The sequence below is a fragment of the Lactuca saligna genome, chromosome 4 (assembly GCF_052625555.1).
Source record: "Lactuca saligna cultivar CGN05327 chromosome 4, ASM5262555v1, whole genome shotgun sequence".
Taxonomy (NCBI): Eukaryota; Viridiplantae; Streptophyta; class Magnoliopsida; order Asterales; family Asteraceae; genus Lactuca; species Lactuca saligna.
In genome coordinates, this window is record NC_136420.1 from 291,002,176 (window position 1) to 291,074,264 (window position 72,089).

The following is a 72,089-nucleotide window of genomic DNA, read 5'->3' on the forward strand; positions in this document are numbered from 1 at the left end:
CAAGTTATCAAAATTACAAGTTTTAAGTGTAATTTTTGACTCATGAAAGTATTCATATTCATGCTTGATCTTATGATGTTTAGATGATCATAGGAATTATTTGTAACCTTTGTGGTAGATTAATTCATGATCTTTATGTGTTTTAATGGAGTCCATAACTTGTCCTCAAGTTATGGAAAACCAAAAGTCACTTTGCTTTAAATCCATTAAAAGAACTCATGGGTTATAAAATGAAGAGTCTTCATTTTTAAATACCCTAATAAACTCATAAGTTACAAGAAATAAAAAGTTTTGAAAGCTTACAAAACTTGCCCTCAAGTTTTGGAACAAGTAAAGTCTTGATTAAAACTTTAGTTCCAACCCTTAGAATTTTAAAAACAATTAAAACTCAACCATTATACTTATAGTATTATGATTTAATAATTATATATATATATATATATATATATATATATATATATATATATATATATATATATATATATATATATATATATATATATATATATATATATATATAAGAACAAAGTCGTCTTACCGCTAGTAGGCCTCATTCACAAAGCCGGTCTATAAGGTGGGTATAAGGTTGTTGCCTATAAAATGGCAACTTAATGGGTGTCTACTCTCACCCACCGCTTGCTTGACTGGTGGAGGGTCGTCAGCCGAACGAGTAAGACAAGGACTTATAAATTATCATTAAAAGTATAATGATTATTATAAAGTAACTAAATGTTTTATAAATTCCCAATCTTAGTTACTTTAGGAAAAATGTGAATAAGGTGCTAATCCATGAAATTACACTTTGCACCTTGTTTAAGTCGTTGGTGGAGCGTGTGTGTTTTACCGGTACACTAACTTGGACTTAACAAGGAAGGCAAAGGGTGAGTTAAGATTTTTCAAGAGGTTGGAAGGAGCGCGTGTGGTTTACCGGCACAACGATTAAGTGAAAAACATTAAGGGTACTAAGTAATTTGCATGGTTACTTCACACCTTGTTTTGTGATGCTCGGTATCCCAGTCACAAAACATGAACGTCACACTCGAGATTGAAACATGCCATTGAAAAGTTCAATGAATCTCAAAGAATCTAGGAATTTCTAAAAGCTAAATAAACCCTAATAATTTATATTTAGTTTTCATGGTGGAAATTGGTGAATCGTCATTCACCTACCTTTCAAATATGTTATAACTTGGATTACGGCATCCCTCTTCTAGGTTATAATATATTGTGATTGGATCCTAGCCTTAATACTACATTTGGGTGTTTTATTAACGACTATCCCTGTAACACCGAAAATTTTCAAAACAAATTTTTCAATTTTTATAAAACATAATTCCATTGATATTCATTAAACAACCATTTTAATTATCCAAACAAGACAATACAAAATCCCAAGATCATGATATCAAGCTCCGAATGTGTGTGTGTACGGATCAAGCCGGCACCTTCCCGCGGTCGTCACTAGTACCTGAAACAATAACATCAACACTGTAAGCACAAGGCTTAGTGATTTCCCCAAAATACTACATATAACACATATTAGCCACTCTAGGCTATAACTCTGTGGGTCCGTGCACCCAAACTCTGTGAACCCTCAGGTTCTAGCTCTGATAAACATGCACCACATAAATCACATAGAAATCATGCAGTACAACACATAACATACATAGCATACAAATACTCTATCACATAACTCTGGTTACCTACTCAAGGTAAAGTATAGTGAGAAGACTCACCTCGCGTGTCTCGGTAAATCGTAAACCTGAAATCGCTAATCACTCGACCTGTCGAGCTGTCGTCCCCCCTATAGCACAATACACCTCTAATTAACACTTTCCCAACTAGGGTTGACCACACTATAACAAGTCAATCTAGGTCAACGCTGGTCAATGGTCAACGGTCAACTTTGACCAGAATCGGCGAGTACCCAGGCGACTCGGCGAGTCTGGGCGTGTACACCAATTTCTATGGAATCCTCCCTTGACACGTCGAGCATTCCCTCAACTCGACGAGTTCCACCTGGCACGAGTTGTGGGGCCACCACGACTCAACTCGCCGAGTCTCAAGAACAACTCGGCGAGTCCAGTTAGACTTAGTCCACCTGTCCATTCTGACTCCCCCTTGACTCACTGAGTCTACCTTTCCCAACTCGGCGAGGCCACTCACAGTGTGGTCGGGCAACATTCATGCTACTCGCCGAGTCTGTTCTTTGGACTCGGCGAGTCCATGCCATGCACTGACTCAATCTTGCTCTAAAGGTCAGATCTAGTTCATTAATCCATAGATCCAGTCCCTCCAAGCTCATTTAGCACGTAAAGTTACAATCTTGATGCACATACAACCTCTATATGACCATATATGATGTTTATGACTCAAATACTACAACACAAGGTCAAAGACTCTATTGTTACTCATAAAGCTTGATGAGTGAGGCTCTCTGGACCTCTATGGATCCAGATCCATGGCCTCAACTCAAAGAGGGAACCAATGGGCATCAAATCATCCCATAAATGACCACCACAAGCCCTAAATTGCATCATGCTTCACTAAACAGAAAATGGTCCGAGATAATACCTCTAGAGTGATGATCTAAGCTCCAAATTCACGAAATAGCAACCTCCTTTGCTTCCTCTTGCCTAGGGTCTCCTTCTTCTTGCTAAATAACACACACAAGATCAAGAATGGCTCCTTTCTCTTCACAAATAGCTCAAGAACACAAGGGTCACTCACTGAGGGTTGGGTAAGCACAAATGACGGCCATAAGGCCCTTTAAATAGGCCTCAAACCCAGAGATTTAGGGTTTCATTACACAGCGCAGACTCGCCGAGTCCATATCCTGGACTCGCCGAGTCCAGGCGCGCACCAATGTTCAATTCCGCGTCTCTACTCGGCGAGTCTGAGCTCCAACTCGCCGAGTCCCTCTCACAATATGACAAAATTAGATTTACAAGATACCTGGTAAAATCCGGATGTTACAACTCTCCCCCACTAGAACTAGACTTCGCCCTCGAAGTCTCGCTCTAAAATAGCTCCAGATGCTGCTCCCGCATCATACCCTCCGGCTCCCAGGTCATTTCTGATCCCTTCCGATGTTGCCACTGTACCAATATCAGAGGTACCTCCTTGTTCCTCAAAATATTGATCTTCTGATCCCTAATAGCCACTGGTCTCTCAACATAATTCAGGCTTGCATCTACCTGAATATCCTCTAATGGCACCACTGCCGACTCGTCGGCTATACATTTCCTCAACTGCGATACATGAAAAGTGTTGTGAATCTGCCCCAACTCTGCTGGTAACTCTAGCCGATAGGCTCCCCGGCCTACCCTTTCGATCACACGAAACGGACCTATAAACAGGGGCCCCAATTTGCCCCTCTTCCTGAACTGGATCACTCCTTTCCAAGGAGAAACCTTCAGGAGAACAAAGTCGCTGACCTGAAATTCCAACTCGGACCGGCGTCTATCCGCGTAACTCTTTTGTCGGCTCTGAGCGGTCAATAACCTTTGTCTGACCAGCTGTATTTGCTCTGTCGTCTGATTCACGATCTCTGTACTGCCGATTACCCTTTGCCCAACCTCTCCCCAACATATGGGAGTCCGACACCTCCTACCATACAACAGCTCAAAGGGCGGCATACCGATGCTCGAATGATGGCTGTTATTGTAGGAAAACTCCGCCAAAGGCAAATACGTATCCCAACTACCCCCAAAGTCCAATACACATGCCCGAAGCATGTCCTCAAGTGTCTGAATCGTCCGCTCACTCTGGCCGTCGGTCTGGGGGTGGTATGCGGTACTAAAATGCAGCTTAGTACCCAACTCCTCATGAAATTTCTTCCAGAAGCGGGAAGTGAAACGCACATCGCGGTCTGAAACGATCGAGATCGGCACCCCATGCCGAGATACAACCTCCCTCACATAAATCTCCGCCAACTTCTCCACCGAAGAACTCTCACTGATGGCAAGAAAGTGAGCGCTCTTCGTCAACCTATCCACAATCACCTAAATTGCATCGACTCCTCTGGCAGTCCTCGGCAATTTGGTGATGAAATCCATAGTGATCTGTTCCCACTTCCATTCGGGAACCTCCAATGGCTGCAACTTGCCATGCGGTCTCTGGTGTTCGGCCTTTACCCTTCGACAGGTCAAACACCTCTCGACAAACCATGCGACATCCCTCTTCATACAAGGCCACCAATACTCCTTCCTTAGGTCCAAATACATCTTTGTAGCCCCGGGATGGGTCGAAAATTTCGATCTATGAGCCTCCTCCATCAATGTAGTACGTGTACCTCCTACAAACGGTACCCAGATCCGGCCCTGATAAGTCATAATGCCTCGACTATCCGATACGAACTCCGAAACCAACCCAACGACCCGCTCTCTCTTCTGCATCTCCGGACGCACAGCCTCGGCCTGTGCCCCACGAATGGCGTCCAGAACTAGAGCTATCACAGTCAGTCGCAAACATACATTTCGCAGTGGAGCACTCTCCGCCCTACGACTCAATGCGTCGGCTACCACATTAGCCTTGCCCGGGTGGTACAAAATCTTGCAATCATAATCCTTGACCACATCTAACCACCTTCTTTGCCGCATGTTTAGGTTAGGCTGATCCATCAGGTACTTCAAGCTCTTATGGTCCGTGTAAATCGTACAACGAACCCCATACAAGTAGTGCCGCCAAATCTTGAGGGCGAACACCACTGCCCCCAACTCCAGATCATGTGTGGGGTACCTCGTCTCGTGAGGCTTCAACTGCCTCGATGCATATGCTATCACATGTCCCTTCTGCATCAGTACCGCTCCCAGTCCTAAAATCGATGCATCACAGAATACCACAAAACCCTCCATCCCTTCCGGAAGAGCTAATACCGGAGCTTCACACAACCTCTGGCAAAGCGTCTCAAAGGAGGTCTGCTGCTCGGGACCCCATAGAAATGTAACACCCTTCCGGGTCAATCTGGTGAGTGGAACCGCAATCTTGGAGAAATCCTTAATAAACCTCCGATAATACCCTACCAACCCAAGGAAACTCTGGATCTCAGAAGGTGACCTTGGCACCTCCCACCTCATCACTGCGTCAACCTTGGCCGGATCGACCAATATCCCCTTCTGGTTAACGAGATGTCCCAGAAACTGGACCTCCCGCAACCAAAAATCGCACTTGGAAAACTTTGCATAAAGTTTCTCCGATCTCAAAACTCCAAGAACCTCCCTCAAATGCTCCTCGTGCTGCTCTCTAGATCTCGAATATACCAGAATATCATCAATGAACACAATCACCGACCGATCCAACATCGGCCGACATACCCTGTTCATGAGGTCCATGAACACAGCCGGGGCATTGGTGAGCCCAAAAGCCATCACCACAAACTCATAATGCCCATAACGCGTCCTGAATGCTGTCTTCTGGACGTCCTCGTCCCGTACTCTCACCTGATGATAGCCCGACCTCAAATCAATCTTGGAGAACCAAGATGCTCCCTGCAACTGATCGAATAAATCGTCGATCCTCGGCAACGGGTAACGGTTCTTGACCGTCAACTTATTCAGTTCCCGATAATCAATACACATGCGATGCGATCCATCTTTCTTCTTCACAAACCGGATGGGTGCTCCCCACGGCGAGCTACTCGGCCGAATAAACCCCTTCCCCAGCAACTCCTGAAGTTGCGAGGATAACTCTTGCATTTCTGGAGGCGCAAGGCAATACGGCACCTTAGCGATAGGCGCGGCTCCCGGAACCAAATCGATACCAAACTCCACTTGCCTCACGGGAGGCACACCTGGTAACTCTTCGGGAAAGACATCTGGAAACTCACGCACCACCGGAACTTCATCCACCGAACTCGGTCTCTCGGAGATCACTCGCGTATCCATCACATACGCCACAAAACCCTTACAGCCCTGCTGTAGACACTGCCTCGCCCTAGCAGCCGAACAAAAGGCTGATCCAGAACGTGTACCCTCGTGGTAAACTGAAAGAACTCCCCCACTAGGATCTCGTATAGTCACCAGCTGACGCTCGCAATCGATAACCGCGCCGAATTGGCTCAACCAGTCCATGCCCACTATAACACAGACATCACCCATCGCAATAGGAATCAGGTCGATCGGGAACTCAACCCCAAAAATCTCCAATACACATCCCCGGAGGACCTCCGTGGCACAAATCACTCTGTCGGCGGCTATGGAAACCCGCAGGGGCCGACTCAGTGCCCCACGACTAACACTGATATGCTGACTAAATGTCAAAGATACAAAAGATCGACTCGCACCCGAGTTAAATAACACTAAAGCAGGTACATAATTCACAAGGAAGGTACCTATGCATAGCATAATATAAGCATAATATCTCGACACCATAAATAAATAATAAAAAGAAAGCGTACCAGCCACAACGTCGGGTGCAGCGCGGACCTCTTCCGCAGTCAGCTGAAAGGCTCTCCCCCGAGCCCTCAGTGCCTCGGCCTTCACGGGCCGACTCTCTGTAGCAGTAGCTCTGATGGCGGCGGGAGCAGACCCCTGAGATGCTCCGCGCAGCAGCGGACACTCTGCCTTCCGGTGTCCGGTCTGGTTACAGTGGAAGCACACTGTAAACCCCTTGGGGCAGTCCTTGGCCATATGCCCCTCCTTGCCACATTTGTAGCAAGACCCCGCTCGACAGACTCCATCGTGACCCTTTCCGCACTTTCCATAAGTGCGGCCCTTCTGGCTCCCGGGTCGGGGATCAGCGGGCTTGGCCCGCTTGGCTGCCGGCTGGGACTGTGCCGGCCACCGATCCCTCCCCAGAGACTCCGCCTCCTCCCTGGCCTGAGTCTCAAGCTCAATCTCCCTCTTCCGAGCATTTACCTGAAGCTCGGCAAATGTCCGATACGAGGAGTTCGCAGCGAACTCCCGAATATCCCGTCTCAGAATGCTCAGGTAACGGCTCATACGTGCCTGCTCGGTGGACACGTGCTCAGGGCAGAACATCGCCCTCTCATGAAACATCCTCGTAATAGCTATGACTGACTCGGTACCCTGCTTGAGGGTCAGAAACTCCTGTGTCAGACGTTCCCTCTCCACCTGAGGAACATACTCATCTCGGAACATGGTAGTGAACCTCTCCCAGGTCACTGCCGAAAGCTCAGTCGGTGTGAAGTGTGCCGTCACAAACTTCCACCAGTCCTTCGCTCCCAAGCGAAGCTAGTTCAGCGTGAACCGAACCTTCAAATGCTCAGGGGACGAGCAAGTGAAGAAGCATCCCTCCATATCAGATATCCACCTCATAGTTGCAACCGGATCCTGCGTACCATCAAACTCTGGTGGCTTGGTGTTGCTGAACTCCCTAAACAATGTCGCATCACCTCCCTGGGGTCTTGCCGCAGCAATCGCTGCGGTAGCCGCTGCAACCGCAGCCTCAGAAAGAGCGGCATAGCGCTCGTCAAATGTCTCAATCAACGCGGTCTTAATGGACCCGAACATCTCTGGTAACTCAGCTCTGATGACCGTAGCCACCTCCTCATGAATGATCTGTCGAATCTCCTCATCGCTAGTTCCGGCATCCTCCGGCATGTGACGTGTCCTCACCATGATCAACCTCTGAAATACAACATGCGATAATTAGAATTTACTCGAACACTCTTACATTCGACAATCCACCCCTCCTTGATTCTTGGTATCCCAAGATTCTTATTTGGACTGTATACCGCACCGGTGCTTTCAGTAGTACGGGCCCAATACTACTGTCCGCACCGTCTCAGTACACACCCCAAATCTTCCTCTTCGGATCCCAATCCCCAAGTACTCTATTATACTTAAATCACTCTGTAACAGGTCTCACACAAAGTCCTAGCTGCTACCTAATTACTCTCAGCATCTCATAGCAGCTCACCCCTCCCTAGGCTAAGGCATCACAAAACAGGCCACTCTAGTCCTATTAGCAATACCTAGCCTACTCTAGCGTGCAAATACATCACATTAATAATAATTATCACATAATATAAAGGTATTTTGGGAATTCACCGTTCGGGCGCTGGCTGATCGTACACACGTTTCTTCCTGGAAAATCTTTTACTCTTAGAAAACTTTGGTTTTATTTTGAAATATCTCTTCAATTCCTCAGTTTGAGTTCAAATACCCCCGAAGGTGTACCCGAATCCCTCAAACCAAGGCTCTGATACCAATTTGTAACACCGAAAATTTTCAAAACAAATTTTTCAATTTTTATAAAACATAATTCCATTGATATTCATTAAACAACCATTTTAATTATCCAAACAAGACAATACAAAATCCCAAGATCATGATATCAAGCTCCGAATGTGTGTGTGTACGGATCAAGCCGGTGCCTTCCCGCGGTCGTCACTAGTACCTGAAACAATAACATCAACACTGTAAGCACAAGGCTTAGTGAGTTCCCCAAAATACTACATATAACACATATTAGCCACTCTAGGCTATAACTCTATGGGTCCGTGCACCCAAACTCTGTGAACCCTCAGGTTCTAGCTCTGATAAACATGCACCACATAAATCACATAGAAATCATGCAGTACAACACATAACATACATAGCATACAAATACTCTATCACATAACTCTGGTTACCTACTCAAGGTAAAGTATAGTGAGAAGACTCACCTCGCGTGTCTCGGTAAATCGTAAACCTGAAATCGCTAATCACTCGACCTGTCGAGCTGTCGTCCCCCCTATAGCACAATACACCTCTAATTAACACTTTCCCAACTAGGGTTGACCACACTATAACAAGTCAATCTAGGTCAACGCTGGTCAATGGTCAACGGTTAACTTTGACCGGACTCGGCGAGTACCCAGGCGACTCGGCGAGTCTGGGCGTGTACACCAATTTCTCTGGAATCCTCCCTTGACACGTCGAGCATTCCCTCAACTCGACGAGTTCCACCTGGCACGAGTTGTGGGGCCACCACGACTCAACTCGCCGAGTCTCAAGAACAACTCGGCGAGTCCAGTTAGACTCAGTCCACCTGTCCATTATGACTCCCCCTTGACTCACTGAGTCCACCTTTCCCAACTCGGCGAGGCCACTCACAGTGTGGTCGGGCAACATTCATGCTACTCGCCGAGTCTATTCTTCGGACTCGGCGAGTCCATGCCATGCACTGACTCAATCTTTCTCTAAAGGTCAGATCTAGTTCATTAATCCATAGATCCAGTCCCTCCAAGCTCATTTAGCACGTAAAGTTACAATCTTGATGCACATACAACCTCTATATGACCATATATGATGTTTATGACTCAAATACTACAACACAAGGTCAAAGACTCTATTGTCACAAATAAAGCTTGATGAGTGAGGCTCTCTGGACCTCTATGGATCCAGATCCATGGCCTCAACTCAAAGAGAGAACCAATGGGCATCAAATCATCCCATAAATGACCACCACAAGCCCTAAATTGCATCATGCTTCACTAAACAGAAAATGGTCCGAGATAATACCTCTAGAGTGATGATCTAAGCTCCAAATTCACGAAATAGCAACCTCCTTTGCTTCCTCTTGCGTAGGGTCTCCTTCTTCTTGCTAAATAACACACACAAGATCAAGAATGGCTCCTTTCTCTTCACAAATAGCTCAAGAACACAAGGGTCACTCACTGAGGGTTGGGTGAGCACAAATGAAGGCCATAAGGCCCTTTAAATAGGCCTCAAACCCGGAGATTTAGGGTTTCATTACACAGCGCAGACTCGCCGAGTCCATATCCTGGACTCGCCGAGTCCAGGCGCGCACCAATGTTCAATTACGCGTCTCTACTCGGCGAGTCTGAGCTCTAACTCGCCGAGTCCCTCTCACAATATGTTACAATCCCTATATCTAAACTAAACTTACTTTCTTCCTTTCAGATGTCTTCCAACAATGTTACTCCTGGCTCAAACCCTACTGGCTCCTTCTCTCTCATGAACCTTTGTGGGAGAGTCATCTTTGATGGATCTAACTTTACTGACTGGATCAGAAAAATCAGGATGGTCACTCGTTACGAGAACAAGGAATATGTTCTTAATTGATAAGGAGCTCAAGGTGCATGAGCCAACCGCTACTCCTGAGGAGTTTGCTGAATATGAGGCACATGAAAGAGATGCTACCAAAGTGGCATGCATCATGATGGCCATCATGACAGCCGAGCTCCAAAAGTCCTATGAGGACAACTATCCTTTTGAGATGCACCAAGATTTGATGGACCGCTACCATCAGAGTGCTCGTCAAGAGCGATTTGAAATCATCTCCTCTATGATCACAACCCGTATGAAAGATGGTGAACCCATCACAAACCACATGCAGAAAATGCAAAGGTATGTGGATAGATTGATGAAGTTGAATGTGAACTTCCTTGAGGAGTTAGCAATAGATATTATTTTGCACTCCTTACCTTCGTGTTATGATCAATTCCGCATGACATACCACATGATTAAGGATGAAGTTACACTTAGCAAACTTCAGGGCCTCCTAAAGACCGCAGAATCAGGTCTTAAAGGAAAGTCGGTTGTGACTACTCCTGCTACTACTCCAAACTCAGCACCTATCCTGGCAATCGGGAAAGGTAGAGGGAAGAAGAGAAAGAACCCTTCGAAGGGTACCAAGGGTAAGACCCTTGATGGCTCCTCTTCTAGCGGAACCAAGAAAGCTTTCGTAATACCTTCTTCTGATCCTAAAGAGGTTGAATGCTTCTACTCCCATGAAAAGGCGCACTGGAAGTGTAACTGCCCAAAGTACCAGCAAGACGTGAAGGATGGGAAGGTTAAACCCAACCATGAAGGTACTTACATTATCTCATCTAATAATTCACTCTATTCTAACTCTTGGGTCCTTGATACCGATTGCGGTATTCATATTTGTTCTGAATTGCAGGGACTAAGAAGATGTAAGAATGTGGAGCATGGAAAGATAAACTTGATCATGGCGAATAGGAAAGTTTCACCTGTCACCAAGATTGGAGTTTATACTTTATTGCTTAGTAGTGGATGTACTTTAGATTTGAATAAATGTTGTTATTCGCCAGAAATGGCAAGAAATGTTATTTACTTTCATGCTTTGTATAAACAAGGTTTTACCTTTTCTTTTGATAATGAAACTGGTGGAATAAATGCTTTCTTTAATAATGTGTTTTATTTTAAAGCATTACCTTGTGATGGTGTGTATGAAGCTGTGTCTGTTGTAGATAACTGAGGAACTAATGTATTGTGTATTGATTCTACTAATAATAATAATTTGGATAAAGCATCATTATGGCATTGTTGTCTTGGACATGTAAACAAGAAACGCATAGGCCAACTCCAAAAGGATGGAGTCTTGGAGTCATTTAACCTAAAGTCAGATGATAGTTGCGAATCATGCTTACTTGGGAAAATGACAAAGTCACCCTTCACTGGTTCTTGTGCGAGGGGTGAAGGTTTTTTGGACCTTATACACACGGATGTGTGTAGACCCTTCAAACATGCCACAAGGGATGGTAATCGTTATTATGTGACTTTTACAGATGATTATAGTAGATATGGATATGTCTACTTAATCAAGCATAAGTCAGAGACTTTTGAATGGTTTAAAGAGTTTAAACAAGAAGTCGAGAATCAATTAGGTAGGAACATTAAGATGCTTCGATCTGATCATGGAGGTGAGTATATTAGTACTGAGTTCCTCGAATATCTAAGGGAATGTGGGATTGTCTCACAATTGACACCTCTCAGGACACCACAGTTGAATGGTGTAGCTGAGAGGCGTAATAGAACCTTGTTGAACATGGTTCGTTCCATGATGAGTCGAGCTACGCTACCAATCTCATTTTGGGGGTATGCCTTAGAGACTGCCACCCATATCCTTAATCTGGTCCCTACAAAGAAGGTTGCCAAAACACCTGACGAGATGTGGACTGGAAAAGTTCATAATCTAGCCAACATCAAGGTTTGGGGTTACGAGGCTTTCATGAGACGTGAGACTCATGACAAGCTTGAACCTCGAAGCGAGAAGTGTATTTTCATCGGCTACCCACAAAAATCCATTGGTTACCTCTTCTACAGACCTAGTGAGAATGTGGTCTTTGCAGCAAGGAGGGTTGTCTTGAGAGAGAGAGAGAGAGAGAGAGAGAGAGAGAGAGAGAGAGTTCATAAGCCAATTATACAGTGGGAGGCTAATTGACCTTGAAGAACTTCAAGAGTCAAGTGGTGAAGGAACCTCAAACCCTAGCAGTCAACTAGAGGAGGAATCTCCTGTTGACCCAACTATACCTCCAGTTGTACCTCTGAGGCGTTCCACAAGGGTTAGGGATGTACCTGAGCATTACTATGGTTTCCATATTGCTGTGGAAGGTGAGACACTTATTAGTGATGAAACACTAGTAGGTCTGGATGAACCTAACAGCTATGTGGAAGCCATGGTAGGCCCTGAGTCTGCTAAATGGAAAGAGGCAATGGATAGCGAGATACAATCCATGTATGACAATCAAGTTTGGAACTTGGTTGACAATGTGCCAAGTCATAAGACTGTAGGGTGCAAATGGATCTTCAAGAAGAAGACCGACATGGATGGTAATGTACACACTTATAAGGAACGACTGGTTGCAAAGGGCTTCTCTCAAACTCCTGGAGTGGATTATAATGAGACCTTTTCTCCAGTAGCCAAGATTAAGTCTATTAGGGTATTGTTAGCCATAGTTGCATTTCATGACTATGAAATATGGAAAATGGATGTCAAAACCGCTTTCCTTAATGGAAAGTTGGCTGAGGATGTTTACATGAATTAGCCAGAGGGTTTTGTTAGCTTAGAGTACCCTAATAAAGTGTGTAAGCTTGAGAAATCCATCTATGGATTAAAGCAAGCACCTCACAGATGGAGTCTTTGCTTTGATGAGAAGGTCAAAGAGTTTGTCTTCTCTAGAAGTGAAGATGAATCTTGTGTATATGTCAAGGCTAGTGGGAGTATAGTTAGCTTTTTGGTATTGTATGTGGATGACCTACTACTCATAGGAAATGACATCCCAACTCTGCAGGAAGTTAAGTCCTGGCTTGGGAAGAGTTTTGCTACGAAGGACCTAGGAGAAGCTGCATATATTCTAGGGATAAGGATCTTGAGAAACCGGAGTAAAAGACTAATTGGACTTAGTTAAAGTACCTACTTGGACAAGGTGTTGAAGAGATTCAGCATGCAAGATTCTAAGAAAGGAGAATTACCCATCCAGAGTAACACTAGACTGAGTAAGACTCAGAGCCCGAGTACTGAGGATGAGATAGCAGAAATGAGTCGGATACCCTATGCTTTGGTAGTAGGCGCGATCATGTATGCTATGACATGTACTCATCCTGATGTAGCCTTTGCTTTAAGCATGGTTAGTAGGTATCAGGGGAATCCTGGTAAGGCTCACTGGACAGCGGTAAGGAACATTCTCAAGTACCTGCGGAGGACTAAGTACTAGGTCCTTACCCTTGGTGGGAGTGATGACTTGAGAGTTGTAGGGTATAGTGATGCTAGCTTCTAGAATGATATGGATAATTTCTGCTCTCACTCAGGCTGGGTCTTTACCTTAAATGGAGGAGCAATCTCTTGGAAAAGTTCCTAGCAGGCGACAGTGGCTGATTCAACTGGCGAATCAGAGTATTTATAGCGGCAAGCGAGGTGGCAAAAGAGGCTATATGGCTAATGAACTTCATTGGAGTCCTTGGAGTTGTACCAGCTATATCGGAGCCTATAGAGATTTTCTATGATAGTGAAAGTGCAGTTGCCTTAGCAAAGGAACCAAGGGATCATGGGAGATCCAGACACATCGATAGAAAATATGATTTCATCAGACATCGTATAGAAGAAGGACTTCTCGTGGCAAAGAGAGTATCATCGGATGAGAACCCGGTAGATCCCCTCACGAAGGGACTGGGTATGGTTAAGCATCTCCAGCATGCTAGGAGCATAGGGCTGAAGGATGATATTAGTTTTAGTAGTTACATAATTTTGAAATTTGTAAAATCTAATTGACATTTGATGATGAATAAAAGTTGTGTTTATTTATGAGTAAAGTGTTGCTATCACTTGTCAATCTTTTACTATTATTTCTTTTGCATGTTTTGACTTCCAGAATATTTATGTTGTTTTACATATTATTCAAATTATCCACACTCGGTCATATGTTGGAAGTAGATATGAAATAAGACTGTCATGAGTTGGTTGTAGAGGTCTAAGATGTTGGACATGGCCTCAACACTCATGAGTGCTCATAAGTTCTGAGTATTGTATTCAACCCACGCTCGCTGGCATCACTTCATGGAATTTATCTCAAGTGATCTCGAGACGGTAATATCATATAAGTCTTCAAACCTAGAGATATAACTTGTTAATTTTGAGTTAGTTACGCATTGAACGTGCGAAACCGCATCGATAACTCGATGTTATAAAACGTGCGTTTGTGTGTAATTTAACAAGTAGTAGAACAAGCATATGAGTCGAAGTTTATCTGTTCCTTCTTGGATTAGAGGCTGATATCTGGGCCCCTCGATGCTTTTGTTTTGACCTATGTATCGGGCCCAGTCAGAACTAAGTTGATGTGTTCAATTAAGTTCTTTGTCAAACAAATCAGAAATCGAGAAACAAACACTTGACCCGACCCGGCATGGTCCATTTGGATTGCATGACACCATGCAATTGGATAAACTAAATGAGAGAAATAACACATATGGTTTATTAATATATTATAAGTTCTAATATATTAATAATATTATTTAATTAGTTGATCAAGAATTAATTTAGAATTAATTAAGTGATCAAAAGATAACTAATTAAATCTATGGGTTGATTATATAAATCATCCATAACTTATATAGTGGGCTAAGAGTCTCCATGGATAATCAAGATGGATTATACCCGTTGGATGGTCCATGGAGGCTCCATGGGAGTTACAACCCCATGGGTCATGGAAATGAAGAGTCATGACACATTAAGGTGTAACCCTAGATGTGTCAACACTATATAAAGCTTATGTGTTCTCCCCAAAATCGGTTAGACAAAAAACAAGAGGGCTAGAACCGATTTTGAGTGTTATACATTCTCTCCAAGTTTACTCCATAGCATTTGGTGTTGTGTGAAGCATTTGAGGCATCACAGTTGGGGTGCTAGGCTCACAAGGTTTCAAGGAACACCTACAACAACAAGGTATGTAGTTCTATCTATTATTTAAGTTAAAATTGTTCCCCATGTATGCTAGATAGGATCATAGTCTTGGAAATCAACTTTGCATGATAATTAGACAAACATAGATCCAAGGTTATTAGGGTTGCATGTACACTTAGGAAGTGTTAGAATGCTCAAAACCCAACATTATTGATCCGAGAGCATGGATTAAATCCGATAGTATGGATTAAGTAGGAGGTAAATTTTAAGGTCTGAGAGTATGGATAGTGTCATTGAAAGGATCAACGGGTGGGGTAAGATTTGCTTATATATATATATATATATATATATATATATATATATATATATATATATATATATATATATATATATATATATATATATATATATATATATATATTATATATATATATATATATATATATATATATATATATATATAAATATATATATATATATATATATATATATATATATATATATATATATATATATATATATATATGGTGAAATTGTATATTTTGTGAGCTATATATGATATAACATTGTGGGATTTAAATCCCTATGTACTCACAAGGTTTCCCAACCTGACCCACTCAATTTATTTAAGTCCCAAGTGTTGATATGAAGTCACATTACACTGAGAGGTTAAGGAGATATAAATCACGAGTGATAATGAATGTAAGATCTATTTATGCTTATGTTTCTGTATTAACGATGACATCCCAAATGGTTTAAAATAAATAAAAATATTTTTCTTCGGAATGCCTTGATAACGTATTTATCATGTTTTACTGGAAACAAATTCCACAACATTTTTATTAAAAGAGTGAATCTGATTTTTATAAAGCATAAACAAAATCGGTCTTTTCTGGCCGTGAAAATGGGGATGTCACATAGCCTCCGTTGTCAAGTTTCTGGAGCATTGGAAGGAAGTTTGGTGTTTATTTTGTGCATTGTGAAGGAATTAGAAGATCTTAAACTTTCTAGCTTGGAAAAGGAAGTATTGGATCCAGAATCACTCCATTTTTTGCAGTCATTTTAAGGTATCAAGTTCATACCTTAACTTATAGATGATTAGATAATCTTATTTTGGGTTTTGTTATGTTTTGGCCTCTTTTGGGTGATGATGATGGAGTAAAGTCATTTTAGGGGTTGTTCTTTCATAACTGAGTTGGTTTTGGTTCCCTTGAGCTTAAAGGTGCAAACTTTATGAGGATTTTGGTGTCATGCATGCATTAAGTCAATTATAAAGTCCATTTCCAAGTTTAAGAGATTCATTTAGACATGCATGAATGTAAATTTGGAAATTTTACGTTGCTTCCCAGCTCAAGGAATTCAGATCTATGTTTTAGAGTCATGTCCTTATGGGTTAAGTGCTTAATGTATTAAGTGGTGGGTTTCTGGAAAACTCGACAAGTTTTTTGGATAAACTGGGCGAGTTGGCTCGATTTTCCCCAATATTTTCATATTGATAGAGGAACTCAACGATTTTATTGGTCTACTCGGCGAGTTGGCATGGTTTTCCCTGATCTATGCAGTTGATGGAGAAACTCGACGATTTAAAGGACAACTCGGTGAGTTGGGTCAACTTGGACCGTTTAATTTGACCTTTGATTTATGTCTTTGAACAAGTTTGTCCCAAGGGGTACTAGATGGTAATCTGAATTGTAATAAGGAAAATTATGGGCTTAGGATAAGACCCATATGGGTTGGGCCCAATTTGGAAAATTAGGCCATTAGTGGGCCTTTGTGGGTCTTTTGGTTTTGGGCCTCAGTTTTGGTTCATGTTGGGTATCACACCCCCAGCCAAGGCGGAACATGCCGGGAGTGGGACTAAGTTCATGGATCACAGATAAACTAAATATATAGAACAAGTACAACAATAAACAAAACAACATTTATATTCCATCATTAAGGTTTGAATACAAGGTTCTTACAAAGTGATAATACATAGTAGTTGCCTTAAACAGGTAAGAAGATAACAAAACTAGATAGCTAGGTTGTCTGAAATTTACGATAAATCTTTTGTCTAAAAGCCTATATAAGGATCCCCTAAGAATACATGTAAGTTTGAGGGTCAACATAAAGGTTGGTGAGTGTCATAGGTTTTCTGCTTAACCGCAGTATAATACTTTTAAAAAGTCTAAAAAGTATTCCCTTTGTAAGAAAACTGTGTTTGGAAGAATGTTTGATAAAGATAGAAATATAAACCATGGTTGCTAGGTAATAGAAGTCTAGTCCAATTTATAGTAATGAATTTGTACAACTATACATATAAACTATGATTTCTAGGTAATAAACATCTATTTAAGTTTATAGTAACAGAATAGTACGGATAACAGATGAACAAACATACAAATAAGGTTATCTGTCAAGGTTGTATTTAACAACCACATATACAGATAAATAGACATACAGATAAATTTATCTGCCAAGGTTGTACTTAACAACTACAGATACGGATAAACAGATAGTTAACAAGTATATTTGCTAACCATTCACATTGAAGAGTACGATACTTGTTTAAAAAGCTGATAAAACTTTGAGTACAAGCATATAAACGAGCCTAAGATATGATCTCTATAACTCATATAAATATATAAACTTATATATTTTTGTGTATTTATGAGGTATAATTAGAATACCAAGTTGATAACTGGCTATACAGTCTTAGCATAAGTTTTTTCAGAATGTATAAGCTATTTTTATTAGTTGTATTATCTTAACAACATAGCATATGAAGTTATTGAGGTTTAAAATGACTTTCTTTACTTAACATGTAATCATTTTAAACAATTATTTCTAAAATTGGTAAAGTATTTACATATAAGAATGATATTTTTTTGTGTATTTTGTATGATAAATATTACTTAGTATACGTACTACCATGCACAGATGAGGCCCAGACATAAAACACCGAGGGCGGGATCATTTTGGTAATTAAGCTGTTCTGAAATCCAACAACTCGTGCGGCCCTTCAAACCAGATTCGCTGTACCGTAATTAGTAGTGTAATAAATACTATTTTCGTGTGATTTATATTGCATAAAACGGTGGTGTTGTTTGTTTAAACAAAATATTTAGAAAATAGATATATACTAGATATACAATTACTACATGTACCCCCCCCCCCCCCTCAATCGAAATATGTAGAAGTGGAGTCGTAACACTCACCATAACATGTGGTTGATGATTTATTTCGAGTATTTGACACGAGAAACCGAGAGGTGTCGCTTTGATAACGAACCATCAAGATTTATTTAGTTTTCTATGAAATTTTAATATAAATTAATATATGGAGGGTTGTTTGATAATTTAACCAAAGCATAGGGTTCATTTACTAATTTAAAAAAATCAAATGGGACTAAAAAGGTTTATTTAATTAGTAAGTTTAAGTTTTGGATTTATTTTGCAAATAAATCCCAATAGAGGGGTAAATGTAACATCCGGATTCCCAGGTATATTATTGTAATATTTTATTTTTGGAATTTGTAAAGGAACTCGGCGAGTTGATGCTTAGACTTGCCGAGTAGGGTCGCGGATTATCATCCGGTTTCGCGACTGGACTCGGCGAGTCCATTAGTGGACTCAGAAAGTCCATGTTGTTTAGTGAAACCCTAATCCCCCGGGGTTGGAGCCTATTTAAGGGCACTCATAGTCCCCCATTGCGGCTGCTAGTCCCTTGAGAGAACCCTAAGTGAGCTAAATCGTTTGGGAGGAATGAGAAGTTATATTTGATCTTTTTATCTTTGGTTTAGCAAGAAGAAGGTGATCAAGAGCAAGAGGAGACTGAAGGAGGTGTGATTCTAGTGGTTTCAAAGTCCAAAGATTTCAACTTGAGGTATTTATTCGGACCTTCTTCAGTTTTGGAATTTATTCATAGAGTTAGGGTTTTCTAACCTATTTTGAGGATGGTTATGTGTAGCAATTGGTCCCTTCTCGAGTTTATGCTTCGGATCTGGACTCAAAGAGGTCCAGAGACCTTAACCCTTTAAGCCTTTTGAGTTATCTTGGGAGTTATAAGCTTAGAATGTCATTTTTGGGGCTAAATCACCAAATGAGACCATCTAGATGATGTATGAGTGTTAAGGTCAGGACTTTACGTGATTATTATGCTTGGAAAGGCTAGATCTATAGATTAGAGGAACAGATCTGACCTCAGGAGGTCAATGGAGTTTGTGCATGGCATGTACTCACCGAGTTGTTCTTGAGACTCGGCGAGTTGAGTCGGGGTGGCCCCGCGATTCTTACCTGGGGACTCGTCGAGTAAAGGGAGGGACTCGACGATTTAAACGGGACTAAAAGACTTAGTGCACACATGTGGACTCGCTGAGTTGCCCAAGTGCACTCGACGAGTCGAGTCAAATTTTGACTGTTGACGTTGGTTAACTTTTAGCGTTTGGTCAACAATGAGGGCCTTTGAGCCAAAGGAGGGGTAAAATGGTCTTTTACCCTTCTGAGGGTGCCTAGAGAGGGTTGAGTCTAGTTCTGAGAGTTATATTTATAAGAGTATTACTTCATGTGTTTAGGCAGAGGCTAGATCGTATTTCTACCGAGTCAGTGATTTACCGGGACATCTGAGGTGAGTCTTCTCACTATACTTTACCTTAAGTGGTAATTAGAGATATGTGACATAGTTATCATATGCTATTATGTGATGTGTTGTACTGCATTATTTTTATGTGGCTTATGTCATGTGTATATCAGAGTATATCATAGTTAGAACCGAAAGGTTCACAGAGTTAGGACCACAGGGTCCACAGAGTTAGGGCCCACGGGCCCACAGAGTTATAGCCTCGAGTGGCTAGTATGTGTTATGTATGGTATTTTGGGGAACTCACTAAGCTTTATGCTAACAGTGTCATGTGTTATGTGTTTCAGGTTCCAGTGATGATCGCGGGAAGGTGCCGACATGATTCGTACTCACGCATGGATTTTTATGTATTTTGATCTTGGGAAATATTTTGTGAAACAAAGTTATGATACAATGGGATTTTGTTGATAAATGTGTTTGGAAAAATGTGTTTAAAAATGTGAAAATTTGTTTTAAATTTTATGGTGTTACAATTTGGTATCAGAGCCTTGGTTTGAGGGATTCGGATGCATCTTCGGGCATATCTGAACTCAAACTAAGGATTTGAGGAAAAAAAATTAATAACGTAAATTTTTTTTAAAGGAGTAAAAAGAGTTTTGAAGCAAACAGAGCAGAGCCGTGTGTACGATCAGCCATCGCCCGAACGGTGATTTCCCAAAATACCCTTACAATAAGTTGTAAAAGAAATGTAATGCTATGCTATATGATGAATTATATTATGCATGTTAGAGTAAGACTAGGTATTTTTATTAGGACTAGAGTGGCCTGATATATGATGCCTTAGTCTTGGGATTTTGCTATTAGGAATGCTTGAGAGTGTTGAGATAGTAGCAAGGAGCTTATGCGAGATTTGCTAGTGAATGGCACATGATTAGAGAGAATAGCATACTTGGGATTTGGGGCTCTGGGAGGAGGACTTGGTGTGAATGCTAAGTCGGTGTGGTCGGTAGTATTGGGCCCATACTATCGAAGGCACTGGGTCAGTGTGCAATCCAAGTAAGAATCCTTAGGGTACCAGAGATCAAGTAGGGTTGGGATATAGAGTGTGTGTACATCCAAGCAAATTACTGATATCTTATGTTGTATTTCAAAGAGGCATCATGGTAGGGACACGCCACAGACCAGGGACCAGTGGAGGGGGTGTGAGCGATGAGGAGCTCCGCTAGATGATTCATGATGAGGTGGCTACTGCCATCCGCGACAAGATTCTAGAGATGTTTGGGTGTATTAAGACCACCCTGATAGAGACATTCGATGAGAGATACGCTACTCTTTCTGAGGTTGTTGTTGCTACGGCCACTGCAGCTATAGCTGCGGCTAGACCGCAGGGTGGTGATGCGTTGCTGTTCCGGGAGTTCAGTAACACAAAACCACCGGAGTGTGATGGGACCCAGGACCCGATTGTGGTGATGAGGTGGATATCATACATAGAGGGATCTTTCTTTACTTGCTCGTCTCCTGAGCATTTGAGGGTCCAGTTCGTGCTGAACCAGCTTCGCTTGGGAGAGAAGGATTGGTGGAAGTTTGTGATGGTGCATTATTCACCTGCTGAGCTTGCTGCAGTGACTTGGGAGAGGTTCACTGCTATCTTTTAAGATGAGTATGTTCCCCAGGTGGAAAGGGAGCCTTTGGCCCATGATTTTATGACCATCAAGCAGGGTACTGATTCTGTTACAGTGATTACGAGGAAGTTTCATGAGCGGCTGATGTTTTGCCAAGAGCACGTGTCCTCCGAGCAGGCATGTATGAGCCGCTACTTGAGTATTTTGAGGAGGGATATACGGGAGTTCGTGGCGAACTCGACGTATCGGACATTTGTTGAGCTTCAGGAAAATTCCCGGAAGAGGGAGATAGAGCTGGAGACCCAGGCTAGGGAGGAGGCTGAGTCTCAGGCGAGGGATCGACGACCAGCACAGTCTCAGCCGGCAACCAAGCGGGTCAAGCCCGCTAATTCACGATATGGGGGTCAGAAGGGCCGCACTTGTGGCAAGTGCGGCAAGAGCCACGAAGGGGTGTGCAGAGCGGGGTCTTGCTACAAATGTGGCAAGGAGGTGCATATGGCCAAGGATTTCCCCAAGGGGTTTGCAATATGCTTTCACTACAACCAGACTAGACACCGGAAGGCAAAGTGTCCATAATTACGAGGGACTACCCAGGGAGCACCTCAGGGATCTGCCCATGCTGCTATCAGAGCTACTGAGAGCCGACTAGTGAAGGCCAAGGTACCGAATGCGCGAGGGAGAGCCTTCTAGTTGACTGTGGAGGAGGTCCGCACAGCACCCGATGTCGTGGCTGGTATGTATTCTTTCATATATTTACTTTTATGTTGAGATATTGTGCTTATATTATGACATGCGTAGGTATTTTTCTTGTGAATTCTGTACCTGCCTTAGTGTTATTTGACTCGGGTGCGAGTCGGTCTTTTGTATCATTGGCTTTTAGTCAGCACATTAGCATTAGTCGAGAGGCGTTGAGTCGACCTCTGAGAGTTTCCATAGCTGACGAGAGAGCGGTGTATGCCACCGAGGTGATTCGAAGATGTGTACTCGAGATTTTCGGCGTTGAGTTTCCGATTGATCTAGTTCCTATTGCGATTGGAGATGTTTGTGTCATCGTGGGCATGGACTGGTTGAGCAAGTTTGGAGCAGTTACCGTCTACGAGAGACAGCTGGTGACCATACGAGACCCTAGTGGGGGAGTTCTTACCGTGTACGGTGAGGGTACGTGTGTTGGGTCGGCATTTTTTTCAGCCGCTAGAGCGAGACAGAGTCTATAACAGGGCTGTAAGGGATTTGTAGCATATGTGATGGATATGAGGGTTGGTTCAGAGAGACCGAGGTCATTTGATGAGGTTCCGATAGTGCGTGAGTTCCCGGACGTATTTCCAGAAGACTTACCAGGTGTGCCTCCTGAGAGGCAGGTTGAGTTCAACATTGATTTGGTTCCGGGGGCTGTGCCTATCGCCAAGGCACCTTATCTCCTTGCGCGCTCCAGTGATGCAAGAGTTATCCTCGCAACTTCAGGAGCTGCTCGGGAAGGGGTTTATTCGGCCGAGTAGTTCGCCATGGGGAGCGCCTATCCTTTTTGTTAAGAGAAAGGATGGCTCACACCAAATGTGCATTGATTACAGGGAATTGAACAAGCTGACGGTCAAGAACCGTTACCCGTTGCCGAGGATCGATGATTTGTTCGATCAGTTACAGGGAGCATCTTGGTTCTCCAAGATCGATTTGAGGTCGGGATATCATCAGGTGAGGGTGCGAGATGAGGACATCCAGAAGACAACGTTCAGGACTCGTTACGGGTATTACGAGTTGGTGGTGATGCCTTTCGGGCTCACTAATGCACCGACGGTGTTCAAGGACCTCATGAACAGACTGTGTAGGCCGATGTTGGATCGCTCGGTGATCGTGTTCATTGACGACATATTGGTGTATTCGAGATCCAAAGAACAGCATGAGGAACATCTGAGAGAGATCCTTGGAGTTTTGAGATTGGAGAGGCTTTACGCCAAATTCTCCAAGTGTGATTTTTGGTTACGAGAGGTCTAGTTCCTAGGGCATCTCGTTAACCAGAAAGGGATATTGGTCGATACGGCCAAGATTGAGGTGGTGATGAGTTGGGAGGTGTCGAGGTCACCCACGGAGATCAGGAGTTCCCAAGATTGGCAGGCTATTATCGGAGATTTATCAGGGATTTCTCGAAGATCATCGTGCCACTCACCAAGTTGAACCGGAAGGGCATTGCTTTCTCATGGGGCCCAGAGCAGCAGACCTCCTTTGAGACACTTCGTTAGAGGTTATGCGAAGCCCTGGTGTTAGCCCTTTCGGAGGGAATGGAGGACTTCGTGGTATATTATGATACGTCTATATCAGGGTTGGGAGTGGTGCTTATGCAAAGGGGGCACGTGATAGCATATGCATCGAGGCAGCTAAAGCCTCATGAGGCGAGGTATCCCACCCACGATTTAGAGTTGGGGGCAGTGGTGTTCGCCCTCAAGATCTGGCATCACTATCTGTATGGGGTCCAGTGTACCATAGACACGGATCACAAGAGCGTGAAGTACTTGATGGATCAGCCCAGCCTGAACATGCGGCAGAGGAGATGGTTGGATGTGGTAAAGGATTATGATTGTGAGATCCTGTACCACCCGGGTAAGGCTAACGTGGTAGTCGATGCCCTGAGCCATAGGATGGAGAGCGTCCCGATGTGAGACGTTTGTATGAGATTGACTGTTATGACTCCGTGTTGGACACCATTCGAGGGGCCCAGGCTGAGGCTATGAGACTAGAAAACCAAAAGAGCGAGCTAGTTATCGGGCAGGTATCGGAGTTCGTTACCGATAGTCGGGGACTTATGACATTTCAACGTCGGATTTGGGTACCATTTGTGGGCGGAACGCGTACCATTTTGATGGAAGAGGCACATCGATCGAAGTTCTCGATCCAGCCCAGGGCCACTAAGATGTATTTAGACCTAAAGAGGGAGTGTTGGTGGCCCTGTATGAAGAGGGACATTGGGTGGTTCTTTGAGAGGTGCCTAACCTGTCACCGGGTTAAGGCCGACTACAGAGACCGCATGGTAAGTTACAGCCGTTAGAGGTTCCTGAGTGGAAGTGGGAACAGATTACTATTGACTTTATCACCAAATTGCCAAGGACTGCGAGGGGCATCGATGCAATTTGGGTGATTGTAAACCGGTTGACGAAGAGAGCTCATTTCCTTGCTATCAATGAGAGCTCTTCCGCAGAGAAATTGGCAGAGATGTACGTGAGGGAGGTGGTGTTGCGGAATGGAGTGCCGATCTCGATTGTATCAGATCGAGATGTGCATTTCACTTCCAGATTCTGGAAGAAATTTCATGAAGAGTTGGGTACAAGGCTACATTTTAGTACCACATACCACCCACAGACTGATGGGCAGAGCGAGCGGACGATCCAGATGCTCGAGGACTTGCTCTGAGCATGTGTGTTGGATTTCGGCGGGAGTTGGGACACATATTTGCCTTTGGTAGAGTTTTCCTACAACAACAACCATCATTCAAGCATTGGTATGCCACCCTTTGAGCTGTTGTATGGGAGGAGTTATCAGACCCCCATTTGTTGGGGAGAGGTAGGGCAACATGTGATGGGTAGTACGGAGATTGTGCTTCAGACAACTGAGCAGATACAGCAGGTCAGACAGAGGTTGTTGACCGCTCAGAGTCATCAGAAAAGTTATGCGGACAGGCGTCGGTCCGAGCTCGAGTTTCAGGTCGGTGACTTCGTACTCTTGAAGGTCTCTCCTTGGAAAGGAGTGATCCGATTCAGAAAGAGTGGCAAGTTGGGGCCTCAATATATTGGGCCTTTTAGGGTGATCACGAGAGTAGTCAGGATAGCCTACCATTTGGAGCTACCCGCAGAGTTGAGTCAGATTCACGACACTTTTCACGTGTCGCAGTTGAGAAAATGTATAGCCGACGAGTCAGCAGTGGTACCGTTAGAGGATATTCATGTGGATGTGGGGTGTGAACTATGTTGAAATACCGGTGGCAATTATAGATCGAAAGGTCAAGGTTCTGAGGAACAAGGAAGTGCCTCAGGTGCAGGTGCAGTGGCATCATCGGAAAGGGTCAGAGCTGACTTGGGAGCCGGAGCGCGAGATGCGTGATCAGCATCCAGAGCTGTTTGCAGAATGAGACTTCAAGGGCGAAGTTTGATTCTAGTGGGGGAGAATTGTAACATCCGGATTCCCAGGTATATTATTGTAATATTTTATTTTTGGAATTTGTGAAGGAACTCGGTGAGTTGATGCTTAGACTCACCGAGTAGGGTCGCGGATTATCATCCGGGTTCACGACTGGACTCGTCGAGTCCATTAGTGGACTCGGCGAGTCCACGCTGTTTAGTGAAACCCTAATCCCCCAGGGTTGGAGCCTATTTAAGGGCACTTATAGTCCCCCCATTGCGGCTACCAGTGCCTTGAGAGAACCCTAAGTGAGCTAAATCGTTTGGGAGGAAGGAGAAGCTATATTTGATCTTTCTATCTTTGGTTTAGCAAGAAGAATGTGATCAAGAGCAAGAGGAGACTGAAGGAGGTGTGATTCTAGTGGTTTCAGAGTCCAGAGACTTCAACTTGAGGTATTTATTCGGACCTTCTTCAGTTTTTGGAATTGATTCTTAGAGTTAGGGTTTTCTAACCTCTTTTGAGGATGGTTATGTGGAGCAATTGGTCCCTTCTCTAAATTATGCTTTGGATCTGGACTCAAAGAGGTCTAGAGACCTTAACCCTTGGAGCTTTATGATTTATTTTGGGAGTTATGAGCTTAGAATGTCATTTTTGGGGCTAAATCACCAAATGAGACCATCTAGATGATATATGAGTGTCAAGGTCTGGACTTTACGTGATTACTATGCTTGGAAAGGCCAGATTTATGGATTAGAGGAACAGATCTGACCTCAGGAGGTCAATGGAGTTTGTGCATGGCATGTACTCGCCGAGTTGTTCTTGAGACTCGGCGAGTTGAGTCAGGGTGGCCCCACGATTCATACCTGGGGACTCATCGAGTAAAGGGAGGGACTCGACATGTTAAACAGGACTAAAAGAGTTAGTGGACACATGTAGACACGACGAGTCGGGTCAAAGTTTGACCGTTGACTTTGGTTGACTTTTAGGGTTTCGTCAACAATGAGGGCCTTTGAGCCAAAGGAGGGGTAAAATGGTCTTTGACTGAGAGTTATATTTATAAGAGTATTACTTTATGTGTTTAGGCGGAGGCTAAATCATATTTCTACCCAGTTAGTGATTTACCGGGACATCTGAGGTGAGTCTTCTCACTATACTTTACCTTAAGTGGTAATTAGAGATATGTGACAAAGTTATCGTATGCTATTATGTGATGTGTTGTACTGCATTATTTCTATGTGGCTTATATCATGTGTATGTCAGAGTATATCATAGTTAAAACTGAAAGGTTCACAGAGTTAGGACCACAGGGTCCATAGAGTTAGGGCCCACGGGCCAACAGAGTTATAGCCTCGAGTGGCTAGTATGTGTTATGTACGATATTTTGGGGAACTCACTAAGCTTTATGCTTACAGTGTTATGTGTTATGTGTTTCAGGTTCCAGTGATGATCGCGGGAAGGCGCCGGCATGATTCCTACACACGTATGGATTTTTATGTATTTTGATCTTGGGAAATATTTTGTGAAACAAAAGTATGATACAATGGGATTTTGTTGATAAATGTTTTTGGAAAAATGTGTTTAAAAATGTGAAATTTTGTTTTAAATTTTACGGTGTTACATTAAATATGTATAATTAAAATGAAAGTTTTGTCCATAGACTGATTAAACAAAACACATGAAGGGGGTGTCATTTAAATAATTAAAACGAACACTCGTGTGCTTTGTATTTGTTTTGAAAAGGATTTTTATCGGAGGGTATGTTTTGAACATTTTAAATGATAGTTTAGGTGTTTAGGACTAGATTTGAAAGTAGTTTTTGAGAGGGAGGGACCTAAGCTGAACAAATTCGAAGTTAAGGGACCGTATGTATTTATTTTGAAAGGAAGTTTGTACAGTAACTTATATGATCCTTGCATTCACAGGGGTATTAGCATCATGTGTTCGTTCATCTATGGGCAGTGGCGGATCCATGATCGAAGTAAAGGGGTATCCCCAATAAGTAAAGGGGTATTCCCGACAAAAAAAATCGTGTAATACACAATAAGAAAAAAATATTCAATAACAAATTACACTACTAATATTTTTTGAGGGGCATCTCAGGCTACCTCATGATACATACTAGATCCGCCATTGTCTACGGGCATTCAAAAAGAGAAAAACAATTGTTTTTGTTTATTCTGATCGATGAAACTCTATGGACCACAAACGAAATGTGTAAAGGAGGTGTTGGTGAAGGCTTATAGTAGAAGGGGTGGCTGGAGGTGGCAGCTGGTGGTGGTGGTCGATGATTTAAAGCAGCAGCAACAGTGAAGGTGACGGAGGGGCAGGAGACTACGCCGGTGGTCCTTTTGCCATCTTTTTCTTGCTGATCTCGACTGGTTCCAATGAAGGGAGAGGGGAGGGACCTTTAGGGATCGAAAACTACAGCAATCAAGGCTTAGGGATGGTATTTTCCGATGGTGGCAGTGAGTGGTAGGGTGGTTTAGAGAGATTTAGTGCTCTTTAGAGAATAGAGAAAAGAGTTGGAGATTGGTGTCTTGAAGGAGGAACCCAAACTTCCTATTTATAGTAAGAGAGGGTCACACACACTCTTTGTGGCCATACTTCCAACCTAGCAATGTACTAGTTTGGTGAAACTTGTACACAAAGGAAAGGAGAGGAGAAGGAGAAGTAATCCCACGTGATCAAGGTAAGAAAAATATGATTTTTGAAGTCTGTCATCCCATGTGGGTCCCACATGGGTTATACCTCCATTAGGTGCTAAAAAACACCCCAATTTTGGTGCATCGGAAACTGTGTATCGAGAATTTTTTTCGAGAATACCGTTAGAAAGAGTTTAATTCAAGAATTCCAAAACCTCAAACAAATTAATTTTTAGAGTTACAGATCTCAGGGAAATGGTGTTTCATGAGTTTGCGTCTAAACGGCTCGCAGTGTCCGTTTTCGCAACTTTTGTAAATATTGTTGTTAAAAATATTTCGAGTGTGAAATTAAATAATAGACTATAACCTGAGTCCAAAAACACTCTCGAAAATCCCGTCGGCAAAGCTTAAGTGTCTCAACGGATCGATTCGGTTTTACGCGATTAAATAAAAAAGTGTTATATTGTCTGTTTTCTTAAAATTGTCGTATCTTTTGCATACGAACTCCGTTTTGGATGTTCTTTATATTTTCGGAAACAGGGGAACATGTACTATAATATTTTAATGTTTGTTTTGCTCAAAACTGCTTAATGTAAAATTTGATTTTTTTTTTTCTAATGCATTAATTCACGTTGTTTAAGCGGTTTGATTCAGTTTACAATTTACACATTTGGAAGTAAGGTATCATCTGACATCATATAATAGTTACGATAAACTTATTTATTTTACTTAAGATACACTAAAACTCAGTAATTCGGACAACACCATATTCACAGATAGATTGACGGTTATAATAATAGCCCTAAATTTTGTGTTATCACATTGGGTCCCGGGTAAAATTGTCATTTTACCCAAGTAAGGGTTACGAATTATAGCGTGGAATCCAATTGCTAATTGGGTGTATTGTTGGATTTGATAGCTCGGGAAGTCAGCAGGGCAGCAGCTAGGGATTTCTTTTGCAGAGTTTCTGCATTCGAGGTAAGTTGTCCTCATTGTACTTTGGGATTAGGGATTACAGATTATAGCGTGTCACCCAATTGCTAATTGGGTGTATTGTTGGGTTTGATAGCTCGGGAAGCCAGCAAGGCAGTAGCTAGGGATTTCTTTTGTAGAGTTTCTGCATTCGAGGTAAGTTGTCCTCACTGTGCTTGTGGGTCGAAAGAACTAATGCCGACCCATTGGATTGATACCCTATTATACATGTTATTGTATTGTTATGATTTGTTAGATCGATATCCTAGTAGATAGGATGTTGCTATGTTGTTATGATCTGTTAGATTGGTATCCTGGTAGATAGGATGTTGATATGCGGTTATGACCTGCTGGATCGGTATCCTGGTAGATAGGATGTTGCTATGTTGTTATGATCTGTTAGATCAGTATACTGGTAGATAGGATGTTGCTATTCTTATTAATCTATAGATCTGCTTGTTTGGCTGTAGGCTGTCATATGATTATCTGTTATATGTGTACATGATTGGTCGGTGCCTGAGGCTTCACTCCTTTGTGTGTAAGTTACACCAACAGGCTAGGGCATTCCAACCCGATGGTTGAATGGGCCCCAGGGTAATCCATCCCGAGGATGATTGGACCCATATTATGTTAGCATACCAACCTGATGGTTGAGGGCCTTGGGTATTCCAACCAGATGGTTGACTAGACCCATAGTATGTTGGCATTCAAACCCGATGGTTGAGGGCCTATAGTATTCCAACTCGATGGTTGATTGGACCCATAGTATGCTGCTATTTGTATATGTTATGTGTTTGGGTGTTGGTACTTTGGGGGAACTCACTAAGCTTCGTGCTTACATTTTTGGTTTATGGTTTTAGGTACTTCAGTAGATTATGACACGGTAAAGGCGTGACTGTACACATCCTCACGTTTTGGACTTATAATTTTTGGAAAACTCTGATAATGTGAATGTTTTTAAAAACTATGTTGAAAAAGATTCTGATTTTAAATAATGTTTTGGGAACAATGGTTTTTGTAAGCACTTCTATAGAAAAATTGTTGTTTTTAAAAGTTTAAATTTTATAAAATTTTATGGATGTTATAGAAAAACTCACTAAACTTTTGCTTACAATTTATATTGTGATTTCAGATACTTCTGATACTAATGAGAAGTGTCCAACCTGATGGCCCAATATTCACTTCTCTCAAAAATTTTGTGTTCTGACATTTTACTCTATGATTTGACACTATTATTATTAAATAGTTTTGAAACAATGTGACTATTGTAATCTTTTTGCTTAACTAAAAATAAAAAATTTAATCCTGATTTTTGTACTATTACAAAACTTCGACTTTCCAAAAAATGCCATTCACTAAAGATATAACTTTTAGGATATAAATATAATAGAAGATGTTTGAATTAGCCTTGTAAAACATATATTTAATGAAGGTTTTGTAGATTAAAGTAAACGGTAAAATCGGATATTAACAATCCGACGGCCAATAAATAGCCTAACACGTGTCACACCATGCTCTGCTTCCCTCCCGTTCACTGCCTCACATAATCTTTATACCAGAAATCTATGAAGTCGACGTACGCCGTTCAAACGAGAGGCACTCAAATCACAGCAGCCGACTACCGGATATTTGTGGGCTCGTAATCGTAGGTGAGTTTTTCCTAATTCTGAAATCAATTTCTGATTTCTATGATGATGTTAAGTAGTTCACTATTAATTTCATATACGATTTTAGTGTATTCAACGTGTTTGATAAAATGCCAATTACAAACCTTCTTCCGTTTTAGCTAATTGATAGTTCACAATTCTAGGGTTCACTTGCTTCCGATTAACTTGAGGAAGTCCGACTTCTTTTCCCCCAAAATCAGAGTCGCAATCAAAGCAAATTAACCCAATTTCATCGCAAATCTTTGAATATGGACTGTAATCGTCTCAATAACCACCAATTATTTATTAATTTAGCCAATAATTTCCTTTCTTTTGTTTCTAACAGTGCATCATGGAGTGTTATACAATGAGTACATCAATACAAGGATTGTTATCTGGGTAAGACTTTATATTTCTCTTATATATTCTGGATATTCAACACAGATTATAAAATTATTTGCTTTCTTTCTTTAATTCTTTACCACTTTCTATCATCTTTCTTCAGTCGATGCAGAAACAAACAAATATCATGGATTTTGTGGCCAAATAGAAGCATTCATGGATTTCAATATATAAGAAATGTTATTCGTTATCCCCATTGTAGACTACTCTGTTTTCCTCCCACTCTTAATGAACAATCTTCATCACTTCAATCCAAAAAAAACTCAAATGGTGACGATGAACATGTTCTTGAACAACCAATCGACAATGATCAAGTATGTATATGTTCTTTTTTTATTTGCAATGTGATGTTTTTTTTTTTTTATTAAGGTTTAAACATAACTTTTCTTTATAGTTAAAGGCACTTCTTGCTAATGCTGAAAGGGCAAAGCTTTTAAGAAAGTTGAGTGAAGCTAATCAACACAATCGTTATCTCAAACGTCAGGTCTTTTATTTTGTAATCTTTTAACTAAAATACTTATAAATTTTTAATAACTAAAACAAATTTTATATACTCTTTTGAGTTTTAATTAAAATTACATCTATTTGTAGTTACTTGTGAGAGAAGAGGCTTTGGCTGAGTTTAAAAGTGAACTTGCTGTAACAGAACTTGAGATTCAGGTTATGTCCATTAACTTAATTAAAAATGAATTTAATATTTGTGTAACTATGCCTCTTTATTATTATAAAATTATATTATTCAGGGATTATTAAATATGGCAAAAGAAATTGTTAGTTATGGCATTCCAGCTGGTTCAAGAAAAATAAATGGGAAATACATTCAATCTCTTCTTCTTTTACAATTACAAGGTTCGATAATTTTATACACTTTTTTTTTTTTATAACAAAAACAAATTTACAAAACCATGTTTCTTATTGTTTTAATGCGTAAAAAAAAAGGTGTTCAAGAGAAATTAAAGAAACAAATTAAAGAAGTCGAACTTGCACAATCGAAAGAGGTGTCGTTACACTGGTATGGTATGGCAGAGGTGTGTGTGTTACGACAATAAAACAAAATCATCTTTTTTTTTTTATAATTATATCTTTTTAAATTTTTGTATTTAAATTCTTTTAACATATAATAATATAATGAGTTAACAACTTTTTTTTTTTTTTTTTTAAGAGTGTGCAAGTTATGGGGTCTTTTGATGGATGGAGTCATGGAGAAGATTTATCGGCAGAGTATACTGGTTCTTACACGAGCTTTTCTACATCTATAATGCTTAGACCTGGAAGGTAAAAATAATAACATTGTTTGACATGACATGACATGTGAGTAATGATGTGTGTCTGTATTTGATAAAGTTTTGTTTTATCTGGTGAGCCTTATACGAGTGTTTATTTTTTTATTAGTGCAAAACGAACGACTTACTAAAAATTTAATTTTTGGTGCTAATGTTTTTTGAAAATAATTCATTTTGGAATTAATAAATAATAGACAAAATTACATAAATGGTCCTTGTAGTAGAAAGGGAAAATATATCATTTCATATGGAACTTAACTGAAAAAATTAAGAGAGTTAGATAAAAAGATAAAAGGATCTCCTTTGTTCATTTTAAACATGAAAAGCACCCCTTGTGTCCAAAATTCCTCAAAATGTCATGCCTTGGTCTTTTTGGTAATTATAGGGACCAAATGTGTAATTTTGTCCGTTTCAGTTATTTTGATAAATGTATTAATTTGCATAATGAAGGTATGAAATTAAGTTCTTGGTGGATGGAGAGTGGGCCCTATCACCCGAATACCCAACCGTTGGAGAAGGATTAATGGAGAACAACTTGTTGATTGTTGAATAATATGAGGGGTATTTTTGTCTATATAGAATAAATTTTTATTTTTTTACTACGTCTAATCTAAAAGATGTAAACATGTTATTGTTATCTTTTTTGTTGACGTAGAGAAGTCGAATAGTTATCTTTTACAGAGATTTTTTTTTTCTTTCTAAATTTACATATTGGTTCATAAACTTCTTTAGTTTTATGTTATGAAGGGGTATTTTAGGTACTTACTAAATTCTCTTTCAAATTAAATGTTAACCATATTACCATGTTTTACGAAGTTTGCATTTATTGATCCGTAACTACTATGACAACACTTAAAAAAACAAACTGCTACGATGACTTAAAAATATATTACTACAAACCAATAATCAAGGTGACTTTTAGTGATAATCATTTGGAATTAAACAATATTATAACTTTTGAATAAAGAAAACAATTAAAATAATCAGTAAGGGTATTTTAGTCTTTTTAAATCGATCAGGAACCAAAAACGCAAAAAAATCAGATAACAAGAACGGTGTGAATCCAAAAAAAAAAAAATATAGAGACGAAACACATCATTTTGGTAAACCATACGACCATTTTAGTAATTATTTTTAATTATTCTATAATAAAATTATCTCATGGGTTTCAACTGTGGATAGACATTTTTTTTTTATTTTCTAGTTGGACTTCTTAATCTATATATATTTGTCTATCATGAGACATGAACATCAACCTCTTCATTAGGGACACCTTCAACACACCTTGATATACAGTTAAAAGAACAAAACTTAAGTACTAATTTTTTTTTACGTTTTTGCTGAAAAATTAGGATAAATACAATTCTTTACAGTGTGTTTTATGGAAAGATTGTAATTCAGTAGTCTTCATAGCAGGAATAGAGTTAGAAGATAAACACTTTTTATTCTATTGTTGAGTTTTTATTCAATTGGTTTGTTACGTAAAACTAAGTTTGTCTATTTCTGTGTAATTGTTTTTTCCCTTTTCAAGCTTCTTTTTAGTTACTAGTTTAAATATATGAAAATCCAGCCGTTAAAAAAGGTATCGTTTCCCAATAAAATAAGATGAAAATCCAGCCGTTAAAAAAGGCATTGTTTCCCAATAAAATAAGATGAGGTTAATGTCATTAAACTTTTTATTGGTTCTGATTATACCATTGGAATGCATTGTAAACGGTTAACTTTGTTGCAATGTGAGGTGGATGCAATATCCACACCAAATAAACCTAATCAACAAATTATGTGATATTGAATGCTAAAGATATGTAAGATTCAATTATAGTTTATATATATACTAGCTTATAACCCGTATAATACACAGTCGACAAACCTAAAATAACATTGAAATTTTATAAAACCTAAACATTAATCACGAATTTGCAAACAGTTTTTTTATACAAAGTTAAACGTTTTGTCTGTAACAATACAATCGTTAATTTAAATTAGTAAGCTTACATAATCAACAAAAATCAAGTTAAATAATAATTGACATAGATGTTGGTCTTTAATCTTTCTGTAACTATCAAGAAGAGCAGAGCATAAGCTGAGTAGAAAGAAAAGAAAGAAGAGTGCATTATCAGGAGGACACAATGGGTCTACATACAACATGTATGAAAAATTATCTCTTGAGCATCCAATCCTACAAAAAGAAACAACAAAAAGGTAATAAAGATCGAAGAACAACTAAAAACTTTTTCAACATGAACACATCATTGGGGGTCGTCCTATATTTTCCTTGAGTACAAAATTGAATTTATAGTGCTCAAACTTAGATTGGGTGCTCAAGATGCTTATATTTTAATATGGAAGGATGAAATATCACAAAACTATGAATACACACATAGAGAACCATGTAACAAACATTTTTAAGAGGTTGATAAACATGGTTTATCAAAATATTTCTTCTTGAAATAGAGAAAAGTAGTATAGCCAACATTCATTAAAGAGCTACAATAAACAATAGCTAAGATAATGGTGACTTGTTAGATATATAATGAAAAAGTCATGAAGGGAAAAATAATACTAACAAACCAAAAGATGAGGAGGAAGGATGGAAAGCATTTAGATTGGATTTGGGGATCTATTTGGGTAAACCCCAAACAATAGATCCAAGGTAATCTAAAATTGAATTGTAAAACAGACCAAAATTACAAAATTAATACGTCTTAACTGATTGAAACTAGGAAAACTATTAAAGAATTGACATCTGCATATTGACCCACCACAAACCTTTGCAAAAAAAAATCGAAAAATATAAATATATACAAAATAATTTAAAAATACCAAAAATTACCCACATCACTCACTCAAGCAAATGATCGCATAGTTGGTATGGAATCGAAATCCAAGATCAACTGGAAAAGGTAAGAAATTGATGCAATCGAAGGACCATCAAGTTCAATACCAATGGAAAACTGGAAGAAGAAAGCGAATAGAAAAAAAAAATTCAAACCTTTTGAGCCTTTTACCAATCTTTTAGATGTCTAACTTTGACCCTCAATCTCTGACCCTCAATAGATAGAAATTATAAGAACAAAAGAAAACACTTGAGATTAAAAATTAGAACTAAAATCAAGATTTTACCTAAATCGATGCTTACTTGAGACATCGTCATTCTTCAACTCTCTGTCTTCACTAAACAAAAGCATTACATGAGTGTTGAGTTTTGCAGATTGAGAATTCCAGCATTGGCTGATAAAGCGGATGGATTTGAAGATTCCGGCGGCGGATGAAGATAACGAAGGTGGTGCCAACAATGCCATTGATGGTGATAGTCGTCATCTAGGGCTTGTCTAATAAAATTAAGAGAGTAGAGATGAAGTAGGTGTGTGAAACGTTTAAAAAGAAAATGTCTGATATAGGGGAAGGAGAGAGATTTAAGAGAGAAGAGCTGAGATCTTGGTGGGGCAACTGTGATTGATTCAAACAATGGCAACTGAAATGTTGATATTTAGGAAGTGAATGTTAACAGTATCAACGAGTTAGTGGGCAGGAAACATTGTAACGACCCAAAAATTCAAAGAAATTTTTCGCTTTTAATTAATAAAACCTAAACGCATAAACCATGAAATTCCTACATAATTGTTTTCAAATCAACGATTGATTACACCTTATTCAAAACACCAGAGTGTCCCCAGTTCCTAATAGTGAAAGAGAGAGAGAGAGAGAGAGAGAGAGAGAGTGGACACTACGCCATCACGCCTTGCCCTTTCCCTTGGGCTCAGATGTACCTGCAACAAATCAATAGCCTGTAAGAGAAATGCTTGGTGAGTTCCCTAGAGCATACCATACACCACACATGCACATATCCTGTTATCTAATTAAAGCTACACACATATCACATAAACCATGCATAAAACCTGTAATAGTGTCATGGGATACCCAACATGGTCTTTACCTAGGACTGTCATGGGCTACCCCATATGGTCTTACATCCAATGACATGGGCTACCCCACATGATCTTTACCTAGGACGACCATGGGCTACCCCACAAAGGTCTTACATCTAATGATACGGGCTTCCTCAGGGGTCTTCATGAAAAACATATAATCACATATCAGATAAAGCACATAATGGTTAACATATATACCATTAACACATAATAGGCCGACCTTAGTGCCTTAGACCAATGGGTATGGTGAGAAGACTCACCTCAATCTATTGCATACAAACACTGCCCTCCTAACAGTTCGCAATCCACCGATCTGGACATTAATAGAGGTAATATAATCAATATTAGAACTTTAAAATTAATGAAGGGGAAACCAACCTCCTAACCCCTCCCCAAGGCCCAAATACCATTTTCTTACTAATGGGCCCCAAGTCCAAGTCCAATATCCTTCATAGGCCTCTTGGCCCAATAAGGCCCAACCATTGCATCCATGGCCCATACAGATGAATAAGTCCATAATTCACAAAACACAACCAAGCCCTATACCCAAATGAGGCCCACACACTTAAAGGCCCAAAACAGTTTAAGGCCCAACTACTGCTGCGTACGGCCATCGTACCATCTTGGTACACACAGCGTACTAAGGGTTTGGGGCTATGCACTGCATACCACTAATTACGCCCAGAGTACACCCAGTGTAAGCACTTTCTCCATTAAGTGCTTAATGGTTGGTTTCCTCACGAACAAAAGTCAGATCTATGTCTGTTAAAACGTCCTAAGGCATAAAGTTGCCAACTTTATGCCCTTTCATGCCTCAAAATCGTCCAACACTTCCATTAAGACCTTTTGAATGTTCTTAATACATTCATGAGGCCTAAATATCCATCAATATCCCATTTTTATGCTTCTAAACGACCAAGGGACCTCAGATCTATCATCCTCATCTTATGGAGATCTTAACTCACCAAAAGAGGTCCAAAACCAACCAAATGGGAAAAACTAGAAAACCCTAGCTAGATCTAAGGATTTAGATGGAAAAGTGCAAGCTTTTTTACCTCCAGAAGCTTTGTAAGGTGAGTTTGGTGCAGGATCTTGAAGCACCTATATGATCCAAGCTTGCTTGACTACTTCTTCTTCTTGCAATGAACAGTAAAAGGTCACAAATGCACTCTTTTAAGCTCAAGAATGATCTCATAAGGTTCTTTGGGGGTACAAGGATGCTCTAGGTCTATGGAGGTTCTTTGAGGTGAAGTCCAAGGGACATAATATTGTTTAAATAGGCCTCATGTCCGAAGATTAGGGTTTTGGCTCTCTGACACGTATGCCCGATGTCTCAACTAGGAATTCAAAGGTTTTTGTAAACATTAACAAGAGTAACATTTGTGACTAAAACTTGAAAGTATGCATGATGTTTATTATATAACAAGAAATTTCATCAAACACTCTATACAAACACTTCAAATGGTCAACCAAAGATTAGAAACCCTAAAAATCCTGGTTTAAGTCCATTACAGACTAGGATTTCCTTATTGAGCCTAATAGACCAATAAGCTTCCAATTTGACTATTTTGAGCTTAGGATCGTTAAATGCGCCCTAATTGGACCCACTTTCACAAGCTTAACATTTTGGGCCATAATGAATCCAAAATGAATTGGTTTACCTTAATGGGCCATAACAAATCCAATAAGCCCTAATGGGCCATAACAAATCCAATAAGCCCTAATGGGCCATAAAAATTATTCTTTTATGCAAATTGGGCCGTAAACTACCCTAAAGGCCCAATAGGCCGAAAACTTCTTTATGGACCTAATAATTTCGAACCATGATAAGAAGTGGGCCAAATCAAATTACCTCCTTCCTCCTAGCGCAAATATCGGCCCAATTATAAGAACACGGGGAAAAGAAGTATTATAAGGATAGTTGACTTTGGGAGGTGCCACCACCATATTACCCTTCATATCCCCATGCATGGACCAAAATAGATCCATAATGGTCATTTCACTTCTCTCTCTCCCCTCTCTTCTTATCTTCAGTCGAGAGGAACGCGCACACACACATTACACAAATTCTCTTCATTACTCTCAAAGATCATATTCCTTCTTCCTTCAAAGAAATCTCAAAACTTTAGCTTGGATTTAAGGATCTTCATCAAGTGTTGTCAATATTTGGTAAGTGCTATCAAACACAAACATCTTCTTCCATTACAACATCTAGAACTCGTTCTTACAAATTTTATTCCATGAACACCTTAGAAGCTTCTTAAGTTTGAAATCAACTCAAGGAGGCTTGCTAGGACCAAAAATCTTCTTCACACCTTCTTCAAAACCGAAGCAACTAATCAAGGTGAGTACAAACCCTTTTTTTTTTTTTTTTTCAGTTTTTACTTGTTTTTGGGGGGAGAATACAAGTATTATGTGATGATCTATGTGTGTTTGCATGCTATATGTGATTTCTTTAGTTTTTGGTTGTGATAATATGTAATATTTGTTATATTTCTAGATCTATATCAAAAATGGTGAAAGAATCATAAACAAAAACATAATAAACAACATTCATCATATATCTAAGGGCCCTTAAGTTTAAAAGTGAAAAACAAAACCAAAGAACCTTACAACTGTCGTTATTGCAAAAATAACAAAGATTGGGTGTAAATTTTAAATTGTCGGTTTTATGAGGGTTATAAGTTGTTTATTTGTATAAAAACTGTTTTTTATGAAAATAATAGTTTTCAAAGGGTCAAAAACATAAATTTTAGCTTAATGGGCTTAAAATGGGGCCTGACGAGTTTTGGGCCCAAGGATGCGAAAAAATGAGGTTTTTGAGGGGCTGAATTGGAAAACTCAACAAACTATGGGTCTAAAATGTAAATAAAGTTTTTCAGGGGTTAAAACTGAGTTTATTACCAAATTTAGACTAAAAATGCAAAGTCTTTGATTCTGGGGTCAAAATTGAAAAACTTATAGAAATTAGGCTAAAAATGTAAACTTTTTACAAATAAAGGCTAGAAATGACAAATGCAATAGTTTTGGACTAAAATTAATATTCGAATAAAGTTTGGGTGGAAAATGTCAAAAAAATGGTTTAAGGACCAAAAATGTAAATTTTCATAAAAAGTGACTAAAAGTGCCATTTTTATAGAAAAAGGGGCCACAATGGTCAATCTAGATGTTTTTGGACCAAATAAACAATTATAAATATTTTGGTTAAAAATATCAAGTTTATAACGCATGATTATATATATATATATATATATATATATATATATATATATATATATATATATATATATATATATATATATATATATATATATATATATATATATAAGTTTCGTTATAATTCAAACGTTAAGTTATTTTTTTTAAACATAGTGAAATGAACATTTAGTAGACAACAAAATACCAACAATACGAACTTAAACTCGATAAAGCCTAAATGATTCAATGGTTGGGCTCAAATATCTTCTATTCGTGTTATTGGGCCTTTGTGGCCCAATATCGTGGTTATTGGGTCCAACATAATTATACATGTTTATTGGGCCTCAGGTGACCCAATTTCATGGCTAACAGACTGTTAATGGTTTTTACATGCTATTGGGCCGTAGTGACCCATTTGAACATTTAGGAGTGTTTTAAACATTGTGAAATGAACATTTAAGAGTGTTTTATTAAGAATATATATATATATATATATATATATATATATATATATATATATATATATATATATATATATATATATTATTTGAGTCCCCGTGCAAACAATAATTTGTTCTCATCTGTGGGAATTTTCTTTTCTTTTTTCTTTTTTATTTGGTGGGTATGTTTTTTATTTTTTTTATCTTTTACCATTTTTTATTTTATTTTTTTGCACATCGAGTGGTTGGTCCGTGTGTGGATTAGTGTTTGGGTACGTGTTGTATTGCTCTATCACCGCAACCTCAACTAATCGTTTTTATCCAAATATCACTAATTGCACTAAGTTGATGTTCCCACTCCATCACTCCACTGATTTAATATATGTTTCTTGATTCCATATGTTTCATTCGTTCACCACGACTCAAATCTCTTTCTACATCCCCCAGCCTCTTTGTTCTCTCGATTTACTCCGTTTCCGGTTACATTTGTTCTTCGCTATGTTCTTGTGATAGGTTTGCTTTGACGGTTTCTTTCATCCGTCTTTATCTGTTCCCTCCACCAATTTGAGCGTTGTGACAACCCATCATTTCCTTTTAGTAAAACTCTAAACTACAAGTGTGCTTAACTAACTTATATACAAATACATGTCGAAAACCATGGTGAAGTAAGCTACTAAAGGCTAAATACTTAACATAAAATCACATGTGATTAAGTCAAACTTACACTAGTTCAAAGTTAAGGGGCTATACTTGAGTTAATTGAAAGTTTAAATCATCAAAACAACTCCAAAAAGGAGTTCACGACCAAGGATTAAACTCCCAATAGAGTTTACGGCCAAAGGTAAAACCCCTAAGTGGAGTTTACGGCCAAAATGAAATCAAAAGGGAGTTCACAGTCCCAAAAACAATTCAAGGAAATAGTTCACGATCCAAGAAGTTTCCAAACATGTGTTCACGGCCAAGCTCAACTGTGAACACCCTCTTATTGGGCTAAAAACCCAATTCAAGTCCATTAATGGTCTGTAAACACCTGTGGCCCAATGCCAATTCAACATAAAAACACCATATATATATATATATATATATATATATATATATATATATATATATATATATATATATGTGTGTGTGTGTGTGTGTGTGTGTGTGTGTGTGTGTTTACACCCTGAAACAATTAATTTCTCAAATTCTCAATCGTAAACCACTTCAAAAATTCTCTGAATCTTCATCCGTGAACAGCTCCTTTCCTCTCAATCTTCAAGTGTTTACGCCCATATTCCTTCAAATCATCATAATTCCTATCTTGAAAATTCATACTCATCTTCAAATCTTCAAGCAACATTCAAGTCTTCGTAATAATTCAAGATCCAACCGTGAACACCAACATTCTAACCATAAACCCCATTTTGCCATTCGAAAACTCCATTTCCACATTTCCAATTAATTTCCAATTGAATTGTAAGTCTTCCTCATAATTAAATTATTATTTAACCCATTATTTAAATTAATGTTCTTATTAATTTAAATACGACATCATATAAAATTGTTTTAGTGTAACGTTATTTGCTCGTACAACAACCCGAGGATCGTCTCTACCGCTTTGCTATCCAAACTCAAAAGCACATACGAGGTGAATTCATACCCCTACATTTTTAACGTTTTTAATATATATATATATATATATATATATATATATATATATATATATATATATATATATATATATATATTTTCGGGGGGGGGGGGGGGGGTAGGGAATACAAGTGAAACACAAGCACTATTGTGTTTATAAAAATAATTTTAAATATTTTAAAAACCTTTGCAATTGTTTCATAACGATTATTCACTACACTTTCTAAAAATATTTTATGTATTTTAACCCTTTTGTAATATGTTGAGCATAATGGTATTTTTCTTACATACAATTAAATTGCAAACGTTATCAATGCATTACAGAACACTACGAATAAACTATGATTGGTATACTTTGGGATTCACTACATTACTTTGCTATGAATAATACACAGATACAAAACATTTATTCAAACTATAATAGGTATAGTTTGGGACACACTACTCTATTTCACTACTACAAGGATACACTACTATAATAATTATTTAAGTATATCTATTTTACACTATAAGGTAATACATACAGTATCAATTACAAGATAACACTATAACACTACATGTAAACTAGTTAATACAGGGTTGTGAGGCACAACTTCAGGTACCAACCAGGGTACAGGTTCAAGTCCTATAAATTGTAACTAGAGTCTACCGGATGGAGAGCGTGAGGTTTATGTATAGATCTATACGAGACTAACAATCCCACACCCACAATGCTAGCTATAGTTAGGCAGGCATGCCTGGGGTGAGAAATGCCAGTTTACCGACGCCTGAAGAACGTCGTAGAGGCCACTAGGTCATATTAGCATGGTTATATGAAACATAGAACAATATAACTAAAACATTTGTTTACGAGATTAACACTACTTCAATGGTTTTATTTTCATTAATAAAACTATGGTACACTACTTTACATTCCAAGACATTCATACATGGTTTTCACGCAAACACTAATATGGTACACGACTTTACTCTACACCTGGTGATTTCAAGCATTCATACTATGGTTTTATTCAAACGCCAATATAATACACTACTTTCACTACAACTGGTGGTATCCAAACATTTTCAAGGAACATACATGACAACAAATCTTTCACTAGAGAAAATATTTGATTATCTTGAGAAACACACTAGCATTTTCAAAGTTCAAAGACAAGTTTTCCATCACTAAAACATACTTATGAACTCACCAACTTAAATGTTGATACACTTTCAAAATCACTTGTATTCTTAGGGAACAGATAAGACAGGTAGACCCGCTACATTTTGAGAAGACGGAGCTTCCAGAGTCACGTCGTTACACTTTTGTTATACATTTTGATGTCTTACAAACTATGTATGAAACGAATGTAAATACTTTACCTTATCAATTTAATGGATGTGTTTGCTTTGATTCCTATTATACAATTGTTGTGATACTATACATGATGTCCTCTGCCCCCGAATGTTTTCTCCATCAAGGTTTTGGGGTGTGACAGATTGGCATCAGAACATTGTTTATAGTGAACTAAGTATATCAAGCCTTACATGATATACAAATATAAACACTAAGGGGCCTGTAGTGCTCTGAAATAAAAGTATACTTTTAAAATCTAAGTATTTTATAGGAAGTATACTAACACTACATACATACTAGAAATAGCATCACAAGAAGAACAAAACAAAAGTATTTAGATGTTTGACAATACGGTTAACCCTGGACAATTATGTAATCATATCTTGGATAAATATAGCCAGATCATCTATATTTATTTGAGATACGACCAACATGTGTTTGGGAGTGATAATGCAGTTGCAAAGAAGTCTAAAACTTACCCAACTCTATAAAAATGAAACACTAGAACTGAACATACATATAAAATACTATAGGAGTATTTTGTAGCACTATAATACTAGATCCAAGCATAGGAAATAAATGAACCTTGCCATCAGAACTATACTTACTAAGTGTATATATATACGTTATATATAAGTAAAATTTTAATAGCCCCAATATAAGTGATTTAACTTTACTTCCTGTTCCTTGTTTGGTTGTGGACTTATAGTAGGATCACCTAATCGAAGGCCGATTTAGTTTTAGTTATATATTTTGTGTACACTGTGTGATTATAGGAGGATCAGGCACAAATCCCATGATACAAATTCTTTCCAAGTGTTGCTGTTATTTTCATGGCGATTGTTTACTTGTATTAATAGACAACCACTGTAAATCGCCTAATAGAACACTGTAACTGTCAAGACGAGATATGTCGTGTTCAATATCACCTGACTCATAATCCCTATAGAGGACTTATCATCATTTTTATCTTAACCATTTTAGAGAAAGATGCCTCTAAAGAAGTCTAATCGAAAGAACAACAATCCACCGCCACCACCACCTCATCCGTACAATCCTTCTATGTTTCAAGCAACAGTTACAATCGTCGTGGCTGCTGTAATATCACAAATTAACGCAAGTGGAACAAGCGGGGCGGGCAGTGGTGCCAACCCTTCCAAATAGGGAGATAGTCAAGGACACCCGAGGGAGTGTTCCTACAAGGATTTCATGAATATGAAACTCAAGTCCTTCGATGGCACTGGAGGTGTCATTGTTTTAACTCGTTGGTTCAAGAAAATCGAATCAATCTTCGAGATCCGTGAGTGCCCCGAGGCAAGCAAGGTGAAATTTTCCGCATGCACCTTCGCTGATAGAGCACTAAATTGGTGGAACAACCAAGTCAAATCCCCAACTCTTCCGGTAGCTAATGCTATGAGTTAAGATGATTTGAGGAGTTAATTCTAGTTGAATATTGCCCTAGGGGCGAAATGAAAAAACTGGAGTAGGAGCTGTGGAACCTGAAGATGAAGGGTTCCAACGTTGCTGCATACACTACTAGGTTTAGTAATCTGGCTCTACTTTATCCTGTGATGGTCACCCTAGAGAGTAAGAAAGTGGAGAGATATATTTGGGGACTGACTCGCTCAACTCAAGGGAATATTCTAGCTACGAAACCACTCATATTTAGCAGCACCAAGACTCTGGCACAGACACTGATAGTTAATGGGGGTCACTAATATACCGTGACATTTATTCCAAAACAACCCAAGGATAGTGGCAGTGTAAAGAAAAATTTCTGAAATAAACGGAAGGGCCAGTCATCGTAGGAGCCCTCCAATAAACAGAAAATAGTGCCAGTCCACGCTGCTACCATTCCTGCTGCAGTTCCCACTACTCAAGCACCCCCTAGTAGATACATTGGAACTCTCCCTAAGTGTGACAAATGAAACTATCATCATCATGGGCCTTGCCGGGAGTTACAGTGCACTAGCTGCAACAAGAAGCGGCATACAACCCGCTTTTGCAAGACACCTACACAAGCAAATGCCCAGACCTCCGGAGCTAGAATTAGCCAAGCCTACTATGGGTGCGGTGAAACCAGACACTACAAAAGAAATTGCCTTAAGGAAAAAGATGCTGGCAACACATGGAGAGTGCTATCCATGGGACAGGAGGAGGTAGTATCGGATCCCACCTTAGCTAGGGATTCGTTCCTCCTAGACTACTCTTATGCATGCATACTCTTTGATAATGGTGCAGAGAGGAGTTTTGTCAGTCACAGATTCACACAATTGCTCAATCACAAATCCTAACCACTAAACGAAACATTTACCGTCGAGATATCTAACGGAAAGAAAGAGAACACTACGATGCATTCCTAGGCTGTACTCTCACTGTAAACGACTATTCCTTTCCCATCGACCTTATATTGGTCTCTATAAAAAGCTTTGATATCATCATCGGCATGGATTGGTTGAGACCAAATCGTGCTGATATTATTTGTAACAAAAATCCATTCTCCTTAATCTACCAAATGGCGAAGCATTCGTTATCTACAACGACAAACTCAACCGAAGCTTCGCATCATTTCGTGCATCAAAGCTCAAAAATATCTGCGACAGGAGTGTCATGCATTCCTAGCTCGTGTAGTTAGCAAAAAACAAGAAGTTAAAGACCTCGAGAGCATCCTCGAAGTCTACAACTTTCCTGATATCTTTCCTGAAGATCTTCTAGGACTTCCTCCTGAACGCCAAGTCGAGTTCCAAGTCGACTTGATTCCTAGAGCTACCCCCATAGCCAAATACATGTACCATCTATCTCCAGCGGAGATGCATGAACTTCGTGTGGGTATCTAACTCCATCTCCCTCTCATGGGCCTTTTCCGCCATCTCATTCAGGGTTGTGCACCCTGTAAATCTTACAAAATCTGTAATATCATCCCTCAACATGGAATGATATCGGGTCCACCTCATCTCCTCATCGGTAGCATACTGTGGGATCAATAAAGCTCGCTCTCGAAACTTGGCGGTGATCTCCGTTACAGTCTCGGTGGTCTGCTGCAAATCATGAAACTCTCTTACTAGGTGTTGCACCTCAATAGGTGGTGCAAACTCCAAATCAAACCGCCGAACAAAATCGGCCCGTATCATATCGGCTACTCCAGCTGGCCCCACCTGGCTAGTAAGCTTTACCCACCAATCGTGGGCCGTGTCTCTCAACAAACATGAACCAAACCCAACCTTAGCCGCATTCGAGCAAGAACTCGTGTGCTGGGCGTTCTCGATGTCCGCTACCCAACATCGGATGACAATGGGCTCCCTGACCCCGGACACACCTTGAACTCCCCGAACGAGGGAGTTCGGTTCCCCACCTGACCCGCTTCTAACTCATCCCTGAACGATCTAAGTCTCTCCTCCATAATATCCATAATGCCCTCCTTCACCTCCCAAATATGACTGGGGTCACGTCAAGGATGCCCCTGGTAACCTTGGCTGCAATGAGCTCGCACAGCCTCTCATCAATGACCTCAGTAGTGTCTCCTGATCCCGCCCCGGATCCAGATCCCGATCCTGATCCTCCTACTCCAAAACGGGTCACCACCATGCAGAACTGAAATATCAACAATTATAATGATCAAGATTTCCATATAAGGGATCTTCCCACATCGGTCCTCCTTGAAGTTGTCTGATCTAACAATGCTTCGGGTACAGGTCCTGTGCTTCCAGTATTATGGGCCCAATACTACCTTCCACATCTACATGTATCTTTCATTACTGTTCTATCTGATAACTTCAATTCGTCCCACAACAAACCATATCCCACGATTACCGAATACCCCAGCCTCAGGTTGTCCTAAGTTTCACTCTACAATCATACCAATCTTGATAGGTTTCCCTTATGCATGCAAATTGTACACAGAAAAGGATCAAATAGGATTTCGAATAAGAGACTCTACCCTAGAACCACAACCAAACAAGGAATAGGAAATAAGTCCAAATCAATCATTTTGAGGCTATAAGCTCCTGACCGTATACAATTTAAAAAACATACACATAGCAAGTTCCAGATAATCAATAAGGCTCAATTATCAGTATAACATGGCTTAAAATATTGGGGAACTACTTGCTTGGCTCAGCTGATCATGCGCGTTGCACTCTTATCTTTTGTCTTCCCTTTGAAAACTCATTTAAGTTACTTTGAAAACATTTTTTTTACCATTTCCTCAGTTTGAGTCCTGAAACACCCGAAAGTGTGCCTGAATCCCTCAAACCAAGGCTTTGATAACAACTTGTAACAACCCAAAAATTCAAAGAAAATTTACGCTTTTAATTAATAAAACATAAATGCATAAACCATGAAATTCCTACATAATGGTTTTCAAATCAACGATTCATTACAAATTATTCAAAACACCAGAGTATCCCCAACTCCTAATAATGAAAGAGAGAGTTAGAGTGTATGTTGCGCCATTATGCCTTGCCCTTGCCCTTGGACTCAGATGTACCTGAAAAAAAATCAACAACCTATAAGAGAAACGCTTAGTGAGTTCCCCAGTGCATACCATACACCACACATGCGTATATCTTGTTAGCTAATTAAAGCTACACACATATCACATAAACCATGCACAAAACCTGTAATAGTGCCATGTGCTACCCTACATGGTCTTTACCTAGGACTGCCATGGGCTACCCCATATGGTCTTACATCGAATGCCATGGGATACCACACATGGTCTTTACCTAGGATGATCATGGGCTACCCCACATGGTCTTACATCCAATGACACGGGCTCCTCCGGGGGTCTTCATGCAAAAAATATAATCACATATTATATAAAGCACATAATGGCTAACACATATACCATAAACACATAATGGGTCAGCCTTGGTGGCTTAAACCTATGGGTATGGTGAGAAGACTCTCCTCAATCTACTGAATACAAACACTACGCTCCTAATAGTCCGCAATCCACCGAGCTGGACAATAATAGAGGTAATATAATCACTATTAGAACATTAAATTAATGAAGGGAAACCAACATCTAAACCCCTCCCTACGGCCCAAATACTCTTTTCTTACTAATGGGCCCAGGTCCAAGTCCAATATCCTTCATAGGCCTCTTGGCCCAATAAGGCCCAACCATTGCATCCATGGCCCATACAAATGAAGAAGCCCATAATTCATAGAATACAACCAAGCCCTATACCCAAATGAGGCCCATAGGCTTAAAGGCCCAAAACAGATTAAGGTCCAACTGCTGCTGCGTACGCCCAGCGTACCATCTTGGTACGCGCAGCGTACTGAGGGTTTGGGGCTATGCGTCGTGTACCACTAGTTACGCCCAACGTACACCCAGTTTAACCACTTTCTCCGTTAAGTGCTTAATGCTTGGTTTCCTCACGACCAAAAGTCAGATCTATGTCTGTTAAAACTGTTGGATTAATGTCTAAGTCCATAACTATAATTGGTAAGACTTGACCCGACCCGGCATGGTCCATTTGGGTTGCATGGCATCATGCACTTGGATAGACTAAAATGAGAGAAATAAGACACTTATGGTTATTAACATATTATAAGTTCTAGTATATTAATAATAAGAATAATAAGATTATTTAATTAGTATTGATCAAGAATTAATCTAGGATTAATTAAGTGATCAAAAGAAGAGTAATTAAATATATGGGTTGATTGAGTAAATCATCCATACTTGTATAGTAGGCTAATGCTCCATGGATTATCTAGTTGGGCCAAAACCCATATGATGCTCCATGGATGCTCCATGGTGTATTTGAACCCATGGATCCAAGGAAATGGAAAGTCATGACAATTGGGGTTTGCCCTAATTGTAACACTATATAAAGATATTATTCTTGACAAAATCGGCACTAGGATTATTCTAGAGAGGGCTAGCCGATTTTCATGAAGTGTAGAATTCTCTCAAGTTATTCCAAGTGTATTTGGTGTTGTGTGAACCATTTGAGGTGTCACACTTGGGGCACTAGGCACTCAAGCTACATGAAGACATTCTACATCAAAGAGGTATGTATTCTATCTTGTTATATTGATAGTTTTGTATGCTAGATTAGGATAATACCTTTGATGTTCATATTTGCATGTATAATAGAGAAAACATAGATCCAAGGTATTTAGGGTTGCATGTACACCTAGGAGTGTTAGAATGCTCAAAACCCAACAGTGGTATCAGAGCCTAGGCTTGTTTTCTTGTTATACCTGCAATAGAAGCTGAAAAAACGAATTTGTTGTTGTCTGATCATCAGACTCGACGAGTCCATAAAGGGACTCGGCGAGTCCATGCCTAAAAAGTGATCAAATCGATCCAACTCGCCGAGTTGGACCCCAGACAGCATATTTTCGAGGTTTTTGGCTAGAAATGGACTAGGAACATTACCCTAAGTTGTTTTTGAACTTATAAACTTGTTTTTTAATGTGGTAATGTTCATGCTAATCCATTTCAAAGATAATTGTCAATAGATTCATGTTTTGTATTAGTTTAAGGTTTAGACTAATTACATGAAAAAGTTTGATTTGAATTATCTTGTTCTTATGAGTTGCTTAGATTAATAGAAAAGTTAATTGAAATAGTTGTTTTCAATCCATTTTAATCTAAGAGTTGAATATAAAATGTGTTTGTGTAACTTGTCCTCAAGTTACATGAAGAGTCACATTAAAGACTCATAAAACTCATAAAAGTTGGCAATGGTTACAAAATGAAGAGTCTTGTATCATTGAATATTTTTTTATGACTCCATAACTTGTCCTCAAGTTATTGAAGTTCAAGAGTCACTTCATTAAAGAGTAAAAGTGTAACCTTAATTTATTCCATAAGTTATAAAAATAAAGAAAAGTTAATTCTTTTATTAGTTTAAAGTCTTCCAAAAGTTATGGAACTTGAAGAGTTTTTGGATTAAAACTTCTTTAAACACATAAGTTATGGAATTAATTAGTTTTGAATAGTTTCAAAACTTGCCCTCAAGTTTTGGAATTTATAAAGTTTTCTCTTATGAATACTTTAATTCCAAGTTACCCTTAGAATTTTAAGAGTTAAAATTCAACCCTTATACGTTATAATATTATAAGTTAATAATATATATATGTATAAGAGTAAAGTCAGTCTTACCGCTAGTACGCCTCATTCACGAAGCCGGTCTATAAGGTGGGTATAAGGTTGTTGCCTATAAAATGGCAACTTAATGGGTGTCTACTCTCACCCACCGCTTGCTTGACTGGTGGAGGGTCGTTAGCCGAACGGGTTTGACAAGACTATAATTCTCCCTTCATTAAAAGTATTAATGAAAAATACTAAGTAACTAAACTCTTAATAATACCCAATCTTAGTTACTTAGGGAAATGTGAATAAGGTGTTAATCCATGAAATTACACTTTACACTTTGTCTAAGTCGTTAGTGGAGCGTGTGTGGTTAACCGGCACACTAACTTGGACTTAACAAGGTAGGTAAAGGGTGACTTAATATTTATCATAGTATTGATGGAGCGTGTGTGGTTAACCGGCACATCGATTGAGGGGTAATTTATTAAGGGTACCAAGTAATTTGCATGGTTACTTCACACCTTGTTTTGTGATCCTTAGCATCCCAGTCACAAAACCTGAAAGGCACACTCGAGATTGAAACATGCCATTGAACAGTTCAATGAATCTCAAAAGATCTAGGAGTTTCAAATCCAATTAAAAAAAAACCTAATTATTATTTCGTTTTTCATGGTGGAAATTGGTGAATCGTCATTCACATACCTTCAAATTGTTTTATAGCTTGGATTACGGCATACCTCTTCTAAGTTATAAAATAGTTTGATGGGTCCTAGCCTTAATATTTCATATTGGGTGTTATATTAAGGACTTTAAGATCAACTATCTTGAATATCTCCCAAAACATGTCTGGTTTAGACATTGATGATCTTCCTAAATCTCTTGAAACAAGGTTTCCTAAATGAAGATGATGTCCCATGGAAATCATACTTCTTTCACCTCCTCAAATTATTCTCCCAACCCACAAGTTCAAAGTCACTCAAACCCTATTGGCAAGGCAAGGTCTAGGTGTGATCACATCTTGGAGATGTAGTCACATATTGACAAGCCGGGAGAGAAGGGTGTCAAAGTCTTGAGAAAGTTGGTGGTTTAACTACTTTCTAAGTCACATAGTGAGTTCTTTTGGAACACCTATGAAACATACTATGACAAGACTCTTAATGATATTATTTATTTGTTAAGATCAACTTCCTCAAAACTTGATGGACATTGACAATAGTGACACAGGAAATACAGAAAAAGCTCTCTCTTCCCAGTGGAAAGGGATCGGCCATAGTCAACTTGGTTGACCAAATGGTAAAGAGAAAAGCTAAGTCTGTGATAGTCTCGTGTACCATTATCAAAGGGCCCATATGTTTATATTGCCAAAGGAACGGGCATTGGTTGCGAAGCTATCAAATTTACCTAAGGATGTTAAAGTCAATAAGTTTGACTCTACTTCAGGTAAAGTCCACTATCTAACTCTGCTAAGTTTCTATTCTGAGATTTTTGATACATGATGTGACTGGGTCACATGGTGATGTTTTATGAATCAAAGAAAAGTGAAGGAACTTAAAGAAAGAATATGCTGAATCTGATCGCATAGATGGATTTCTATCGCGTAGTTTGAAGATCGGATTCTTGAGCTACTTCTTAGGAGTTATGAGGTATTGCTTAGGAATAGATAACAACAAGTTTTCATATGGATTGTAAGGATAAGTTTTTCCGCATAGTTTTAAAATAAAAGAAATTTTTTTGATTTTATTTATATTAAAATATCCTTACAATGGCATTTGAGGAAAAATTGTTGCTTATATGATTCCATTAATAGCAAGAGTGGAAATATGTAATTGATTCTTTCATTTGTGGTAATGTCTAAATTTACCAAATAAGGAATGATTCTCATCATCCGAAGTCTCAATTGGACCGGAACTTGGAATCATGCAAGTTGTATAGCATGATGAATGAGAACTTTCAAGTATTGGAAAATTAAGACTAATTACTTGTTCACATGGATGTGTGAGTCAAGTAATGGACTAAGGGATCAAGTACATGGTCACGTGCACTGATTAAGTCCACCACAAAAGATCAATAAGATTATTCGTCATAATTTACTAAAGTTCAGTAAATATGATTATACTTACAAGCTTAAGTGTAACTCTGAGACATTGGAAAGAGGTTCCAACGTATGGCAGAGCGAATAAGAAGAATCAAATTAGGCAGAAGGATAAAAGATTCTCAAATCTGAAAAGATGGGAGAGTACTTTAGTATCAGTTTTGTGATCATCTTAATGATTAAGAAACCATATCAAAATTAGTTCTCTAAGGAAGTCTTAGTGAATTCTTATGACTAAGAAGAAGGGATCTTGAATTGTTGAAATGGTTAAATCAAGAAGATGAGTCATACTTTGTTCCAATACAAGTCGTAGAGTCATACTCCAAGATTGTAATTTGAGTGACATGTCTTTAAGAAGGTTTAAAAACACTTATCAAATGTAAGAGTAAAAGTTTTCTACTCTTGTACATTTGAAATTGGTAAGTTGTGATGTTTTGGATAAAACAAAGACCAACTAAGGCCAATTGTGTGAAGTGTTTGCCTTGATTAAGAATCCGCACTATCTCTTGGATGTTTGACAAGGGAGTCTTATAGATCAAGAGGACAGTGGGAGTCTTAAAAGTCTTGAAAGTCTCAAGAGCTAATCAAGAATAAAACCTGAAATTCTTCACTAGCACTCGCCTTAAGGTTTATAGCCTATCATGTTGACATATTATGTGCCCATTCCAATCAAAGTTGGCTTTGCATATGAGTTCTTAGAGTTCTCAATTGGTTGCACAACAACTTGGAAGCAATGGCAGGCCCTTGAGCTGCCAGGTAGCAAGAAGTTGAGATTGAGTTCAGTTCATATGTGTTTGGATTTGTCATTATCCTTGTCTTGTGATTATGGTTTTGACAATTCACATGGATAAGAACACATACACCAATAAATCTAAGTGTCATAAGGTTTCACTCCGATTCATGAAAATGATGGTGAGGAAACACTTTCACTAAGTAGATTTTAGCTAGATAGCAATTGTGACGTTTGCATTCTCAAAGTCGTTAGTGGAGCGTGTGTGGTTTACCGGCACACTAACCTGGACTTGTGAGAAGTGGCAAAAAGGTCTAACCATTATGATTATGGCACCCCTCTTCATAATTGTTTAGAAACACAAGTGTGTTATCTAAGGGAAGGTGTATGATTTTGTTAAAGTTCTATCAAAACAATCCAGTATCAGAAATCTGAACTTTGGTAAGAAAGTCAATAAAGTATTGATTTCTAGAAGTCCAGCTGATTTCTGAGTACATGTCAAAGCTAGTGGGAGCATAAGTGTTATGCTAATGATCATCATGTTAGTGGGAGCATGATAATTATGATAAGTATTGCAAGTTAGCAATGTTAATTATAGAAAACAAAAGGTTTCAATTGGGAAAAAGTTGTTTTGCTATAATTAAGGGAGAGGAAATTATACTTCATCTCAAATCTATAAGCTTAGATCGTGAGGTTTTAATCATTTAGTCAAGGAAATATATATAAATTTCATGTTGGAAAGGCTCAACATAAGGAAATTCTGTATATGGGTCCATTATTTGCGTTCTTAAATTTGATTATGATTACGGCATCCCTTTTCATAATTTGAATTATGAGAACTTGACAAATAGAAATGGAAATGTTATAGCAAAAGACTGGTTTAGTCTTTATGTGAGACATCATGAATCGTGTCCCATATGCTTCGGATATAGGATCGATTACATGTGCTATATTCATCCTTTCTAAAAGTTTCCAAATGCTTGGGGCATTAAGAAGGGAAAAGGTTTAGAACTGGATATGACTAAAAGGATTAAACAATTTTCGAGGACAATCTAAGGTTTACCAAAGATTGGTTGCTCAAGGACAATTGGAAGTATAGTGATAATTCTAGAAGGACCATATTGACATAATCTATAAGGAGGCAAGTCTTGTTCAGAAGTGATAGTCAAAATGGATCTGGAAATGTTTGAAAGTCAGAAATTTCAATCTGTGTAAGATTAAGGAAACTTAATGCAAGAGGGATGTTTCCAAGGAATTTATCTCCTTTGGAATACTATGTAATGATTATTGCCAAGTCTTTGAGAATTTGTGCATAATCTTTACAAGAGGATCAATACATATAAGTTTAGAATCTAACAGATTTCAGTAAATGGCATGAATTTGGAATTCTTGCATTTGCAGTAAGGATTTGGGAGTGTGAAAAGAGAATCATTGAAGTTATGTTCAATTGATCTAGTTCACAAAGTAAAGATCATAGACAAACATAGTATGCATACTTGGTGAGTGGCATGACTAGTGTTTAGAAAACATAGTGTACATGCTTGGAGCATGGGACAACTATTGTTTTAAATTCAAGAATAAAGTTGATAGCTGAAACAGTATACAATGAATAATGTGTAATCATATGGTGATAAATAAAAGGTGTTTTATTTATGTTCATAGGTTTTGATACCATATTGGATTCAATTATTATTGTGTTTCACTTTGCATGTTTTGACTTCCCGAATAAACTAGGTTATTCTTCCGGAAAGACTAAGTTATTCAAACCATCCACAGTCACTCATATGTTGGAAGTAGATATGAATTAAGACTGTCATGGGTTGGCTTGTAGAGGTCTAAGGTATTGGACAAAGGGCTACAACACTCATGAGTGCTCATAAGTTCTGAGTATTGGATTCAACCCGCGCTCATTGGAATCACTTCATGGATTTTATCACGAGTGATCATGAGACGATAATATCTTATATTCTTCAAACCTAGAGATATGAGTTGTTACTATGAGTTGGTTGTACATTGATTGCACGAAACCGCATTTGGTAACTCGGTGCTATAAAACGTGCCTTTGTGTATGATTCAACAAGTAGTAGAACAAGCCATATGAGTCGAAGTTTATCCATTCCTTTTACCTTCGGGATAAAAGAGATATCTGTGGGCCCCTCGATGATTTGATGATGACAAATGGAAGTGCTCGGCTGGGCCAGGACTGATTTGATTCGTTCAATTAATCAGTCGTCATAAATCGGAAATCGGGAAACAACAAATGGACAGAGAGAATGATTATAATCCATGTCTCAGTCCATATGATATCTAGAATGGAGGAATATATGATCCCTTATGTAATGGACAAGTCATTGACAAAGGTCAGCGTTTATCGACAAGGTCAGAGTTCGACAGAAGCTTTTGAGAGCTACGATTTCCAGTTGGTTCCTGAAGTCATACGCAATAATAGTTTTAGACTTGTCCAAGTGGGAGACTGTTGGATTAATGTGTAAGTCCATAACTATAATTGGTAAGACTTGACCCGACCCGGCATGGTCCATTTGGGTTGCATGGCATCATGCACTTGGATAGACTAAAATGAGAGAAATAAGACACTTATGGTTATTAACATATTATAAGTTCTAGTATATTAATAATAAGAATAATAAGATTATTTAATTAGTATTGATCAAGAATTAATCTAGGATTAATTAAGTGATCAAAAGAAGAGTAATTAAATATATGGGTTGATTGAGTAAATCATCCATACTTGTATAGTAGGCTAATGCTCCATGGATTATCTAGTTGGGCCAAAACCCATATGATGCTCCATGGTGTATTTGAACCCATGGATCTGAGGAAATGGAAAGTCATGACAATTGGGGTTTGCCCTAATTGTAACACTATATAAAGATATTATTCTTGACAAAATCAGCACTAGGATTATTCTAGAGAGGGCTAGCCGATTTTCATGAAGTGTAGAATTCTCTCAAGTTATTCCAAGTGTATTTGGTGTTGTGTGAACCATTTGAGGTGTCACACTTGGGGCACTAGGCACTCAAGCTACATGAAGACATTCTACATCAAAGAGGTATGTATTCTATCTTGTTATATTGATAGTTTTGTATGCTAGATTAGGATAATACCTTGGATGTTCATATTTGCATGTATAATAGAGAAAACATAGATCCAAGGTATTTAGGGTTGCATGTACACCTAGGAGTGTTAGAATGCTCAAAACCCAACAAAAACGTCCTAAGGCATAAAGTTGCCAACTTTATGCCCTTGCATGCCAAAAAATGTCCAACACTTCCATTAAGACCTTTTCAAGGTTCTTAATCCATGCATGAGGCCTAAACATCCATCAAGATCCCATTTTTATGCTTCTAAACGACCAAGGGACCTCAGATCTGTCATCCTCAACTTATTGAGTTGCTTAACTCACCAAAAGAGGTCCAAAACCAACCAAATGGGCAAAACTAGTAAACCCTAGCTAGATCTAAGGATTTAGATGGAAAGGTGCAAGCTTTTTACCTCCAGAAGCTTTGTAAGTTGAGTTTGGTGCAGGATCTTGAATCACCTATATGATCCAAGCTTGCTTGTCTACTTCTTCTTCTTGTAATGAGCACTAAAAGGTCACAAATGCTGTCTTTTAAGCTCAAGAATGATCTCACAAGGTTCTTTGGGGGTACAAGGACGCTTAGGGCTATGTAGGCTCTCATGGGTTAAGTCCAAGGGAATTAAGATCGTTTAAATAGGCCTCATGTCCGAAGATTAGGTTTTGGCTCTTTGACGTGTACGCCGGGCGTACCCTTACGTACGCCCAGGGTATGTGAGGCTCCTTCACGATCAATCATGCAGAGTACACTAAGCATACTCCTAGGTACGCCCAACGTACTCAAGGCACCAAATTCGCGGATAAATGAAATGTTGAGGGTTTCCAAGAAATACCATATTAGGGTGTTACAAACATAGAGTGTAGATAGTTGGTGGAATGAGACATGGCAGTGAACATAAACAAAGCTTAAAAAATGACGCATGGCTGGTTTAGGAGTGTTTTATTAAGAATATGTATGTATATATGTATGTATGTATGTGTGTGTGTATATATATATATATATATATATATATATTAATTTTGAGTTCCCTTGTAAACAATAATCTCTTCTCATTTGTGGGATTTTTTTTTCTTTTTTCATTTTTATTTGGTGGGTTTGCTTTTTTTTTTTTTGTTTATTATTTTTTTTTATCTTTTGCCATTTTTTTTGCATAATGAGTGGTTGGTCCGTGTGGGGATTAGTGTTTGTGTACGTGTTGTATTGTTCTATCACCGCAACCTCAACCAATCGTTTTTATCCAAAAATCACTGATTGCAGTGTGTCGATGTTCCCACTCCAACACACCACTAACTTAATATTTGTTTCTTGATTCCATAAGTTTCATTCGTTCACCACGAGTCAAATCTCCTTCTACATCCCCCAGTCTCTTTCTTCTCTTGATTTACTCCGTTTTCGATTCCATTTGTTCTTCGCTATGTTCTTGCGACAGGTTTGCTTCGACTGTGTCTTTCATTCGTCTACATCTGTTCCCTCCACCAATTTGAGCGTTGTGACAAATCCGTTATTTACTTTTAATAAAACTCTAAACTACAAGTGTGTTTATCCAACTTATATACAAATACATGTGGAAAATCATGGTGAAGTAAGGTACTAAAGGCTAAATACTTAACATAAAATTACATGTGATTAAGTCAAACTTACACTAGTTCAAAGTTAAGGGGCTATACTTGAGTTAATAAGTTTAAATAATAAAAACAACTCCGAAAAGGAGTTTATGACCACGGATTAAACTCCCAATGGAGTTTATGGCCAACGGAAATACTCCTAAATGGAGTTTACGGCCAAAATGAAATCAAAAGGGAGTTCATGGTCCCAAAAACAATTCAAGGAAATAGTTCACGATCCAGGAAGTTTCCAAACATGTGTTCTCGGCCAAGCTCAACCGTAAACACCCTCTTATTGGGCTGAAAACCCAATTCAAGTCCATTAATGGACTATAAACACCTTCGGCCCAATGCCAATTCAACTGTAAACACCCCCATTATATGTGTTTACATCCTTTATCAATTAATTTCTCAAATTCTCAACCGTGAATGACTTCAAAAATTCTCACAATCTTCATCCATGAACAACTCCTTTCCTCTCAATTACAAGTGTTTACACCCATATTCCGTCAAATCTTCATAATTCCTATCGAGAACATTCATACTCATCTTCAAATCTTCAAGCAACTTTCAAGTCTTCATAATAATTCAAGATCCAACCGTGAACACCAACCTTCTAACTGTAAACCCCATTTTGCCTTTCGAAAACTCCATTTCAACATTTCCAACATTTCCAATTAATTTCCAATTTAATTGTAAGTCTTCCTTATAATTAAATTATTATTTAACACATTATTTAAATTAATATTCTTATTATATTAAATACAATGTCAAATAAAATTGTTTTAGTGTAACGTTATTTCCTCGTACAACAACCCGATGATCGTCTCTACCACTTTGCTATCCAAACTCAAACGCACATACAAGGTGAATTCATACCCCTACATTTTTAACGTTTTTAATATTTTTAGGGGGAGGGGGAATACAAGTAAAACACAAGTACTATTGTGTTTATATAAATATTTTTAAATATTTTAAAAACCTTTGCAATTGATTTATAACGAGTATTCCCTACACTTTCTAAAAATATTTTATATATTTTAACCCTTTTGTAATATGTGAGCATAAGGGTATTTTACTTATGTATAATTAAATTGCAAATGTTTTCAATGCATTACAGAACATTACAAATAAACTATGATTGGTATAGTTTGGGATTCACTACATTAGTTTGCTAAGAATAATACACAGAAACAAAACATTTATTCAAACTATAATAGGTATAGTTTGGGACACTATATGTTGATACACTTTCAAAATCACTTGTATTCTTAGGGAACAGATAAGACAGGTAGACCCGCTACATTTTGAGAAGATGGAGCTTCCAAAGTCACGTCGTTACACTTTTGTTATACATTTTGATGTCTTACAAACTATGTATGAAACGAATGTAAATACTTTACCTTATCAATTTAATGGATGTGTTTGCTTTGATTCCTATTATACAATTGTTGTGATACTATACATGATGTCCTCCACCCCCGAACGTTTTCTCCATCAAGGTTTGGGGGTGTGACAGATAGGTATCAGAACATTGTTTATAGTGAACTAAGTATATCAAGCCTTAGATGATATACAAATATAAACACTAAGGGGCTGTAGCGCTCTGAAGTAAAAGTATACTTTTAAAATCTAAGTATTTTATAAGAAGTATACTAACACTACATACATACTAGAAATAGTACACAAGAAGAACAAAACAAAAGTATTTAGATGTTTGACAATACGGTTAAACCTGGACAATTATGTAATCATATCTGGGATAAATATAGCCAGATCATCTATATTTATTTGAGATACGACCAACATGTGTTTGGGAGTGATAATGCAGTTGCAAAGAAGTCTAAAACTTACCCAACTCTATAAAAATAAAACACTAGAACTGAACATACATATAAAATACTGTAGGAGTATTTTGTAGCACTATAATACTAGATCCAAGCATTGGAAATCAATGAACCTTGCCATCAGAACTGTACTTACTATGTGTATATATATATATATATATATATATATATATATATATACACACACACACACACATTATATATAACTAAAATTTTAATAGCCCTAGAATAAGTGATTTAACTTTACTTCCTGTTCCTTGTTTGGTTGTGGACTTAGAGTTGGATCACTTAATCGAAGGCCGATTTAGTTTTAGTTATATATATTTTGTGTACACTATGTGATTATAGCAGGATCAAGCACAAATCACCTGATACAAATTCTTTCCAAGTGTTTCTGTTATTTTCATGGTGATTGTTTACTTGTATTAATAGACACCCACTGTAAATCGCCTAATAAAACATTGTAACTATCAGGACGAGATATGCCCTGTTTCAATATAAGCAGGCTCATAATCCCTATAGAGGACTTATCATCATTTTGCTCTTAACCATTTTAGAGAAATATGCATCCAAGGAATTCCAATCAAAATAACAACAATCCACTGCCGCCACCACCTCCTCAGTACAATCCTGTTGTGCTTCAAGCAGCAGTTATAGCCGTCGTGGTTGCAGTAATGTCACAAATTAACGCAAGTGGAAACAGCGGGGCGGGCAGTAGTGCCATCCTTTCCAAACAGGGAGACAGTCAAGGAAAGCTAAGGGAGTGTTCCTACAAGGATTTCATGAATTCAAAACTCAAGTCCTTCGATGGCACTGGAGGTTTCATTGTTTTAACTTGTTGGTTCGAGAATTTTGAATCAATCTTCGAGATCTGTGCGTGCCCTGAGGCAAGCAAGGTGAAATTTTCCGCATGCACCTTCACTGATAGAGCACTAACTTGGTCGAACATCCATGTCAATTCCCCAACTCTTCTGGTAGCCAATGCTATGAGTTGGCATGATTTGAAGGAGTTAATGCTAGCTGAATACTGCCCTAGGGTGAAATGCAAAAACTGGAGCAGGAGCTCTGAAACCTAAAGATGAAGGGTTCCGACATTGCTACATACACTTTTAGTTTCAGTGATATGGCTCTACTTTGTCCCGGGATGGTCACCACAGAGAGTAAGAATGTGGAGAGATATATTTGGGGACTGATTCCCCCAACTCAAGGGAATCTAGCGCGGAGATTGATAGATCATGAGGGTCACCAACATACCAAGACAGTTATTCAAGAACAATGCAAAGAGAGTGGCATTGTCAAGAAAATGTTATGGAATAAATGCAAGGGCCAGTCATCGCAGGAGCCCTCCAATAAACAACAAACAATGGCAGTCCACGCTGCTACCATTCCTGCTGCAGTTCCCACTTCTCAAGCACCTCCTAGTAGATACGTTGGAACTCTCACTAGGTGCGACAGATGCAACTTTCATCATCATGGGCCTTGCCGGGAGTTGTAGTGTTGTAGCTGCAATAAGAAGGGGCATACATCCCACTTCTGCAAGACACCTACACAACCAAATGCCCAGACCCCCGGAGCTGGAACTAGCCAAGCCTGCTATGGGTGCGGTGAAACCAGGCACTACAAAAGAAATTGCACTAAGGAAAAAGATGCTGGCAAAACATGGAGAGTGCTATCCATGTGTCACGAGGAGGTAGTAGCAGATCTCACCGTAGTCACATTTACGTTCCTCCTCGACTCCATCTTTGAGTTTTTAGCCTTCTTAAACCTGTAAGCATCTATTGATTCATCCAAGAAATCACCCCTTTTATGATAGATCTTCAAATCTTCATCTTTCACCAAGAACACCAAGAACACCCACTTGTTCTTGGTGGCCGAATACTCGTTAAAGGCCATCAAAAGTGTGAGTACTCCTTCTATCATCTAGTTTGGAATGTTAAACACTAAGTCATAGTCTTGAAACATCATCAATCCCATAAACATCATGAGTTTACGACCATGGAACCTCCCTTTGCAGTAAACCCATGGTTTGGTCACATTTCGGCCACAAACCCTTCTCATATCCAAGCACTAGAACTTGAATGCTAAAGGATGATAAATAGGACCTTAAACTACCCATTTATGCATGTTTTACCATGAGTTTATGGCCGTAAACTCCATGGCCATAAACCCATGGCTGTAAACACCATTTGGTTGCCATAAACACCCCTTTGACCAATCACATGTGATTCAACATTTCATTTCAAGTGTTTCCTAGTCCCTAAAGGTGTTTCCTGGCATATGGTTTCTTATAAACACTATATTCATGCCAATATATGCCATTATATGTCATTTAGGACCAGTTTATTTCTCGGTACCTCACTAGTGGAGCTTTTCAACCTTACGAGCATATTCGTTTAAATCACCCACATAAGGTGAGTTCATACCCCTATAATCAATCTTTTAACTTTTTCAAATGGTTTTAGGGGGGGGGGGGGGGGGAATACAAGTTGAACACAATGATAATTGTGTAAATGTTTGTTATAAACATCTTTCAAAGGTTGCTTATGCTTTTATAAGTGATCAAAACATTTCAAAAACTCTTTTTAAGCTATGTTACTTTATAGTTTATAAAACTCTATTTTTAAAGTATAATCATAACTTAGTATATAAATGAGTCTTTTTCAGTAACAGTTCAAGTAAACATGCTAGTAAACTATAATACGTATAGTTTAGGGGTTCAGTTTATACTAGATACAATACTATAAAGAGAATCAGGGAGGTAGATACAATACACGATAACATAGAGAGCATACTCTAAAGAGAAACAGGGAGGAAGATACAATACATGATAACAGAAGGAACATACTAAGATACTATAACAAAAAGAACATACTACATGCTATAGCAGAAGAACAATACATGATCTATACATGATCATATAACTTTAATGTGGATTTACACGACCTAGCAATTTGTTTGCGGAAGTGGCGTTTGATCCCCGGAATCTGTTGCAAGGAGAGCGTATAGTATGGGTACTATTATCATATTATGACCTTAATAAAACAGACTTGTTTTAAGGTAATCAGTACGTCAGGATGTCAATTCAAAAGGCAACTGAGTACTTATATTTTCCCATTACTTGCATATTGTGATAGTTCCACTTGAAAGTTAATGCAAACTATTTTCGAGTTAAGATAGTTATAAACTAGGGAAAACTTACATCTTTTTAAACAACAAACAGAACAGTCGAGTCTAGTACATTCAGTAGAAAGGGACCTATAATGCTAACTTTATGATTCCTTAGTGTACACATCAGGGATATATATATTAATCAGATCCGACAGGTAGTAGGATGTGTGCTTTCTGCTTCATTTCATGTTCTTTGTTTGGTTGTGGGCTTAGAGCAGATTCACCCAATCTATGATCTATTCGCTCTTAACTATATATATGTTCCGTATACACCAAGAAATCACAAGGGGTACCAGGTATGGGTTAGGTCATAAGACACTAATTTAATGCACATTTATCTAGTACAAAACATGCTTTTCAAATAGAACATTGGGTATACAAAACTAGAAACTTACCAGCAAAGAGTTTAATCCATTTTATTAAACCAATATAACTTAAAGGATCTTAAGTGGTTAACTCTATAATACCTTGGTTTATACATCAGGGTTACATATAATTAATACCCAATAGGTAGTTGCATGTTTGGTTGTGGGTTAGGGCGTATTTACACAACTAACTGTCTATTCGATATTAGATTATATATAGCTAGTATAAACCAAGTGAGTATAGAAGGAACCATTGTTGTTACCATTTTTACTAAAAGAAATAAGGGTTTTCTTAAAGAATGTTTTCATCAAATATAAAGGAACTATTGCAGTTAACTCCATGAGTACCAAGTGAATACGCTAGGGTTATATACAACGATGATCTAACAAACAATGGGAGGTGTGATTTCCGCCTTACTTCCTGTTCCTTGTTTGGTTGTGGGTTTAGGGAAGATACACACAATTGATTGTTTGCTTACTCTGGGTTTTATTTAACTTGTAACTATTTTGTACTCATAGAAAGGATTGTATAGTCATTTTTTACTTATCTTTAATCAAAGCAGGAAATATAAGATTTTCTGGAGGAACAAGTGAACTTTTCTAAATAGAACTTACAACTTATTTACATCACTAAAATCTTATGAACTCACCAGCTTAAATGCTGATCTACTCTTTCAAAATAACTTGTATTCTCAGGAAACTAGTAGACATTTACGCGCGCTGGGAATTCAGAAGATCAGAAGAGTATAGCTTCATTTCTTGTTTTGTTATTTACTTTTTGTCTATGTTATGTAAACCACATACTTTGTAAACACTTTCTTTCTAATGAAATGGTTGTTTATTACTTTTATTACTATGATGCATGTCTTGTGATACTAAACATGACGTCCTCCGCCCCCGAATGTTTCCGCCATTCCAGTTTTGGGGTGTGACACCTTAACATGCTGAGAGAAACCCTAATTGAGCTATTATCATCTATGAGAGAGTGATAGGCCAAGATTGTATGTTTTAGTGCATTCTTGAAAGGAGTTTGAGGAGAAAAAAGGCTTGGAACAAGAAGGAGCCCTTGGATCCAGTATTCTTTTAGTGCTAGCTACCATTTAGAGGTAAAGAGCTATCACCTTGACCATTTGTTTGTTAGATCTTTTAACTAGGGAGTTTATGGCCATTTCCATATTCTCTTTTAATCCTTTAGTTGTTTGAGAAAGCCTTAAATATGAGACTTCTGATCTGGACAGTATGAGGTCCGTTAGGCCAAAAGATTCAAGCTTGATTAAGTTGTGGCCAATTTTCATGTCTTAAAACCTCTATTGAGCTTTGGGTTGGCAAACTTAGCGCTAGATGTCATGCATGAACGTAAAGCTTGCAGCTTTACGTGATATTTTAGCCTTAAATTCTAGATCTAGAGTATAGGGCCTTAGTTCTGTTTAAAAACGTCTGAGTGAGAGAATTGACTGAAGGGACTCGATGAGTTGGTGAGCCAACTCGACGAGTTGGTTAGGGTTTTCCCTGAATACTCTGGACACATTACAAACTTGGCAAGTTGGTGAGACAACTTGATGATTTGAGTTGTATTTTCCTGATATTTTAGCGAAAGGAAGGAGTTCGACGAGTCGCATAGATGCACTCGACGAGTTGGGTTAACATAGACTGTTGACTTAAGTGTTGACTTTTAGGGTTTGGTCAAGTTATGGATTATGGAGACCATGGAGGGGTAAAATGGTCTTTCACACTTTCTGACAGTTAGAAAAGGGGTTAGCTTAACATCTTTAGAGTTGTCATTATAAAGTGTTAATTAGAGATGATTATGATATGTATGCGGAGTCTAGACCGATCGTTGAGTGCGAGACCTACTTGCTTACGTACGAGGTGATTCTTCTCACTATACTTACCTGAGTGGTAACATTGTGTGACAGGAGGGCTTATTTGAGTTATTGACTTAAGGGTCTTATGTGCTGATATTGAGTTATGTGAATTTATGAATTTTGTCTTTTTGATTTATGCTGTATATTATTCTATGCCTTATTGAGTTAGGACTGGAGGGTCCATCCTGAGTTGTGAGACCGGTGGGTCTTCACTGAGACACATGACTGGAGGGTCCTTATCGAGATATAACCATGAGAGGCTAATTATTTGTTTGTGGTATTTTGGGGAACTCACTAAGCTTAATGCTTACAGTGTCGTGTGTAATGTGTTTCACGTACCTCTGAGGATCACGCGAAGGCGCTGACTTGATTGTACACACCAGTTTGAGATTATGTTTTAAGGATTCTGGGATATTGTCAAACATTTTATTGTCTTGTGTTTTGAAAAACTTATAAACTTGGGTTTGAGAATTATGAAACCGTGTTTTGGGTGGTTTTAAAAATGAAATTTTTGTTTGAAAATTTAGAGTGCTACATGTGGCATCCTTGCCAAGACATGGTGGTAGAATTGGTCGCGACTATTTGAGTTGTCATGTTGTGGCCAATAATGGCCACGTGGTGACTGTTGACAATTGATTTTTGACCTAGTAACTTTTAGCTAGTTCCTAGTTTTGGAGGGTAGACTAGGGTTTGACCTTAAACGTTTCTTTGGGCTGTGTGTAGCACCAGTTTACCTTCAGTGTAAGCTTTGGTCCTTTCAACTGCGTTTGTGAGGTGACTCTTCTCACTATACTATGTAGGATGTTAGAATGTCTTTGTGACTCTTATATGAAAAATGATGGTTTAATCACAACACTTGTATCGAAGACCTTGGTTGGATCATTGCATGAAAGACTGCAAATGTGCTATTGCAACATAAGTGGATGTAAGACTATGGTTGGATCATAACATTCACATAGGTTGAAATAAACCCTTAGGGATTGGCCTACTGATATGTTTGGTATGTGGTATTTTAAGGGATTCGGTAAGCTTTGTGGTTATGGTTCAATGTTTAAATATTGCAAGTACTTTTAGTTCTAATGGGAAGGGATTTACATTGCCTCCACTAGAGTTTTTTTGCACTATCTGTCTTATGATCTTGTACTGATGTTTTGAGTATACTTTTATGCTCTGATTATCTCACGGATGGATGAATGAATGGTTTTAGTTGTTGAAAACTAATTTTTTATTTAGTATTTTTTGGACGTTACAACTTGTTTCTGTTACCATTGGATTATAGATTTAATGTATGATGATTCATTGTTTAAATGGTAAAACACTATATTATCATTTTTATGGTTATTTACTCATTTTGTTAGGATATTTGTAATATTTTTTAAATAAATTGTTTAATAATTTAGGGTCACCGGTCACTCCTCATCTATGTAGATTATCCATTGATCCCAATCGACCGACTAGGTAACATTGAATGTTTTTTTTTTTTTTTTTTTTTTTTTCTTTGCAACCTTGATTGTCGATGGCTTTTACAAAATCCAATATGTACGACTAAGAGGTTATTATTTTTATGTAAAAAAATGTTTTGGAATATTGGGGTACAAACAAAATAATTAAAGATTATTTGTTTTGTCAAGACCCCTTGAACTTAATTATTTTGAAGTTTTTTAATTGTTTGATTTACAAAAGTACGACTTTCCTAACGTAGGCAAATTTAGTAATGACTATTTGTAGAAGACTTCAAAGTTTTATAAAGAAAATATTTTATAGTATAATGTATTATGTAACAACCAGATATATAGACAATTTTTTAATAAAACTGTAGCTAAGCACATGAATTTCTTTAACATGCCCTTCTCACTTACTACAAATCAGTTCACCTCTTATTATTCAGAGGATAACATGATTTTATAAGAAACATTAATCGAATGTTGCTCTCTTTCATTCCTTGAATTTGTTTTTGGGTAATGCGCTATTTGGTTGAGGTCATTCATAGGATCAGGTGAACCACTAGGGAAAAAATACAAATAAGAGTGGAGCCAAAGAGGATTGAAAAACTCATAGGGCCAAAAATTAAGAGGATTATTTGTAGATACTCAGGGTGTTTTTTTAGGTTTGTGTATATAATTCGATGCATAGTCCCATCCGTATGGTCTATGGTTTCCCTTCAATGCCTTTTTTGTCGTCATCACCTCGATCCTATCGTTTGGAACCATCATGTTTAAATCTACAGGATTACTCGACCACCCTGTCAAGACAGAAAGTTTTCCAAGAATATCAGATAGTAGATAACCGAGCATTCGTTCATTAATGTCTATGTGCATTTAACAACAATACTGTACGAACATTAAAAATAATTATATCTATGGTATCAAGCTCATTCTAACAACTCCATAAACTCCTCACACGTTATACAATTATAAAGTTCTTATTACCTTCAATTTGAGATCTTTGAGCACTAATCTTTAAGCATGAGCTGAGTTTGTGCTCCTTCTGCAGTGGGAGCATTGTTCCATATGCAAAACAAGGTGTTAATGTTGACATCTTCATGTCGCGTTTTCAGTCTTGATCGATTTTTTGGTGTGTTTGTGTGGAGATTTGGATTGAATGTGGTGATTATGAGTAATAGATTGAGTTGTCTAGTTTGAGTCGTGTTTCATCAAGTGTATTTGTATGTGGCATTGGTTGCCCTTTTAATTTCATCAACTGTACTTCTATGTGAAATTCGTTGTCTTTTTAAGTTGTTTCATTATCTGATAGGAAGAAATCACAGATATAGTCACAACGTAGCCTATGTATGGTTCGGCATGTAGCATGACATATATCTGAACAAGGTAAAATAACGTTGCTTTTTAGCTGCCCGTGTTAGGATTATAACATAACCGCCATGATTTTATCTTATAAAGATTAATGCTCGATATTTTTAGTGATGTGTCGTTAGGATTTTAAATGTGTTTATGAGAGTTCATAGTTATTGTTATTCATTTCTAAATCTCTATTCCAATAAATAAATAGTTTTAATACTTTTTATTAAATATCATTTTAATATGATTTTACATTAATATTATGATATGTGTCATAGATATATTCAGCAACTCATTTCAAAATTGAAAATTATATTTTCCAATTATATGTTAACTTTCAAGTTATAATAACTTTAAAATTTTGATATATCTCTTAATTAATAGTTTATTTACAATAACTTATTTAAAATAATTGATTAATAATTATAATTTTTTATTATAAAAATTTAATTAATTTTATAACTATGGTTCTAGGGGTTATAAACTATTTTTTTGATAAACTAGTCTATACAAAACCGCATATAAAATACTATATTTTGTAAAAGTTAACATAATTACATAGAAAAAGTCAAGCTTAACATATTTATCAAGCATCCGTATATATATCTTAGAGGTTTTTGAAATTATCACGAAGACGTTTTAATAATAGGAAACTAGGTACGGTAATATAGGAAATTTGAATTTATTAAAAAAAATATTGAATTATTAAAATGTAATGTTCAATTTGTTATTTTAAATTTTTTTCATTTGTTTTTAATTCGATTAAGTTTAGAAACTTAAAAATTGAAAATAATTGCATTAATTAAATTGATATATATTTATTATAATTATATTTATTAAAATTATTACATTTAACTATAAATTTTAATAAAATAGAAAAACCCATAAAATGATAAATAGAAAAATAAAAAAGCAAAAAAACTTATTAGTATATGTCAAATGTAATTCATTTATTAAGATAGATGTTTTATAGGATAGATGCTAACAATCGTATTGTGATGTACTGTTACACTACTTTTGGTTTGTTAGTAGTTTATTTATTTTGTATTCAAATGTCAAAATTGTATTTCCCGAAATTTATAATGTTCTATTTTTATATAGGTCAATATGTGTAATTAAGATTATTTTTGAAAACGACACAAGCCTTATCATGCTGGTGCATATGAAGAGTTAGGAATGAACTAACTTTCTAAAGGACCACCAAGTCGGTGGCTCGGTGCATTAACAATAACATGGTGTTGAACTCACCAAGCAGCAATCTTAATAATAACACGGTGTTGAATCAATAAAGAGCATTCTAATTCTTATTAGAAAAATCTTAATATTTTCGGAAAAATTTCATTTTAGTTCCAATCTTTTTTTTTCAAAACTAAAAAATCCCGATTATTTGCTTTTTCACGGTATGTCATTTCCTATGAAAAGAATAAAAAAAATACTTTTTTATTAATTTGAACCTACCTAAAATAATCGGGACTATTATGTTAAAAAGAAAAAAAAAATAGGCTGGATGTAAAACATTTCCGAAAATAGTGGGACTTTTCTTACAATTTTCGTAGTTTCCAAAGTAAAAAATCACAAGTTAGAGTATCCCAAAATCGAATCTTATAAAAACCGAAGGATGTGCACGATCAAACAGTTGCATTGCCCCTATCAAGTGAAGAACGTCAAACATAAAACTTAAATTATAAGTCAAAACTTATTGTGTTCACCCAAATACCACATACGAATACACAATATACAAAATACACATTGGGTCCACAATCTCCCGACTGGAATACCCTGGTCCAAAACCTCACGATTAGATTGTCACTTGGGCCTACAATCTCTCGATCAGAATGCCACTAGCCCACAATCTCCCAATTGGATTTTCACTCTGGCCCACAACCTCCCAGATGGATTGTCATCAGTTTTTTTGGCCGACAGTACAAAGCAGTACAACCTCAACCTAAACCACACTATGTCGACATATACAACAAATAAATATGAAGACCTCATTAGATTACTACATAGTAACATCCTAAAACATGATACATAATGTACTGGGCCGACATTGGTGCCTTCGTGTGACAACCAAAAAATTTCCATTCGGAAAAACCATCCACTGCGATTGAAGTCAAATCTGTTTCTGCTAACTTTGAAGCTTTTGGGATAAGTTTGAGTGTTTTAAAGTTAGTGCTTTAGAAGATATCAGGAGAGAGGATACCATAGGGTTTAGTATGTAGCAATAAGTGCCCAAAACTTCAAAGAGTTTGGAATTTACGGTCCAAAAATGGTATTGGGACCGAAAACCCTAAAGACTATTTAAGTATGACTTAGCCATTTAGGTTCATTTCTTTCATTTCCAACTAGAGAAAACCCGATTTCTCTCCTAAGGATCTTCATCCGTTCACCCCCAATTGTAAGTACTTCAACCCTAGAGTGTATTAAAGGGTACTACATGACTAGATAACATGGAAATCATCCATAAATCCCAAGGAAAAGGTGTTCACGGCCCAAGATCCTCCTGGACCGTGAACACTAAATATAAGGCCAAAAGTGTGCCCTATGTCCCTGTAGACCTTGGAACCAAACATGGAACTACCCTTGACATGTCTAGACCTTAAAAACATTAAGAAACAAGGGTTAGAAGAGAGTTCACAGCCAAGGATGTTCTTGGGCCGTGAACTCCCTTTTATGGTGCCAAGATGCCCCAAATTCATTCCTTAAGCCAAGAGACTAGCCTAACACTTTACCTTGATGTGTTTAGGACTTAAAACAATCAAAATACCATCACCCATAGGTGATTACGGCCGCAAACACATGCCAAAATGGTCCAAGGGCCGAAAACTCAAGTTAGGGGTGTTTTGATGCCATAAACACTTCCTAAGGCTTAGACTTGAATTTAGGATGCTTGATTATGACCTTTAGGACCCTAAAAAACCCTCAAAAACATAAATGGCCATGAGTTTATGGTTGTAAACTCATTAGGATCGTGAACACCTCAAAAACTCCAAAGAAAGTGGTCTTCCTCATCCTAGGGTAGAGCTATGGTCCCTAAATCATCCCCTAGCCTTCAAACTTTCGCTTATACATGAGTAACCATGAGTTTACGGCCGTAAGCTCCCTTGGGCCGTAAACCCATGGTAGTAAACTCATGTGAGTGCCATTCTACCTTCCTTTGTTGAATAACATGTGATTCCATCACTTGGTCAAGGACTTTCCTAGTCCCGGAAGGTGTTTCCTTTCATTTAGTTGTTTATAAACAATATATTCATGTCAATATGTGTCCTTATATATCATTTAGGAGTTATTGTGTCTCGGGACTTCATTCGTGGAACTTCTCATCCGTATGCACATACCCGTTTGAATCACCCACATCAGGTGAGTTCATACCCCTGTAATGAATCTTTTAACTATTTTAACTGTTTTAGGGGGGGGGGGGGGAATACAGGTTGAACACAATGATAGTTGTGTAAATGTTTGTTGTGAAACATCTTACAAAATGTTACCTATGTTATTATAAGTTGTCAAAACATTTCAAAACTCTTTTAAAAGTTATGTTACTTTATAGTTATACAAATCTCTGTTTTTAAAGTACAAGCATAACTTAGTAGATAAATGAGTCTTTTCAGTAACAGTCCAGGTAGAACATTAGTAAACTATTATAGGTATAGTTTAGGAGAATTCTATTCATTACTTCTAGTACAATGAAGCACACAAAGAATCAATACCATAATAGAACAAACAATGAAGAGAATTAAACAATACCATAACAGAACAAACAGTGAAGAGAATCAAACAATACCAGAACAGAACATAACAAACAGGTTAAGTTGCTATAGCATGAGAACACACAAACAGTATCTAAGTATATCGATGAAGCACTAACGTATTAGTGATAGTTATATTGGGTATACATGATCATATAACTTTAATGTGAATTACACGGCTTGCAAGAAATTGCTAGGGTCGCGTTTGGTTCCATAAATCTCTTTACATTGAGAGCGTTTAGTAGGGGTTCTGGCTTTCACATTAGGACAGTAATAAAACAAATATGTTTTTAGGTTATTAGTACATCCGCATGTCATTATAAACGACATTTGTGTACTTACTTTTCCCATTACTTTCATAAAGTGTCAGTACCACTTGAAAGGTGATCTATTTTCTAGTCAAGATAGTTATAAACTAGGGAGAATATACTTTTACATTTGACAAAGGAACAGTCGGGTTTAACACAGATCAGAAGATGCCTTGGTAGAAGGCTACGATTAAAGTTTAGGATCATAAATCTAGCTTTATGATTCCTTAATGTATACACTATAGGACAGGGGAGGACGCAAGAATAACTAGCAGCAGTTGCACAAAAAAATCCAATAATATAAGATAACATAGACCTGGAAAAAGGGTTCGTGTTGGGTCGGGTTTGTGTCGGGTCGGTCAAGATTAACAAACCCATGACTTGTGTATAAGGAAATCGTAAACTTGAGAGTGAGAATGGGTATCAAATTAGAGAAATAAAAATAAGGAAAATTAGTCCAATAATACTTAGATGCAAGTTATTAACAAGTGAACAAAAGCTTTAATAAGGCAAATCATATATGTAAATTTTTAC

At 38.2% G+C, this 72,089-nt stretch overlaps 1 protein-coding gene across 1 annotated transcript; it reads left to right on the top strand.

Annotated features, from left to right (window-relative positions):
- The first annotated feature begins 30,516 nt into the window (after positions 1 to 30,516).
- LOC145043795 (protein PTST, chloroplastic-like) lies at positions 30,517 to 33,017 on the top strand. The gene is made up of 9 exons (XM_078992548.1): positions 30,517 to 30,657; positions 31,001 to 31,053; positions 31,160 to 31,370; positions 31,451 to 31,540; positions 31,648 to 31,716; positions 31,800 to 31,905; positions 31,996 to 32,084; positions 32,219 to 32,331; positions 32,790 to 33,017. The coding sequence occupies exons 2-9, from the start codon at positions 31,007 to 31,009 to the stop codon at positions 32,890 to 32,892; spliced, it is 828 nt and encodes a 275-aa protein (XP_078848674.1). The 5' UTR covers positions 30,517 to 30,657; positions 31,001 to 31,006; the 3' UTR covers positions 32,893 to 33,017.
- The last annotated feature ends 39,072 nt before the right edge of the window (positions 33,018 to 72,089 follow it).

Coding starts and splice junctions, on each gene's coding strand:
- LOC145043795 (XM_078992548.1), top strand. CDS start 31,007: ATGGAGTGTTATACAATGAGTACATCAATACAAGGATTGTTATCTGG. Junction 31,541..31,647: donor ATCGTTATCTCAAACGTCAG/GTCTTTTATTTT, acceptor ATCTATTTGTAG/TTACTTGTGAGAGAAGAGGC. Junction 32,085..32,218: donor ACTGGTATGGTATGGCAGAG/GTGTGTGTGTTA, acceptor TTTTTTTTTAAG/AGTGTGCAAGTTATGGGGTC.